Raw genomic sequence first — 68,075 nt, 5'->3', positions numbered from 1 at the left:
TTGAAAACAAACCCATGTCTTTCAACTTTGCCCACTACCTCCCTTTTTCTAATCTCCTCAGACTGCCTGCGTCGGGCTGTGGGTCGAGCTGCTGTGGGAGGAAGTGGCGCCACTCAATCGGACCTGCAGCGGGCCCGAAAGCGTCTGTCCCTGCAGGAACACCTGTGGGAGTTCTACCAGAATAATGTGAACATCCCTTCTGAGGAGCAGGCTGTGGCAAGGAGGGCAGCGCTGGACATCTGTGCCGAACTCCGAGTGTTCCTCCGTGCCAAGCTGCCCGACATGCCTCTCAGAGAGATGTACCTGAGTGGCAGTCTGTATGACGACCTGCAGGTAAGAGCAGTCTTCATTTGAACTCTGCTCACCGTTCATTTTCATAGTTGCGTCACTTTGAGAAAGTATTTGGTTTGTGAACGTCTTCAGCCCGCCACGCTTTTCTCCGCCTCATCGCCTCGTTCCATCTTTTAGGTGGTGACGGCGGACCACGCCCAGCTCATGGTGCCTCTCATCTTGGAGAAGAACCTGTGGTCGTCCATCCCCGGGGAGGACACCATCATGAATGTTCCAGGTTTCTGGCTCATCCGCAGGGAGAACTTGGAGTATTTCCCACGGAACAGCAGCTACTGGGACCGCTGCATGGTCGGAGGCTACCTCTCCCCGAAATCAGTCCTCGAGGTCTTCGACAAGCTCGTGGCCGGCTCCATCAACTGGCCGGCGATCGGGACCGTCCTCGACTACATCATCCGTCCCGTGGTTCCCTCCGAAACACTGACCCTGGAGGTGCAGTACGAGACGGACCGGCGACTGTACGTGGACTTCCTCCCGCTGCTCGTGATGGAGGACGGCACCTCGCTGATCGCCAAGCCCCACCGGCTCGCCGCGGAGCGCCACGAAAACCTGTGGCGGCAGAGCTTCCGCGTGCCCGAGACGGCGCGACTCAGGGCCCTGGACCAGGAGGACGGAGGCTGCCGCTGCGCCTGCCTGAAGCTGGCGAAGGCCGTGTGCAAGCTCAACCCCGCCCTGAACCGGCTCAACGCCAGCCAGCTCACCAACGCCATCCTGTTGCTTTGCGAAAAAGAGGGCGACTGGACCCAGGAGGCGCTGGCCGACCGGTTCCTGCAGCTGCAGCGAGCGCTGGTGGGACATCTCGAGGCGGGGAGGCTGCCGTGTGCCCTCAGCCCGAAGGTTAACTTGTTCTGTGAACTGACTGAACAGGAGGTGGACGAGCTGGGGTACACGCTCTACTGCGCCCTCTCGGAACCCGAAGAGCTGCTGAGAACTGCGGCGGCCCAGCCGCCCCCCCGCCCCTGACGCCCTCGTCCGAGAACGCCACGACGCGGCAGCGGGGCGGCGACACGTCGGCCACGGTTTAGTGGGCAGTGGTGACCTCGAGCCAGATTACGGTTCCTGTAATAAACGACAGCATGGCCTCATCCTTGGTCTCTTCAGTCTTACATGTGTGAATGTGTGACGCACACAGACGCCGGAGCGGTCACTTCGTCTTGAGATCCGCGTGAGCCTCGACGTAGAAGCCGTACGCGGGGCGATCACGCCCATACTATTTTAGTCTTTTTGAAAGTGAAGGCCCATTGGAGCGCTCACCAAAGCCGTTGTATTCATGAAGTTAAGACATGCGGTCGGGTTGTAATGGATTGGGACGGAGGGATGGAGGGACGGCACGCTGCATCGGTCGGTTCATGTCACGATGTTCCCCCGCACCGTCTTAGAGCTCCTTTGGAGGCGGTCAGGAGGACCGGCGAGTCCAACGCATGTGGTGTACTCTGTTCTGAGCACACGGGATAGTGTGACGGTGTGTGTGTGTGTGTATGCCAACCCCACAAAGCTAATAAATTGTTGATCAGCCCAAAGAGACGAGTGAACCGTCTTATCGTGCTCCTTTTTGTTGCCACACATATATGAAATCCGGCTCGCGGTCTGACGGCGTTCGCGTTGAATAACTTCATTGATGCAGCGGCTGTGTTCAACATGTGTGGTTCCATGTCTCCAGGAACCTTTTGCAAAACGCTGATTGGATCTGTGAGGCTTGCATGTGTTGTCTACGTCATCTTCAATGAGCTGTATGTTGTCCGTTTGTTCCGTGATGCAAAGGTCTAGACGTACCACCGTCAAATCTTTGATCATGAAACGCGAACAGCTCCAACGTTTTCTCACGGAAACGGTTCCCGTGTGACTGTCCGTCTGAAACAGCTGCTCTTTGTTTACGAAGAGGAGGGTTCTTCGTCAGTCTCACGTGTGTTGCTTTGGTGCACGGGTTCAATACGCTTTACCTAATTTAAGAAAACAAGATTTTTTTTTTACGACCTCCATCACGGGTTGTTTTGCACTGAAATGTCAGTAACTGTTCAAAGACGTCTCGACGTTCTCAAAGTGCTTCAGGTTTTTCACTTTAATTGAAATTTTACGTCAGATCCTCACTTCAGTTTTTCACCAACTGTCTCTGCAGTTTGATGAGGCCAACGCCACACCGCTGTAACCACGGTAACAGCGGTCAGCTCTTGCTGCCCGGCCTCTGGAGCCGGGTGTCCGTGTCTCCGGTCACGCTTTGAATCCACATTGAACCCCCGATCCACGTCGAAGCGTCCAGTCCGTCTGGAGCAGTGAGCGAGGCCCTGACCCCCGGGACGGGAAGTGTTTGGCAGCAGCAGCCGTGGTGAAGGTCACGGTGAAGGTCACGGCCAGCAGGAAGCTGCAGCCTAAGTGAATTATTAATAGGTTACAGGTTGACCCTCTGAGGTCACGACCCGAGGGACTCGGAGCCTCGATTATGGAAAAGCAGCTTTGGTGGCCGATGTTTCTGATGCTGGGTCAGTTTGTCTCCAAGATGGATCCACGTGGTTGCTTTCTCTTCTCATTTAGCCTCAGAATGACAAACATAAATTCAGTGATATGGAGTGTGTATAGTGTGCACTACGGAGGGTTCTGGGTCGTTCAGTTAAACAATCATCCACAGATTAAAAATGAAGAAACCGGTAACTATTTTTGTATTTATTGTACATTTGTAACCAAAGTAAGAGCAGAGTATTTATTTGCGTAAATCCAACGTGTAACGCATCGCTTCTCGTGACTCAAGTGCTTTTGTTTCTGGATGTAATGATTTGAAGTGAAGCCGCAGGAGGTCTTAGTTTGGAAAGTAAGTTTATGGGACAAATCACTGCTGAAGGGAAGAGATTGGCTGTATATAATATTATTATTATAGCAAAACAGAAACCCAAATAGATCGCTGCGTTTACTTCGGGGAGTTCCTAGTTCCTACCAGCCATATTCTTTGTTGCATGCTATGTATTTTCCCAGCTTTGTTTTTAATTTTAGTTCAGCTGTGGAGTTGAAACCCGTAGCACTTTGTAAACTTCATTAAATGTAAAAAGTTACATTCTGTAGGTTTAGTTGCTTGTTTTTCTTCTTCTACACATTGAGTCTGAAAGATGGGAATGTCAGCGTGAATAAATCTATTAAAATGTGACACGTCACTTTTATTCAGTCAGATTTGGTAGAACATCCACAGCTGAGACACCGTCCGTGTTCAGTTATAACATGTCGCTAGGCGTTGGGGATTAAACTAAACCCCACCCCAAAACTCAAGTTGCATTCATTCCGCCCAAAAGTAAACGGCACAAGACGTCAACATGCAAAGAGATGATGTAATCCTGCCACATCGGGAGATGAAGCTCTAACCCAACAGCAGCTTCTCAGACGGACTACATGATGCGTCCCTCTTCAGTGGGACCAACATCCAGCTGCTGCACGTGTTGAGATGGTGGATATTAAAGGAGCGTCCATACCTGCTCATCAGCCGCCATATTGTCTGTCACACACACTGAATGTGTTGTAACTCTGTAATGAGTCCTCTGGTCACATGACATCGATTCTGTCCATCCTCGAGAGGGATCCTCCTCCGTTGCTCTCCTGAAGGGTTCTCCACTTTTTTCCCTGTGAAAGGCTTCTTTATATTTCTTGGGAGTTTTTCCTGCTCTGATGTGAGGTCAAAGGTCAGGGATGCCTCTAAGGCAAATTCGTAATTTTGGGCTATATATAATAAACTGGATTGAATTGAATGGAAACGTCTTTATTCCGAGCAGATGTGAGATATTTACGTGGCGAGCCAGGTCCTGCCGTGAGACACCAACAACAACAACAGCAGCACTCAATGCTTTTTATTGCTGCAAAAGAAAGTAACACATCTACGAGGACATCTCAGCGGCGCTTAACTGCGACGCAGAACGCGGCGCTCGGCCGACTACTTGGCCCCCATTTTTTAGGACACAGGGAATTTCACACTAACTTCAGACATAAAAAGCAAACTCTTAAAAAAAGGTATAAAAAGAAGAGTTATTTCAGTCACTGCCGCTGTGTCGTGGTCGACAGACACAGACGAGTCACTCATAGCAGGCCGCGTCGAAGAAGGAGCAGTGGATGGAGGGCACCCAGAGGTTGGCGGAGCCGGTGTCGAACAGCACCGTGAAGTCCTGCGGAGGGGTGCCGATGCTGATGCTCCCATAGTACTGGGCCTGAGGGGGGGACCTGCTGTGAGACCACCACTACACACCCATTCAGTGCACAGGTGTATTAACTACAATATAACAGTGTTTCATCTGTGATGTCCATTCTATGTTCTTTAAAACACAACTGCGTATGACTGTATGTATGACTACTGGACTCTGGACTCTGTAAAGCGACTTCGGGTGTCTTGAGAAGTGCTATATAAAATAAATGATTATTATTATTAACTTAAGACATCTTGGATGTCCTCGTCTAATATCTACTCCATCGTTCCCAGTTGAAGTGTCACGCGTACATCCAGGGCCGGTTCTAGCCCTTTGGTTGCCCTCGGCAAGATTGAGTTTTGTTTCTTCTCCTTCAAGTAATTCATGATTTCCATTGTCGTCATGCCGGTGTTACACCCTATTGGTGTTACACCCCTACTGGTTTAAAACCTACTGGTTTCCCTGCGCGTGCGTTGTGTTCTCTTGACAGCTGCAGCGGGGCTCTGTCTCGCGCACCAGATTCGTCACACATTCACAAACATATTGCTGGAGATCTTCAAGCCACCGTTCATATCCATTTCGGCGATTACGGTTGTATAAGTGAGCAGTGCATCACAGCCACGGAGGAAGAAATACATTTTAGACAAAATAAAAATAAAAAGATCGCACCGACCTGGGTTCGATCCCATTCACGCAAAATGAGATTGCACTCAAGGGCGCGCGGTCTGTGCGCTGCGCCACCAAAAATTCCTTCCAACCAAAGTAATATAGAGTGATCACGTAACTAATTTAACATAACACAACTTAACGCAACTGCTCGAAATTAGGAAAACAAATAAACGTGTGGCTGAAGGGGCGCTCTAGGATGATCATGATTAATAAACATGTTTTAATATGCTTGTTATTCTAACTATGATTTGGGAAGTAGGTCTACGGGCGACACTCGAGGGCGCCCCCAGCCCATGTGTCGCCCTAGGCAGTCGCCTAGTTCGCCTCTAGCAATCGCCGGCCCTGCGTACATCCATGAAGTTGGTCAGCCTTTCCACGGGCAGCTCGGCGGACCGGGGGCTGTCCGACAATACCACCGCTGATCATTCAATTAAAGAGATACTCCAGTGGTTTAGGGCCTTGGGAGAAACACATTATCCAATTGTGGTTAACACTTTCAGTGTCTAACTTGGAAAAAGAAAAGACAATAAACAGATCCTACACTTCCCATAATGCAACCCAATAGCATATGTTGTTAAACCTCGTAACACAACCTCCATGTCCCCAGTTAGAAACACCTTTTGGATTCCAGTGTTTTTGGAGTTTGAGCCCTCGGGCCTTTAAAGTCGAGACATGTTCACCTGCACGGCTTCAATTCCAGTATTTTTCCATATCTGTCTCTTGCAAATCCCCCAATTGTAGTGTTTACAAAAAATAAGTTGTCTCCAACCTTAAACTGAGGTTAAACTAATGACATAACAGTTTAAGGCCTCGCTGCCTTTGGCTTTAAGACGTGTACGTCGGTAAGAAAACGTCCCTGCACGGTGGAAGTCTGGCAGTGGACCAAAGGTCCTCCCTTTCCTCCCTGTCTCCTTTAAACTAACAAAATAAAGGTAACACTGCAACAACAACAAATAGAATACCATTTTTTTAACAGAATAACGCAGACTACACTTCAAGGCAGAGTTGTAAAGGAACATTTTGGAAAGTGCACTAGCTGAGAGTCACGTGAGAAGATCGCTCACGGCTTCATGTGCCTGCAGCGGGCTAGCTTAGCTTAGCATAGCATGAAGAATGGAAACAGCAGAAAAAAGCCGAGCTGCTCATTACCACCTCTGAAGATCACAAGGGATTATGTGGGTTACATTTTATTTGTATAATCCAGAAAAAAAACACAAATGACAATTCCCATTTTTACAGAAGGTTGTCTGTTTGAGAGGGAGCTCCTCCGGGTAACGACATCAGTTCAGTCGCACTGCATATGTGAAAAGGGGCTTTAATGAACTTTAGAGAGGCTTGTAAACTAATGATGTTGCCGTTAGCTAGCTTTCCCCCCCATTTCCCATCTTTATGCTAAGCTAAGCTAACTCTCTGCTGGCTCCAGCTAGACAGTTAGCGTACAGCCAGGAGAGCGGTATCGATCTCCTCGTATGACTCTCAGCAAGAACGGGAACAGCAACATCGCCACCATTAAAATGTATTTATTTAACATTACACTTAATGTTACTTAGTAACATGCAATTATAATCCAAACAGCAAATACCATTCACGACGAGTCATCCACGGCGCCACGCTGCCCTTTCTAAGCGGCTCGTGACAAAGCCTGAAAGCATTCGCGGAGAAGATCGCAAAGCAGACACTCCCTTTGCCTGTCGAACAAGTTTGTGCATTCCGAACAGATAGAACACAAACACTTTGACATTAAGGCTGTCATACGCACAAGAAATCGACAGACAGTCCATCATCATCAACCAGACTGGGAGCTGTTCAGAAAAGCAGGTAAACCGCTCAACTTCAGGGCTATAGATACGGGTGGTGGCATGTTGTGGTGATGGTGTTCGTAGTGTCCGCAGAGAGGTTTGGTAAAAACATGCCGGTCCACCCACACATTCCTTCCTCCAAAAATGGAAATCTCACCAGACGCCAGAGCCAATTTATGGCCTAAAGAGAGCACCGGTATGGAGCACTGGTTCGGGATCCGTATACCTAGAGTGATGAACATGATGGTACGAATCAGCTCGTTCTGTTGTGTACGAATAGTGAAATATGTCGTTTATAAAAGCGTTGTGAGTTAATGGTACAGACTCTGACTGCATCATTCCACCTTTCACATTCAGAGATGCATTACATCACATGTCATTTAGCTGACACTTTAATATATGCGACTTACAATAGGTGCATTTAACCATGAGTACAAACTCAGATCAACAAGAATCAAGAAAGTAACATTACTTCAAGAAATTTAAACTACAAAAATACCACAAGTACATGAGATTCAGAAACATCTTAGTAAGTTATGCCTCACACGTGAGAAGCATGCAGTGGTGGAATGTAACCAAGTACACATTTGAGGTACTTGAACTTTACTTCAGGAGAAAATATAAATCCATTTATCAATTCTGATGTTTTTTTTAAGGATTAAGATACCTGTATGAAGTTTGAATGAGCCCCATATTCACCAGCTGCAACACAGTGATACAGGAATTAATTATGCGTCTATTAATGTTGCATTAATATACTGAAAATGACTTATGAATTCATGGTTACAGCAGCGCTGCAGTCCCGCTGCTCTAACTGTCCAACTGTCGCTTAGAGCCCGAATCACAAAAGCACAAATGTTTCAAACTGAATTTGCGTCACTTGAAATGTGTAAACAATGAGAAGCAGTGATTACAATGCAGGTGGAATTAGCCGTGTTGGGTGTGTGGGGTTTCCTGCAAATTGCTTTTGGAAACATTGCAGATTTCAACTCAGTTGTTGTTTTTACAACGCACTGCAAAGGTATTTATTTCTTTGGCTGGCAGACAGCGCTCGGATCTCCTCACACAATTAAACACTACCTCTAAACAGTTTATCAGAAATGTCTTTATCTAAAGTAAGTCACCATAAATATGATTACTTTATATATATATATATTCCCTATTTTTAAAAGATTTTCTTTGAATGATTTTAGACAAACTCTCCTTATCCAGAGCACAGTAAATATATATATCTACACATTTGATATATATATATACACATATATATATTTTACTTTGCTCTGGATTAGGACAGTTTGTCTGAAATCATTCAAACTAAATCTATAAAAATAGGGAATACATATGTGACAGGATTGTAGCCGTCACCAGTAGGTCCCCCCCCCCTAAGCACCAAGGAAATGAGCAACCAGAACAAAAGCCCTCAAAACACACCTCTTCCAAATTGCTTTCACCTGCTAATCCCTTACCCTGATACGACTCAGACAGCTTCCCCAGTTTGTTTTCCTTTCTTTACGTTACTGTTCCTGTTTGTTCATCTTGTCTGCTATCTTTTTGTTTGTTCTGTCTGTCTCTTGTTCCCTGTAAAGCATCTTTGGGTATTTAGAAAAGCGCTATAGAAGTCCGAATTATTATTATATTATTATTATATTTGGTAATAGTTTTATTCCGACGCTCAGCCCGCAGACTGTGTCTCTGCTCACTGCTCTCTGGTCTTCAGTCCGTCCAGCTCCTTTAAAGAGAAAACCTCGCAGATACACAAACACAGATTGTCATCAGCTGGACCGATTGCCCATCAGTCCAGCTGATGACAATCGGACACCGTTCCCTGAACCCCCCCCCCCCCCGCTCCACCCACACTGCAGCCGAGCCTAAACACACCCCGCTGCCACAACGTAGCACTACAGCACAACATCAACTGACATAGAAAGGCCTTTAGGTCTGTTCTGTGTCTTGAAGAGGGCGTCGGGGGCAGAATCAAATTCTTCACTATTACAGAATTAAAAAAACAGAAATGAATAAACAAGGAATATAAGTCGTAATCATTCACCTAAATATAATTAGGGGTTTGACTGGCTGAAGAGCAAATGTACAGTGGATTTTAGTTTAATGTATTCATGTAGAAATAAATGTGATTTCAAAAGGAAACTTAAGGCAGTAATAATCAGAAAAGAAATTCTAGTAGATTAGGTTATTATTTTAGGTTTTTACGGTATTTAGGTATTTTAAAATTATTATTTTACTTTGAATGTAAATGTTGTTTTCTAAGTCTAAGTGTTTTTGTGATAATTGATCATGCTGTACTGCATTTTATGTATTTGTATTACATTGTAATGTTTTTTGCCCGGACCCCAGGAAGAATAGTCTCCACTACGGTGTAGATTAATGGGGATCCTTAATAAACATAAACATAAACATAAACATGTACAAAGAGAAGGACAGTGATACAGAACTGAATGTCTGGAAGCCTTTGCTATTACATAGTTCTACTATCAGACAATAAATGTATACCACTATTTAACCCCACAGCTGCCCAAAGCCCCCAGGACAAAGGGCCCAATGAAGTCCACCATCACCAGCTCCTTTGACGGCGAAGACCCGGAGGAACCGATGGTAAGCACCGGTTCATCTCAATGCATTACTCGCTGTGTGGTTATCACCTCGTTTCATCTTCAGAGGGGGGGACCAATAGAAACCTTTGAGCTTCAGCAGACTTGATGATTTCCCTTTCAGATTTCTCTTGCGGGCATTGAGCGATGATCTCATGTTGCTTCACTGATGTTGTTTTTTCTCTGCAGCCGGCGGTCGCAGATGAAAGCCCGACGGAGGTTGTAGAGAAGCCTGTGCCTCGTCCCAGGTCGATATTTAAACTAAAGTCCCAATGCAACGACGACAACAACACTGTTTACTGTGCAGACACAAGTAGCGATGCAGCCAGTGTGGAGGTGAGTGGGGATATTAAGTCATGGTAGTGCGTATTCATTGGCATGCATTCATTCTTTCCCTTTCTCTCTGTCATCAGCACTTCCCCGTCAGTGAATATTCGTCGGACTTTAAGAAGCCTCGGCCTCCCAGACCCCCACTAAGCAAAAGTATGATCTCCAGGAAACCCAGAATAGAAGCAGGCCATCCCTACATGACCTCAACGTCTGAGCCAAGCGTGAGGCCACATAACGAGACACAAAAACCCGCTTTGTTTCATTAAACGACTGCTACGCGTGCGTGTGTGTCTTCTCACGAGATGCAGCTTACTTTTAATTTTATTTCTTAATTAACCTTTTAATTCCTCTGCTAGAGTCCTACTAAGAGAACACCCTCTCCTCCCCCACCGCGGCCCCAACACCCCCCTCACCCCGCCATCTATTCTAGAAAGTCTTCAATGAACCTCAAATCTGAGGTACGGCCCGACGAGTTTCACTTCATCCTCTCAAAATACTTGAGACTTTTTTTTTAGACACATCTGAATGGGATTGACATTCCCCTCATATAAATATATTATATATATATATATATAATATATCTATAATATATATATATATATATATATATATATATATATATATGAGAATGCTATATAGCAGAGAGATCTGCGGTTCCACCTGTACCCGGTCGGTCCTTTCTCATCTGCAATGTGTTTAATAATCTTATTTTCTGTCTTGTTAATATCTTGGATAGAGCTCCACTGATGAGAGTCAGCAATCCAGTTGTTACTTCAGCTTCATGCCACAGCCTCCAGTCCCACCAGACCTCTCTGAAGAAGAGGGGAACCTCTGCAGGTCTGGTAGTACGAAGGCAAGTTGCCAGCTAAAGGTTATGCATTATGGACTCAGTGTTTGATGTGAGTCGCGGTAATTAGTACATATTTCTTATCTACAATCAACAGCACGAAACCTCGGCAACGTTGGAATACGTTGAATGTTTTAGTCTCATTCCACCACCTTATCGAATCTCTCTGTTACCTCTTTGTTTTTCAGTCCGCAAGCGGCGCAGAGAGGCCTGCGGTTCCACCTCGACCCAGTCGGTCTTCCCTCTCCGGTTCTGCCTCTTTTTCTGGAACCTCGCCCACACAGGTATGAGAGCCACTGCAGAATTCAGGTGCTTGGGCAGGCGCCAAGAACAACAGACGCAAAAGGTGCACGAGGACGTCTGCTTTTGTTATGCTGTCATAGAAAATAAGAGTTCCACATCGGGCTTTCAGCATGGTATGCAAATTCCGGTAGGGTCGGCCCAAGTGCTGTTTGAACTCTTAAAGGGTACCTGTAGTGAAAGCGAATATGTAGCCAGATCAAAAGATAATGTGTTTCTAAAGGTTATTCATGCACTGACGGTCCAGTATTCAATAACAATACGTAGTTTAGGCTGTTCAAAGTCCTCAACTCCGACATGCGACATTGCACTGGTGCTTGAATATGTCGCGGGTGGTGTGACGTCAGATCGTTGAGAGATCGACAGCCAGCCACAGCGGATGTGTTCAGATACCAATATAAACAACGTCGAGCGCTCGCAAACAAATGCTGAGAGATTGATAATATGGACGATGAAAGATTGTCTGATTCAGCAACTGGATACTTGTTTGAACCTTTAAAAGCAGACTATCCCCATTTAGTGAATTGTGACAGCGATGATAGCGATGATTCTGATGAAGTTGATGGCGAAGGACCGCCGGTCCAGATGCTTCACCGTGCGGACCGTGCACGCAAGTCGGCGGACGTTTGGTGCAGTTGTGGGAAATGTGTGCCACAAAAAACAGACATAGAGTGCATTTGTTGTAAAGAGCACGAACTTATGTCCGATGATATAGTGTCATTAGACCTCATCTGCTTCACACAAAAGAGTGAGCTTGATAGCTACATCGCGCATAAGCCAGCGCTGGAGATGTCTTTCATTGATGCAATGTTCGGCCGACATGTTCGGGGGTGCTAGTGACTTTTTCTTTGCTCCGTCCGTCCCGATGCGCGCAAACCGGTGTCGGGAGCTCCGCGGCGCACGAGACGGCGGGCAGAGGACTGTTAACGCAACACGTAGAGACAGAAATGACATGCTGCTGCTGTAATGTGGCGCTATAGAGAAAGTGACAGGGGGGCGGGCCAATTTTTTTTAATGTCATGCGATCTACCAATACTACGCCGCGATCGACGTATTGAGCACCCCTGATATAGATTGTGTAATTCTTGAGGCTACCGATCTATCCCAAGAAGCAACGCGTGTAGAAGTGGCTCCGGATTGGCTGAATTCCTTTCAACGACTCAACGTCATAGTTAGCTTTGACATGAGTAAATAACTAGCAAAATGTCTGCGCCCTGAAGCGTTCACGGACTCGGAATGTTGACAAAGAAATGTAAATCCTCGGGCTATGCGTGACTTGTTGACAATAGCGGCGGGGTAAATATGATTTATTTGATGCGCCGAATGGATGTAGCACGTTGTTGTTTTGCACTACAGGTACCCTTTAACAGAAAGTAAAATCCACTAAGTTGATTAAAAAGTGGCGTCACCTATAAACTGAGACGATTCGTTGAATAGTCTGCCACGACTTGAAGTAAAATGCTGTGATTATCCAGTCAAAAAAAGAGAAGAAGAGAAGACTCTTTTTAGTTAGTTTAGAAGATCATTTTTAATGACAACTCTATCATGTTGGGTGGACTATTACTTATTTAATTCCCTCCATTTGTTCATTTAAAATATCAATCTAATTGGGCAGTCCCAAAAAAATCTGCCTCTTTCCCAGCAAAGATTAAAACATGGCACAATATTTGTATTTCCAGATCTTCTTCCTGGAAGTGGAGAAGACACAACAACATTTATGTACATTATCCTCTGTCTTTTTGCTGTGTTTTTCTCTTTGTGCAGTGGAGTTGATTAAAAACAACATTTTCTTTTGTTTATTCCAGACCAGACCACCACCACCGTCCTTCTGCCCGCCGCCCCCTCCGTCACAAGAGGAACCGTTGGATACATTGTACAGTAAGGTGGAGCACCACCCCTACCTGGACGTCCTGCCGGAGGACGTAGAACAGATGGTGAGACGGAGATCATGACGCAGACAACAGTTTCTTCTGATTCAATGCCGATCCATTAATCCATGTCCGTTGAACACTTGCAGTCGCTTAGGAAGCCGAAACACGACTTCCAGTCGGTGCACTACTGTCCGTATCCACAGACCAGTGAGGACATAGAGGTACAGCTTCTGTCAGGGTGGTGCTGAGTTTGCATGAATTAAATGTTTTGTCTCCACGACAAATGTGTCTTGTAAAACAAAACTCCCCACATGAAGTATAACAATTATAGTTATACATCAATAATAAAGGAAAATTAAATAAATACAGCAATTATGACTAAATGATACAAAATAAGAATAAAAGTAAATGAATAGAAATAAACAAGGGTAGATTATGTGATGTATTTCTGATGGGAATATGAACTGTTTCCCTCAGGACATCAATGGTATGCTGAGATGGTTGAAAAGAGTCTCAAGTAAGTGGGAAATTTAGATATTATGTCATTTTCTTCAAGCCTAAAGAAGCCTTAAGAAGCATTTTGTTCATAAATAAGCGATATTGGGACAAAGAGCAGGAAGTGTGCATTGGCTAATCCATTCTTGTGCTGTCACTCCAACAGAATTTGATTTATTGGCTTCATCCGTGTATGGCCTCAGTATAGACGAGGAAATCAGGTAACCACACAGAAACAATCATATGAATTCCTTCATGTGTACAAACGGTGTCATTTTTGTGCTGTTTTCTTGAGGCGGAGCCTGCAAAATATAGATAGCTACAGGTTTCCCAGAATCAATGCAACTAAATAAGAGGTTTGGTCGTCACTGACCCGTTGCAGATTGTTCTGCCAGGAGGCGATGAACGTGGGGAAGGCCCTGCGTCTCTACAACCTGCTCATGATGAAGCGCAATGAAAGCATGCGGAACGTCATCACGGAGTTGAGCTCCATCTCCGACAACATGGACAAGATGAAGAAGAAGGGCAAAGTCGTAGACATCGCCGGGGGCACCACGGGTGCCATCGGAGGGATGACCGCAGTCCTGGGTATCGCCTTCGCTCCGGTGACCTTGGGCGCCTCGCTGATCGCCACAGTGATCGGTGCTGGGATGGTGGTGTCCGCCGGGGGAATAGGCGCCCACACCGCCAAGGCCAAGAACGAGGTGGTGAATAGGATGACAGTTGAGAAACTTGTGTACGATTACAAGGCAAACGTTGTCGATTTGGAACACTGCCTGGGCTTTATCCTCGGTGGGATGAATGAACTTCAGAGGCACGACATTGCCAGGTTACAGAGGGCGGGAGCCCAGTTGGATTCAGTGAAGATGGCTCACCTGTCGCAGTTTGTGCTTAGCAATAAAGTCAACCAGAACGGGGACGCTTCTCCTGCGCACACAAAGAGGATGTCGTCGGAGAGACTGCTTCTGGCTTTTACCAAGGAAATGGATCAGTACTTTAAGGGGACGGATGGCCAGAAGCTGAAGAAGTCGAGTAAAAGCAAGTTTTCGGGTCGAGTTCGCATGCTGGCTGAAAATCTGCAGGAAGAACTGCGTCACCTGAATCATATGTGGGAAATGTTTAGTTGAAATGAAGAGAATATGTGTTTGTGTGTTTGTGTGTGTGTGTGGTCCTTATTTACTACTTTTATTTGAATACACATTTTATATTAGGTATGATATATATTTGTATATTTGGATTAATGTGTGAATATTTACAATTGCTACTATTTAAAGAAAGTTTAAGATTGTTGTTAAACTATCATACATGGCTGTGATAAATAAAAAAATTGGAAATATCTCTTTATTCAAATAATAGTGCTCGTACCAGTGTTTACTTTCAATGACGTCAGGAGCGTATGCGCCGAATGCGGAACACAAACAATGGCGGAGTGATAAAGTGGGCAGTGCGGAAGGATACCTCCAGTCCTCGAGTGAACTATATCAAGACCGTGCCACAACGCGCGCCATCTTCTTTTCCGAGAAACAACAAACGAAGTAACATCATCGACGAACATCGCTCTGTTGGCTGAAATGGCAGAGTAAAAGACCGCCGCTCCCCAGCCGCCAACAACACAGTGCATCCAGCCAGTGCACTGAGTCACTTCCAAATCAGAAACATGTCGTAAGTATCATTATTATTTTCTCTTTATCACATTTTGTCGATGACAGTAGGCCGCGCGCGCGCCTCGGCAGCCCGTCGTCACCGAGAGCACGAAGCTGCGTCGCGTACAGTCCCACTTTAAATTAGTTTGACGTTTACATATTATTATTACTACTTATTCCGAAACGTCGTATGCTTTGATTATAATATCGTGGGGCTGTATTTTAATTCATGATTAGATACTGACGTGAAGGAAATAGTGCCCTCAATACGAGATGTTACATTTTTTATTTTATTTTTTTATTTTAAAGCCAATCTAGTCGTTAAAGGCTGTTTCTACGTCTGTATATGTATACGCCATCGGCGTGGCGGCGGTTGGGTTCCTCTTTAGTGTCAAAATGGCGGCGTCGTGTCGGCACAAACGTGGCTGTTAATGGTGAGGGAGGACGGCGTGGGCGTGGCCTGCGGGCCTGTCGAACGAGGTGGGCGTGGCCTGTGGAACGAGGACGGCGTGGGGGCGTGGCCTGCGGTCCTGTCTGAACGAGGACTGACGTCAGTCACAAGACTGGTCGCTGGGTGGAAACGCACGTGACGTCTAGCAGGTGCACTGCAGTGATGGAGGCAGTGTTGCGCCAAAAATGGGATCGGCCCCTTTTCAGATTTGTAATCATTCTTCTCACGCCGACACTGTATTCGTGCCGAGTAACTGTTGTTCGTCATTCTGCGCACATCTGTCGATTATTTTCTGTTTTAATTGATTAGTTGGGTGATCAATAAAATGTCAAAATTACCCCCTCAAACGTGTTTTGTCCAATATCTTCAGTTCACTTTCAAAGAGGAAAGAGACCAGCACCAGTTAATCTAGGAGGCTGGAATCTTGACTGACTGGCTCGAACTATTATCATGATGAGGCCAATTAATGTAATTGTTTTAGCTCTATACTATATTAATTACCCTCTCACTTTATGTGCACACAGCACAAGTATGAATTGCTAATTTAAGGCTAAACCATCAAATGCGTTTTGGCTTTTTTATCATGTTTATACAAGACTAATGTTCAGGGTTTCATGACAACGTCTCCTTTCCTTCAGGTCCTATCTGGAAACCCTCACTGCTGCTGCATTCGACAGCATAAAAGAGTTCGGAACGATCGTCTCCTCTTCGCACGCGCCGTTCGTGACCAACAACGGCCACTATGACCACGATGATGACAAACTCACAGTTTGGCCTGGAAGACATGGAGGCCCTTCTCTGGGGACCATCCTCTCCCATGGCTGACGCCATGAGCTTCTTAGCTTCACGCCCTGACCCAGAAGAACAACAGAAAGGAGGGGGAACCTCACTGGAGGGCGACGCTTCCCCCGCGTCGCCCCTCACCTCCTCGTCACTGTCCTCTTCCTCCTCCTCTCCGCCTCCCTTCTACTCTCCGCCTCCCTCGCCGCCAGCCGTCCTCCTCCGGGGGGACAAAGCTGGGATGGAGTCTGACCTGCTCTCCCTCCCCTGGCTGGGCCACCCTGGTCCGCTGAGACAGGCCGTCTCAGGTGACAGCAAAGGTAAGGACTGTAAATTACGAATCAAACACAAATCCTTTAAGAACCCCTATTAACGCTCTTAGTGAAGACAGCCAGGGTAATGGGATACAGACGGCTCGTTAATACGCCGCCTCATTTGCCTCCACAGAGGATATGTTCGGTGACCTGGACTGGATGGCCGAGAGGGTGGATCTGTCCGAGTTCGACCTGGACTCTCTGATTGGCTCATGCAGTCCGGCTGAGGAGTCCCCGGGCTGTCCGGAAGACCTCCTCTCCTCCCTGGGTTGCCCCATGGAGCTCGACTCCCTCCCAATGCCCCGTCTCTCGACTCCCGCTCTCTCGGGTCTCCCCTCTGCTTCTCTATCTCCCCCGACCCCGCCTCCTCCGGTCAGCTCTGATCCTTCTGTCATTACAGTGGATGAGCCCGAGTCCTACGTCGACGTACAGGACGGTCCCGTCTTCCCCCCGCGTGTCCCCGAGCCGCAACAGGAGCTGGAAATCAAATCCGAGCCCGCTACTCCAGACCCCCCCGCCCCCTTGGTTGATTCTCCCTCCTCCCCAGCCTACACCCTCGACCTGGGCAGTGAGGTGGACATCACGGAGAGTGAGGTGAAGCCAGTGGTAGCCTCCGTTTTCTCCCAAGTCCAGAGGCTCGTTCTCTCCCTCTCGCCCACCAGCATCATCCTGGTCCTGGCTCCCAAAGACGAGATCGGGATCACCACCACCGTCGTAACCACCACTTCGCAGATCGTTCATTCCTCCATAAGCAGACCATACGCAAAGCCCCCACACACAGCCAGCCCACCATCTCCCAGTGCCCCCAGCGTCAATGTTGAGCCCCCCCGCGATGCAGATGGAGCAGCGAGGGCTACTTTGAAGGCCCCGAAGGCCAAGAAACTGAAGAAGATGGCGCAGAACAAGACGGCCGCCACGCGCTACCGGCAGAAGAAGAGGGCGGAGCAGGGTTCACTTCTCGACGAGCACGGTCTGCTGGAGAGGAAGAACCTGGAGCTGACGGAGAAGGCGGACTCCTTGGCCCGGGAGATCGAGTACCTGAAAGAGCTGATGGAGGAGGTGTGCCAGGCCAGGAGCGCAAAGGTCTCGGTGCTGACCCCTAGTGGTCAGACCTAACAACATGTACGGTGTAAAGCAGAAGAAAGATTTTATTAAGTATCAGTAAAGTATGTGTTATGTCCACACAGCAAACCTTGGATCCACAATTTTCTTCAGAATACTGCTGTTACTTTTTTATATATAAAACACTGGTATTAAATATAGAATACTTTTATCATGTTTAGAGTGGTTATATGGAAACAAGTATTTTCCATTCAGTATATACACTTGTATTTTTATCCAATGTTGGTTAAAGTTTCTCATCTCTGGACCTGCCAGTCGGATGTATTTTATGAATTGTGTATTGTAGTATAACCGGACCATCTGTATTAAACATCTCTTAATAAAGAGTCTCATGGTGAGTGAGTCATTGGTGAGATTCCTTCAGTAAAGTTCATGAGTGTCATGGCGCTGTTAAAGGGTACAGAGTTATTTAACTTCACGAACGCTGCTTAATAAAGCAAATGGCCACTACTGATCACGTCACAGGTTTAGAAGAAGACTTGTCATATTACATAGTTATATACATAAATGAAATGTATTCTCTGTATTTAACCCATCCGTAGTTCTTAAGGAGCAGTGGGCTGCTGTGAAGCGCCCGGGGAGCAACTGGGGGTTCAGTGCCTTGCTCAAGGACACTTCGACATGCAACTCATTGGGATAGCGGGGATCGAACCGACTACCTTGCGGTGGCAGGACGACCCCTGAATGTAACCGTGTCAGCATAAACAATGAGCCTGTGGCTCATCTGATGGAGGAGGATGAAGCCGCCTGACCAACCGCGTGCTGCTCACATGTATTCAATCAGCGGAGTCATGTGAAGTTAAAAAATAGCTTCTTTTTTCTTTTTTTAAGTGCAAGGGAAATCAGAGTCAAATTAAACTGACGTGTGTTTTGTCCGTCTGCTAATGATGGAATGAGGACTCGCTGAAGGGTACCGTCTGTGCGTAAAGTCCTCTTCTGCATTGGTGGTGGGAGTCTGGGGGAAGAGAGGAGCGTGCGAGGGAAGGATAGAGAGAGCGCTGACCTCGGTACGGCTTGAATATTACGAACAGAAATGCGTCCGTTGGGCCCACAACTGTCCCCGGCTGTGCTCGCTGCACTCGGCCCGGGCTTTCATCCAGATAGCTTAAGGACGATCTTTATCTGGAGGCACGCCAAAGTCAAGATGGTGCAGAGCCACGTTCAATAAGACAAACGTTTCCTCCAGAAAAAAAGACTTGGCTAACTCTGCAGATCCCACCGCTGCAAATGCCCTCATTTTGAAAAGGGATTTGGTTTCAGTGGACCGAGAACATTGTAATAAGAGTGAAATTAAAGAAGAGTATAGTAAACCAGAGGGCTATATTCACATGAAACATGGCAGAATAAAGATTAATAGCATATTCTTAAAAGGCCAACGTTTATTTTCCTCAGTTTGAGTTATTTAAGGCACAGAGTCCAGGGCACCCACGATATGAACCGGCATTCCTTCAAATGGATTTGTTAAAAGGGTATTTAACTGGTCGTGCCTCAGCCTAAATTGTATGCTCTAGCATAGAAAGATGATAATAATAAATATGTATTATTTTTCATTGGTTTAAAAAATGTTGTCATAGTATTCTGTGGGTGTGATCTGCGCGCTACAGTGACACCTTGTGGCGGATACGCGCAACTACTTCATGCGGTGTACCTGGAGGAACAGAACAACACGGCAGATTAAAAAACAGTCACCCATGAGTTAATAATAAGATGAACGCCACGAATGCACAGGAATATATCCATATCTTTTTATTGTTGTCTGAGGATGAGCAAAGTACCGATGACGCAATCACCACTGATGAAGGGCCACACAGGAGGTAACATCACTTTGGCCACAGTAAAGTGGGAGAAGTTGCACAGTGCAAAACGCTTCGCTAAAAGCATACGACGTGACATGTTTTACACTGTAAATATACACGGCTTATACAATATATTCACAGGTGAGGCGGGACTCTAAGACTCCAAATGAATGTTTGAAACATTTCTCATATCAAATTGTAAAGTCATGCTTGTCACAAAGTGCTGCGGTAGCCTACGTCACTAGATGGAGCAGTCAGTAAAGCGTAGGGGAAGCAGTGTCAGGCTTTCTTTTATAGGCTACATCAGTTGTAGAAAATAAGGTTGTACAGCATGGCAGTGGTCTCGGTCACATATTATATATGCTTTTATTTGTACCTTTACAGGGTGTGAAGATTTCTTTTGTCCATTTTTTTCTTTTCTTTTTTTTCTTTTGCCATCATAAAAGTGTGACGTCATACCAGAAATCCACATGGACCTGCTCAAGCCAGAGGGAAAAGAAGTGAGGTTGCCTTCAACTCCATAGGCACTCGTTTATCTGCATGCGTTGTCTTTACATGCCTCTGAGAGCTGAATGTATATATTTATTTTGACATATATATATATTTATTTATATTTTTATAAATATATATATATATATACATATATAAATGTCTATATATATATATGTTTATATATATATATATGAATGTCAATATATATATATATATATTTACATGTATTTATTTATATATATATTTATATATTTATAAATATATATACATAGATTTATTTATATATATATATATAGTATTTTTTTCTTCTTCAAAACATCGCTATTGATGCCTCACTGCTGTAGAAAAGGTATTAAAAGCCCTATGTGAGCTCGATGGTCATGAGGTTATGTTGTTTCAGTCGCATGCGGTAGCGTGATGTAGCCGATAGGACACGCCCCGCCGCTCCGATGCTGAGGCACGTAGCTGAGTCGACTTCGTCAAAAAGCGCGCACAGTTTCAATTCAGCCAATTTCCTGCAACTGTCCCGAGCTCCTCGTGCTCAGGACGGCTGGATTTACTTCTGTGGATGGATTCACTTTGAGTTTTCTTCTTTTTTTAATCCTTTTTTTTCATCAGCACGCGAGATCCAAAGAAACCAATTACAGGCTGGACAAAAAGTGCAAACACGGACTCTCTCTCTCTTCTATAGCTCCACTCTGAATTAATATGTGACTTACGTCTGCAGTTTGTAGCAATCAGCATTAATCAGCGTTTCTGTAAATGTACCAGATTTTGCCCTGGAGGAAGCGATTCAACCCTGACTCCCTGAGCAGAAACTAATCACACGTTAATGCTGAGAGTTAAGACATCACTTGGGTCTCAGTGGGTACTCTTATGATGCTGAGGTGCACAAACAAACTGCTCTCTCTCTCTCTCTTTTTTTCATTTCTCTTCCTCACACACGATTATTGTTTGCCGCTCGCTTTCACTCAAACCATTTCCTTTGAATCCCTTTTTTTGATTCAAACTAATTCAAAGCGAATGACATAAATGGCATGAGAAGGGGGACCAAGTCCAGTCCGAGTCCACGACGCGAGTCGTCGCTCTCAGGCCTCCGACGACCGAGAGGGACAAACTAACCGGACCGGTCACGATAACATCGTCTTCTTTTTTCTTTTTTTTCCTCTCGATTTTTAATGCTCTCAACTGGTATCGGTGCAGTCCGACTAGACGTAGTTAGGATGAGGCGCGATGCTTTACTCTGCAGAGCGGGAACACGGTCTCCCTATAGCGGCCGTCGATACCTGTGTGCATGCTCATGGACGGGGATCGAGCTCCGGCCCCTTGAAGCAGAAGCTGCATTTTTCCTCCTCCTCTTGGGGTGGGTAGGGGAGGAAGGTTTTGCTCTTTCATTCCAGTTGTCCGGCGGTCGGTTCGGTTCTAACAGAGCGACCGCCCCCGATCCAAGTCATTTGTTTTCCCTAGAAGCTCTTCGGAGTCGGAGCGGGGTGAGGCTTCTCGAGATGAGGTTTGAGTTACGCGAGGTGGTTAGTTTTTTTGGGGGGGGGGGGGGGGGCTGTTGAAGGGCCAGAAAAAAACGGGACCACGTTCCCTTTTTTTGTGGTAAAAGTGCGATCGCGTCACTGCAGCTGGCATCCCCGACAGTCGTCCTCGGGCTCGGTGTTGTCCGAGGAGTAAGAGCTCTCCTCGCTCACTGTCGAACGCAACACAGGTATGTTAGACACATGGTAGGACACGTACGTGTGATCATGAATGTGAGTGTGTGACTTACACCACTCCGTCTGGATGGGCAGGAAGGCCTTGTCCCCGTTCTCTCTGATCATCTCCTCCATCTTGTCCAGCAGGGCGGACACGCTCCGGTCCTTGCCGGGGATCTTACTGTCCAGGACGTGGTAATAGTTCCCGCAGAATTCCAGTAGTCTCTGCAGCTCCCTGCCGCCTCTGAGGATGTGCTCCTCGATGGGCGTGCGTCCCAGCCAATCGCCGCAGCTGAACAGCACCATGGTGTGGAGGCACGCGCTGTCGCCGAACAGAGTCTCGATGTGAGCCAGGAGGGTCCGCCTCTTCCTGGCGGTGAGCGACGAGACGACGGGCAGCACCAGCAGCAGGGTGTGGGGTCCGGGGCGAAGGAGGGCGGCGCCGCGCTGGGACTCTTGGCGGATGCGCTTCGGGGTTCGCCTCACCGAGAACCAATCCCAGCCCGGCGTGTCCACGATCGTGATCCGCCGGCCGGACACCAGCGCCTGCCTCCGGAGGCACAGCTCCGTCTCCTGGCCCGACTCAAAGTAGCGGCGGCCCAGGATGGAGTTCCCCACCGAGCTCTTCCCAACCCCCTTCCAGCCCAACAAGAGCAGCCTCAACTCTGAAAGCCGGACAGAGGAAGATGGCGAGAGAGCGTGAGAAACCATTTGGACGTCTAACGGTCTCGACTAAGATCTCCTCAGTTGATTAATACTCGTTTTGGCTAGCGTGAGTAAGCTTTTATAGAACATCAATGATGGAGCTTTCTTCTCTCCGGAGAAGCGTTACGACTCTCGTCTCTCCCCTCGACCTTTATGACCCTCTCACTTCCGCTCGCACACAGCCCCCCCCCCCCCCCCCCGGTACCTCTGGGAGGTCCTCCGATCATCTGATCCCTCTGTCGAGCGTGCTCCTCCATCCTCATGCTCTCCTCCTCCAGCGCTCTCCTGGCCTGCTCCTCCTCCAGGAGAATCAACTCGTTCACCTCAAAGTACCAGCCTGCGCGAGAGCGGCGGAAAGCAAAATCCATCTTTGATCGGCGCGTTCATTAATAATGCAAAAATAGCATACTTCGTATTACCATCGAGTGTGAAGAACGAACCTTGGTTGTCGGTGATCATTTCCTCCACCTTCTCCATCAGCTCCGGTACCTGCGTGTTGTCCTCCGTGTCTTTCCGAGTGTTATCGAAGGTGTGGTACCTGCAGGTGGGCGAAGAAACTCTTCTTCTTTAAAGGAGCACTTAAGGAGTCGTACTTCAGCTCGTGAGAACCGTTTGAAAGTCACGACATTCTTAACTAATCGCTGGATTTACTCATTTAATCAATGCAAACATCACCGTTGGTTTCAAACCATCACATGTGATGAAGTCAGAAGACAGTACTTTACTACATTACCCACAATGCCACTTGACTGTTCAGTCGTATTTGACTCTGCCTACTGTTTCCCTTGAAGCTGCCCATTTAACCACAAGATACTGTAATTATTTGTGATTTTCACGAACAAAGACTTTCCACAGACAAGCTCCACTGCTCAGAGATCGATGGCGCCCAGAGAGAAGAGAGAGGGAGGTGAAGAGAGAGAGAAGAGAGAGGGAGGTGAAGAGAGAGAAGAGAGAGGGAGGTGAAGAGAGAGAGAAGAGAGAGGGAGGTGAAGAGAGAAGAGAGAGGGAGGTGAAGAGAGAGAGAAGAGAGAGGGAGGTGAAGAGAGAGAAGAGAGAGGGAGGTGAAGAGAGAGAGAAGAGAGAGGGAGGTGAAGAGAGAAGAGAGAGGGAGGTGAAGAGAGAGAGAAGAGAGAGGGAGGTGAAGAGAGAGAGAGAGGAGATGAAGAGAGAGAAGAGAGAGGAGGTGAAGAGAGAGAAGAGAGGGAGGCGAAGAGAGAGAGAGAGGGAGGTGAAGAGAGAGAAGAGAGAGGGAGATGAAGAGAGAGAGAAGAGAGAGGGAGGTGAAGAGAGAGAAGAGAGAGGGAGGTGACGAGAGAGAGAAGAGAGAGGGAGGTGAAGAGAGAGAGAAGAGAGAGGGAGGTGAAGAGGAGCGCCGTACCTGCTTCCACATCTCTCCACCAGCCACTGCAGGGCCTCCCCGGTGTTCGCTATGTGCTCCTCGATGAAGACCCCTTTGGTCAGCTTGTCCACCCCAGTGAAGACCACCATGGAGTACCTCCAGGTCCCTCCCCCCAAGGCCGCCAGCTGCTCCTCTGCGGCCCTCCTCTCCGTGTCCGTGAACGGCTGGGTGACCGACACCAGCAGCAGGATGGCGTGGGGTCCGGGGGGGCAGAGGATGGCCCCCATGCACGGCCCCTCGCTGTCCAGGGCCGGCTGGGGCCGCGTCGGGTTGTCTGACTCCGCGCCGGCGTCGTCGTTGGCGTTGGCGTCGTTGGCCTCATTGGCGTTGGCGTCATTGGCGTCGGCGTCTTCGCCGTGAGCCTCGGGGATGACCTCCGGGACACCGGGGATGACCCACGGCGGCGTGTCCACCACGGTGACCCGCCGGCCGTAGATCTCCGTCTGCCCGACGTTGCTGTGAGTCGTCTCGGTCCCGATGTCGAAGACCTCGTCCCCGAGGATGCTGTTGGCCGTGGAGGTCTTACCCGACTGCGGCCCCCCCAGGATCAGCAGTCTGCGCTCAGGGGGGTGCCGGCCCCTGGGGTCCCCTGTTGAAACCCAGAAGGATTAGATTGGAGGTTCCTCGCGAGGAGGGGCCTGTACCCTCGCTTTTGTTTCAGTCCCTTGTCGTATCTCTAAAGTACGCTTCAGGGCTTCGTGGAGACGATGATCGTTTCCATGCCAACATGTAGCCTCATCCCTCTCATCTCGCTCCTTTCATTTCCTCTGCGCCCCTCTTATCACCTCACACTCTTGTCCTTGTCCCCTAATCTCCGTCCCATCACCCTCTGTGTGTTTCCTCTATCCTATATAAACCGATTGGGTGGAAGAGGAGGAACCTTGAGGAGCGAACGTGATTCAGTGAAAGTTGGATGAAGAGGATGAATCCTTCAATGACCCATGGAAGAGCGTGAACATTCAGGAGGATGGCAACAGGAAGGACGCCCGCTCCGTCTCCAGGTGTATTGATTCGCTGCTGTGACACTTCCCATGTGAGCTGCTAAACACGGGAAGTTGACACGAGCAACAGTTTACGAGAATGTTTCGCTCCCGACGTGCAACGAGCTCGGAGGGTTTCTGGATGCTGTGACTGAATGAATAGTGTGTGTGGTGGTGTGTGTGGGTTGGTGGGGGGGGGGGCTGCAGCGAGGTGTGCAGCAAAAGGATGAAAGCCCACTTACCAGTGTCAGAGGCAGAGGACACAGCAGCCATCTTGTGTGTAGTAGAACCTCTGGCTTCCTCCTCCTCAGCCCCCCTCCTCCTTCTCCTTCTCGCCTCCACGGTGGATTCCTGTTCCTCGCCTCCTCCTTCAGAAAGCGGCGGGTCCTGAGCGGCGTGCGGACGGCTGGCAGCTCGAATGCTTCTCGGCTCTCTCTTTCACCCTCACCCTCATTCTACTGCAGTGTTGCTCACTCCACCCTCTGTTGCCCGTGTCTACCCCCTGCCTCCCTTTCTCTCTCCTCATACCCCCTCTGCCATGCACCCTCTCTCCCCCCTTCCTCTTTTCCTTTTTATCTCTCTTCCCTCTTTAAAGAAATAATCTGTTATCCCTCCACAGCACCTCACCCCACTCTGGCTCTTTACCGTCCTTCCCTCTGTAGCTTCTCTCCCGGCTCCGTCTCTCGTCTCATCTATCCGTCCGAGCAGAGGGGACGGATTGTGCAATGCAGGAGACTGGAAGCCGAAGCCACCCCAGCAGCAGCAGCAGAAAGATGTCTCGTCATTTACTTATTTTTTTTCTTCAGGCAAAAACAGAGGAAGCTGTTCCTCCCACTTGCTCGTATCACACAGCAGCAGCAGCAGCAGCACTGTGTGCAGACTGCAGTCCGGAGGACAGATAGATGGATAGACAGAGAGAAAGAGAGAGAGAGAGAGAGAGAGGGAGGTAGAGAGAGAGATAAAGAGGGAGAGAGAGGGATCACTATGTTCTCTGTTTACAGCTGGATGTACTCCACAGCTGCTGCATCATGCACAAACACAACTATATTTATGTGATGCCTGCAGACATTGAAACACTGTGAGGCAGGGGGGGGGGGGGTGCTGCATGAATACATTTCAAGATTGAAATATATAACATGCAACCACCGCTTACATAATACACACACGCTTCCATAAATAGCAGAAGACTGTAAGCCCGTTATCTGATTGCATTGGATTTGAGAGCGAGTCGTTTCTGAAGCGTGAAACATTTGAATGAATGAGCTCGTGCTCGGCTAAACGCCTTCATGACGCACGCGACATGGCCAGATGCATTCACGGACCCCTCATGTAGTGAAGACGGTTCAATAAGTATTATCCGTAGGCTACGTACTTTTTAAAGTAAATAATAACCACATTGATACGTTTCTTTGTAAAAGGCTGGTGGCGTGACGTCACTCTCACGTTTCGGGGCGTGGTCTGACTCTGTTGCGTCGCAGCTGTTTTGAGCAAAACAATTGAAGAGCAATTAAGCGATGACCTCGGTGGAGCGAGCGCGCGCGTGACAAGTGTCGTACTCTGACCTCACGCCGTACGTCGACTTGTAGTGTCGTAAAAAAAAAAAAAGTCAAAAAGAAAAACCCCTTTCCTCTCCCACGTGACGCTGCCGAAGTCGGCGCGGCTACTGGAGAAGCTACCGTCGGTGTGTGTCCGTGTGTGTGTCGGTGTGGTTGCAGAGCAGACGTCTGTGCTTCAGCGGACACCACCTCGTCTTCACCAACATGGAGGGAGCCGACGAGTACATGACGTACCGGTCCCCGCTGGTGTCCAGGTACGCCAGCAAGGAAATGGCCTACAACTTCAGTGACAGGAAGAAGTTCACCACCTGGAGGAAGCTGTGGATCTACCTGGCCAAGGCGGAGAAGGTTTGACTCGCCCTGCAGTGTGTTGGTGTTTATGCACACTTTGTCATGCTTTAGGAGTCTTATGCACTTAAGTGTGCGACCTTCAGAGAGCCCTATCAAGTTCCCTGCCCTAAATATAGTTTTAAGGAGCTTCCTGCATAGTTGTCAAGTCCTGAGCTCAGCAGAGTTAATAACTGTGTACCCCATGTGTCATACAATAAGCAGAATAACAATCTGTTTAAGGCATCATCATTTAAGTCTTTAAAAGGTTATCATTTTATCGTTTAATTTACACTGAGATCACGTGTACATATCGTTTAATCACATTTTAACCAATGAAAATGCAAGTTGGTAATTGAAGCATAAAGGTCAGGTTCAGGTGTTCTAGGTTACCCAATACTACTTGTGGACTGTTGGTCCTGCATTAGGACACCAACAACTGAGCCTGTGTTCTTTACTTTGATAGACAGATAAACCTCCCTGACCGACAGTATCGAGCCTATATTCTGAATCGGTACATTTGCTCAGTCAAATCCAAATAAAAGCATTTTGATTCTTTGGAAACTTGTTGTCTTTGCAAAAATCTACAATACATGAACGTGTGTTTGAACATTGCTTTGTTGCACTGGGAGTCTGTGTCTTGACATTTAACTCTCAAACCAAACAGCTATATACTTGTATACCTTTACGGTCCCTCGGCTCATGTTTAGCACGCCGGCATCGAGGTTCACCCCCCAAAAAATGTAAATTGACCTAAAACACAAGCTTAGAATTCCTCAGAGTGAATTCTGCATTTGTCATATCTAAAAGTGCCGATGGGGTGGGGTTAATTAACAGCTGACAGACAAGCATCACCTCACATGACCACACACACTATAATCAGCACTAATGGGAGTTCAGCTTTTCTGTATTTCCAGTGTTTTTAAGATGCTCTTCAGGGGGTTTAGCTTTGCTACAGGTGGCGAGGCCTGCGGCTGCCTCTGTGTAGCCTGTGAGTGAAAATAGCATCCGGTGAATGTCACGGTAACAAGAGACCGCCTCCCTGAGCGCTGCGTGGTAATACTCCAACAGACTAACCAACGCAGCCTTTGTAGTGTTTTTTGTAATTTCTTGTGTTGGGTCACTCTTTATAGAAACAGTCTGACCTTTTGACCTTGCGGGGTTTGAAGTTGTAACGCGTTGAAAGACGTACTTTAAGGTTTGGGCTTAATTTGTCCATTAACCCATTCTGTAGTTTTATCACATGACTACCCCCCCCCCCCCCCCCCCCCACACACACACACACACACACACAATCTAATCAGGATCTCACGAGGAGAGCACATGCCTGTCAAGACTGTCTCCAGTTCGGGTTCATATTATTTATCTAAATAGATTAACCGTACACTACCAGCAGCAGCTATTTTAACCACGTCTCCATCGTTCTCCTCCTCAGGTTTTGGGTCTTCCCATCACGGACGCTCAGATTCTGGAGATGGAGAGCCACGAAAAGGACATCGACTTCGCCATGGCGGCGGAGGAGGAGCGTAAGCTCCGGCACGACGTCATGGCTCACGTCCACACCTTCGCTCACTGCTGCCCGACCGCCGCTCCCATCATCCACCTCGGCGCCACCTCCTGCTACGTGGGAGACAATACTGTAATTTGGATGGACTACTTTTTCCTCGTTTCCTAGTTTCTCCCCCACCTATCTTGTAACGATGAACCGACTCCAATTCCCATCTAGAAAACATAGGACTGCATTGGGGTTAAGTGTGTAGTTCTTTTGTTCCCTAAGTGGTTCTGTGTTTCCTCTTTAGGATCTGATTATGCTGCGTGATGGATTTGACATTCTTTTGCCTAAGGTGAGGCTCAGCTGTTTGCCAGAAAACACACAAACAAGCACACGCACACACGCACACGCATACGCACACGCATGCCCATTCAGTTGTGCATCTCATTGTTACATGATTGTTTTTCTTGTGTTCTTCTCTGCAAGCCTCAGCTGTTCAGAAACGAGTCAACAGTGTAGAAGTAATCACTGCAGTAGTTATTCCAGTGCGGTGTTTTGTTTCGCCGTGCATTGAACGCACCAATAAGCGTTGCCTGAGTAACATCGGTGTGTTACGCAATACTTCTGTCCTCAAACCCTTTTGTTCTTTTCTTTTCCTCAGCTGGCCAGAGTCATTGACAGACTGGCAAACTTTGCGGAGCAATACGCTGACCTCCCCACGCTCGGCTTCACGCACTACCAGTGAGTCTCTTCAGAGGCGTCATGTCTGCGGTGGCACCAAGAGCATGCAACATATTTCCTTCCTCCTCCCTTTTCCTCCTCTTCCTCCTCTGCCTGCAGGCCGGCCCAGTTGACCACGGTGGGAAAGCGGGCGTGTCTCTGGCTGCAGGACTTGGTGATGGACATGCGCAACATGCAGCGAGCCCACGACGACCTGCGTTTCCGGGGGGTCAAGGGGACCACCGGCACCCAGGCCAGCTTCCTGCAGCTCTTTCAGGGGAACCATGACAACGTACTCATCGGCACTGACGGCGACTTCATAATTTAAGAACCTTTTTTTCATTATGATGGATTATAAATGTCGTATTTTCCTTCATCAGGTGGAGGAACTTGACAGAATGGTGACGGAGATGGCTGGGTTCGAAAAGTAAGTTGTAGTGAGTCCTTTCTCGATTTTATGACGACACCAGACGAGCAGACACGGCGTTGTGGCTCGATTTGTTTCTTCTGGATCGATGCGGACTCATCTCTTAACTTGGGCCTCGCTCCTATCTGACCGCTCGGTGCGACGCCACAGGACACGCACGGGACCTCAGTCTCCTTCTTTCTACTGGTTAATACTGGAGCGGCACAAGGTCACCGTGTCTCTACGTCCGGTGTTCCTGTAACCTGGGAGATGGATGCGCTGTATGGGATCTTTGCGGTTGTAATTTAAGCCTCATTTAAAACACTTCCCTCTGTATGTTGTGGCAGTACACAGTGGAATACACGTTCCTTCCTCAATGGAGATGATAACGAGTTATTGTGTTGAATGCCACGAGCACAACACGGTTGGTGTTGTGTGTTCTAAGCCCTGATGGCGTTGCTCCACAGGTCCTACCTGGTGACCGGGCAGACCTACAGCCGTAAGGTGGACGTAGACTGTCTGTCCAGTCTGGCCAGTCTGGGAGCAACTGTTCACAAGGTGAGCGGCAGGAGACGTAGAGGAACGTCGCCATCTGGTGGTGTTGGATGGAACTGCTCCTTTACCTGACTTTTCAGTACCGAAAGATTGTTTAATGAAAAAGCTGTGTGCAAGATGTAATGGAAGTTAACCGTTTCAATCTCCTTTAGAGAAGAAGTGTGACGTCGAAACACTTAAATGTCTTTAAGCTTTTATTGAATAGAAAATTTGAATAATATAATTGAATGACCAGCAGTTCGAGATGAGCCGAGTAGCGCAGTTACATTTAGAAGAACATGATAATTAGGGATCAAACTTTTCACATGTAAGGCAACATCAGGCTTGACTTTCTTAACTTCACAGGCGATATGGATGTAGTGAATTGTCCATTATTAAATGAATGGTGTCCGTTGTCCCTAACAACCAGTCTGAGCTCATCCTCCCTCCATCTGTCTGCTGCAGATCTGTACAGACATCCGGCTGCTCGCCAACCTGAAGGAGCTGGAGGAGCCCTTCGAGAAGGAGCAGATCGGTACGGTGGCTCGCTACTTGCCTTGACGCGTCGTCCCGTGATGCAGGTCTCAGTGAGCTCGTGTCCCTCCTCCAGGCTCCAGCGCCATGCCCTACAAGAGGAACCCCATGCGCGCCGAGCGCTGCTGCAGCCTGGCCCGACACCTGGTGGCGCTGTTGGCCGACCCGCTGCAGACGGCCTCGGTCCAGTGGCTGGAGAGGACGCTGGACGACAGCGCCAACAGGTCGACACCCCGGACACCGATTAACTGATGTGACGACCCACAGCTGTCCGGGCGGAGGCTTCTCTTTCTCTCGCTGCCTCCACACGTTTACTCATTTCACCCCCTCGCACGTGTGCAGGAGGATCTCGTTGCCCGAGTCGTTCCTGACGGCGGACATCATCCTCAGCACCCTGCAGAACATCTCCGAGGGCCTGGTGGTCTACCCCAAAGTCATCGAGAGACACATCCGCCACGAGCTGCCCTTCATGGCCACAGAGAACATCATCATGGCCGTGGTGAAGGCCGGAGGCAACAGACAGGTGGTGTTGGAGTTCTTTTTTTGGTACAAGAGAGTTTGTAATCGAACTTCAGTGGTTGAAATAACAAGCGTCTCGTCCTTCAGGACTGCCACGAGAAGATCCGTGTGCTTTCCCAGGAGGCGGCGGCCGTGGTCAAACAGGAGGGTGGAGATAACGACCTGCTGGCCAGAGTCCAGCGAGACCCCTACTTCGCCCCCGTCCTGGGGCAGCTGGACACCATACTGGACCCCAAGACCTTCATCGGCCGCGCTCCCCAGCAGGTACCACATGTGTTCCAGCTGCCGCCCTGACCGCTCCTCTGGCGTCACAGGAGGATCTGCATACTAATGAGGTGTCACGCCCTCTCCTCCAGGTCACCAGGTTCCTGTCTGAAGAAGTACGCCCCCTGCTGGAGCCTTACAAGGCTAAGATGGATGTCAAGATCGAGCTTGACCTCTGATGCTCGCACACACACACACACTGATACAATGACTCGCACACACGCCAGGAAAAGGCCTCGTCATGTTGACAATCCCCCTCAATAAAGAACAATCACTGAACTAATCATCTCGATCAGTGTTTTCTTTTCTGTCTGCTGCATTTAAAAGGTTGAATAAAATGTGACTTACTTAAAATCATACACTTATCATACCTGCAAACTTGTCACCTTACGGTGAAATTCACCATTTTGAAATCAGAATAGGTCATCCACGTGAATCGTGTAGATTCGAAGAGTTTTTTGGTGTGAACGTACCTTAAGGCCCTGTTCTGTCTCCTTGATTGTTTCATTCCGTTCACCTGCCCTCAGCCACTCTTGTCTCGTTAGTGTCTCATGCCGTACACCTGTGTTCCCCCTATATATTGTGCCAGTCTTTCCCTCGTCTCCTGCTGGATTGTTGTCTGTTGTTCTCCTTGTGTTTTTGGTGCCAAGCTCTCTACTGTTACTCTAGTGGTGGGCCGTCCGGGCCTTCTAAGCCTTCTCTGAAGGCCTAAATATAATTACAAAATTAAAGCTATTTTATAATTAAAAAAAAAAAAACTTATTTGCTTAATTTCTGTTTTCTTATTGCACTAGTGTCTTCCTCTGTTGCTGCGCTTCCATCCCGCAGCGCTGCTTCCAGTCCAATTTATTTTAACGGGAGCTTTTATCCAATCAGATGTCAGCTCCACAGTCTATGGAAGAAGAGCAGCTCGTCTCAGGCCTTCACACGGGCCAAGCACAGCCTGGTGAAGTACATGGAGGCCTTATCTACGATTGACATAATCTTCAACCAATCATATCGTTAGTTTGACATCCTGAGCCCGTGGAGCAGCTGTAGAGTTTCTCTGTCATCAATTCCCTCCAAATGTGTTTTGATATCTGACAGGCTTTTTTCAGAACGCTTGTACTGTTCAATCAGAACGCTTGTACTGTTGTTGCCATGGAATAATTCATATTTATTTATAAGGAAAATGTAAGCTAGCTGTCCAAATCCTGCCAAGAGGAAACGCACGTCGAGGACCGCATAATTAGTGTGATGCTGCTTATGTTTATGAATAAAGATGAATTATTAGATAGCAACAACAGTACAAGCGTTCTGATTGGCTAATGGGTCTTCATGCCAGCCACGTATCGCCCTCCTCGCTGGTCTGATACGGATCCGTACTGCCATCTTAGGTCATTTTCAAAATGAGCGATATTGATAGACATCAACAGCCAAGAGCAGTGGTCCTCAAACTAAGGCCCTCCTCCACATTTGGCCCGGCCCTCTGAACAAGAGAGGCTTATGATTTTTTTTCAGTCTGGACCAGCCCCTGTTTAATAGAACGGAATAAGAATTTTCTCTCTCTCTCTCTCTTTCTCTCTCTCTCTTCTCTCTCTCTCTCTTTCTCTCTCTCTTCTCTCTCTCCCTCTCTCTCTTTTCTCTTGAATTCTCTCTTTTCTCTCTCTCTCCCTCTCTCTTTTCTCTCTCTTCTCTCTCTCTCTCTCTTCTCTTCTCTCTCCCTCTATCTTTTCTCTAAACATAACTAACGTCAGTAAACAGCTGGACGAGGCTTTGAAATCACGGAGTTTTTGTTTGTTTATTTTTTTAGGAACCGTCGGCTCAGTTGTGACGTCATGTTTTCAGCAGCGCTAATGTTGTGGTTGATTTATCACAAAACAACGTCAGGGGACAAACACCGTCAGGTGTGTCTGGTGCTGCGGGTCAGAGGAGAAGGAGGTGCAGCCGTTCGGTGGCGCGAGGAGCACTGCGCGGAGGAGGAAGTGGAGGAGGAGGAGGAGGGGCGCGGGGGGAGGGGGGGGCTCGTGAGCGCCGCGGAGCGGGTCTAGGCGAAATTCTCACAAGAACTCAAATAAATGCCCCGTCGGATATTAAAACACATTTGGGGGGACTTGATGACAGAAAGAGTAACGTTTATTCTTAAATACGGATGAATAAAAAAATGTGTCTCCAGCAAAAAGGGCACTTTACTCATCCAGGGCAAAGGGGCTGGTGCTTGAGCACCACTAGGGCTCTATCTGTGCACGTGCCTGCTCTACATGTACAGGACTGTCTCAGAAAATTAGAATATTGTGATAAAGTTCTTTATTTTCTGTAATGCAATTAAAAAAACAAAAATGTCATGCATTCTGGATTCATTACAAATCAACTGAAATATTGCAAGCCTTTTATTCTTTTAATATTGCTGATTATGGTTTACAGCTTAAGAAAACTCTAAAATCATATCTCATAAAATTAGAATATTTCCTCAGACCAAGTTAAAAAAAAGATTTATAACAGCAAAACAAAATCAAACATTTGAAAATGTCCATTAATGCACTCAGTACTTGGTTGGGAATCCTTTTGCACGGATTACTGCATCAATGCGGCGTGGCATGGAGGCAATCAGCCTGTGGCATTGCTGAGGGTTTATGGATGCCCAGGATGCTTCAATAGCAGCCTTTAGCTCATTTGCATTGTTGGGTCTGGTGTCTTTCAGCTTCTTCTTCATAATACCCCACAAATTCTCTATGGGGTTCAGGTCAGGGGAATTGGCAGGCCAATCGAGGACAGTAATGCCATGGTCAGTACACCAGTTACTGGTGGTTTTGGCACTGTGGGCAGGTGCCAGATCATGCTGGAAAATGAAATCCTCATCTCCATAGAGCTTTTCAGCAGACGGAAGCATGTAGTGCTCTAAAATCTCTTGGTACACAGCTGCATTTACTCTGGACTTGATGAAACACAGTGGACCAACACCAGCAGCTGACATGGCTCCCCAAACCATCACTGACTGTGGGAACTTCACACTGGATTTCAAGCAACTTGGATTTTGCGCCTCTCTTTTTGTGTCTTACCCTCCTGATGGAGGGTGTCAATGATGGTCCTCTGGACAGCAGTCAGATCAGCAGTCTTCCCCATACTTGTGATTTAGTTTACTGAACCAAGCTGAGTGTTTTTCAAGGCTCAGGAAACCCTTGCAGGTGTTTCGAGTTAATTAGACGATTCAAGTGATTTGTTTAATACCCTACTAGTATACTTTTTCATGATATTCTAATATTTAGAGATAGGATATTTGAGTTTTCTTAAGCTGTAAGCCATAATCAGCAATATTAAAAGAATAAAAGGCTTGCAATATTTCAGTTGATTTGTAATGAATCCAGAATGCATGACATTTTTGTTTTTTTAATTGCATTACAGAAAATAAAGAACTTTATCACAATATTCTAATTTTCTGAGACAGTCCTGTATATACATATAAACAGGTTTCCTGGTGGAAGTCACGTGTCAGTGCCTTGATCTCCGTGGCCTTGTCCGTCACCATGGAAACAGTCACATGACATGTCTGCGCTTTGGTTCTGTGCTGTGACGTCGCTCGTGAGTCGTGACGTCACGGAGCACCGAACCAGAGTCTGTAAGTAGAAGTGATTTCCAGCAAAGCAGCAGAGGGTTTTGTGGATCCCACAGGATTCTGAACCGCCCACACGGGGGGAGCGATTCATCAATCGCCTCCCTCCCCAACGGGTCGGGACGGTTTGGCGAGAGTCACTGTGTGACTACTCCTACACCCCATCCCGGGGTGGTTTGGTTTCTCTGGGATTCACAAATGGGATGGGGCCCCTTTTAGCCCTAACCCTTGTTTAACCCCTTAGTTTAGTTTAGTCTAGTTTAGTTTAGCAAAATATAGAGCGTATTCACGTGAGTACCCACAACAAACTCTGGCGGCCATGTTGGGGTCCCACCACGGCATTGTTTTGCTTGTTTGTATGCCGCTCTTCCCTTAGAAATGACCATTATATCCTGAAGGAGACACAATTTCAGTTCAAAGCGGTGTGCCTTGTGATTATGGTTCTGTGCCTCATTGTTGGATGTGGGACTAATGATTCAGAATATGGGTTTATCAGGTCAACAAGACGGGCTATTACTTCAACTTGTCATGCATTTACTTCAGCTTCACTCGGCGTCTGAGCGTTAGGACTGTTCTCATGTGTTTCTGTTGACACATCGGGTTGTGGGCACGTTTCCATTGACACACTCGTCAATAATCTCTGGAGCTGGAAGCGGCTTCATCCAGACACTCGTCCTGGAGGCGGAGCTGTGCGACGACGGATCATATATGAACCCAGACACGGGACGATTGATCAGGTAAATCAGGTAAAAAAGCGTTGCAAATATTCAATTCCAACCGCTGAAATCTTTCTTTGGTAATGCAGAAGGACATGAGGTTGCTGGGCTCTCGCATGATCAAACAGCGGACACGATAGCCAGGTCAACTTCTTCTGACATTTAATAAGTGGGACCCCAAGATGGCGCGATTGAGATTCTGACGTCACGTGAATACGCTCTATAAAAGGCTCTTTTAAGAGCCACCCACACCATCTTTAAGAGCCTTTACTTCTATTGTCAATAATGGTAGACACAATATTCATTTTATAAGTTGAACTTACCTTCTATATAACTGGGCATCGTTAAATACCCGTTTCAATATTCTAAATTCATGGCTGTCGTAAGTTTCAGTCAGTAGCCTAACCTTCGTTAAAGGTCGTTTACGTTGATCGTAACCAACTCCTCGAGGACTGAAGGAAGACCTGAAGTCACACTCACCCACCACCATTCAATAACAATTGAGACAGGATCTTAGTTCTTAATAGTTTCAATAATAAGCAGAATATTAAACCAGAAACAGTCAGACATGGTTGGTTGAAAAGTGCTTGTTTTTTATTTAATGTCGATGTATGTGCATTATTTATGTATTCTTTAATGTAGATTGATTGATGTGCAAAAATAACAATGTTTCCATTTAAATTGACTCCTACCAAAACGGAAGAAGTCTGAATACTTTCTGAAGCCAGTTAATTCAAATCAATATAAAGTTTTTGGTCCCATCTCGTTTATCTGAAGGTCAAAGTCTTGCTCAGTCAAGAGCTGCTGTTTTCTCTTCTGGAGATTGAGGCCACTTCAAAAACCTCCAGGAAGTTTACAGACTTTGTTTGATGTGATTTGGGTTTAGGTGGTACATGAGTCCTGTTCTGTTTTGTACTGTTCAAGAGCCTGGAAACCCCCCACAAAACAGGACATTTAATTTAAAGAGTAATATGAAATGAAGGGGGGAGATATTTAATAACCAAGATATGTCCATTACATTAATAATGGAATCAATATGATTGAACACATGCAGCTCATACTAGCACTTAAATAGTTTTCCACTTCCACAAAGCCTTTTTTTATTCAGCACATTTGAGACATTTGACAAAGTAATATGGTTCATGATAATATCCTGAGACCCAGTCATGTGTGTCCTCTGTGGTGCACATCTTGGTTTTGGATCTTTTCTTTGACTCATTTGAGGTATCCTCTCAAATCCTGCTGTACTCTCAAGAGGACATCCGGAGTTTTTCAGTGGTACCACGTGTGTCGGGTTGGAATGATGACAACTTCATGAAACCTTTGATACAAGATCAGCCAGTAGTTTCATTTGTCGATTTCCAGTTCCACACACAACGAGCCTTTCTATAGTACATACATTTTAAACATTAGATAAAGTAATATGGAGCTTAGGTTAATTGGAAACTGTATCTGTGAGTGTGGATGTCTGATGTTTTCATCCAGATGCTTCACACCACCAGCTCAATAAATACATATGCTCGCAACAATAGTGACTTGTTCTGCGCATGCTCTGCAAAACAGCCAATCCGACGCAAGCAACAGCACAGCCTCGTTTGCATCGAGCTGATATATATTCCCCGCCTTGAGCTTCAGGAGATACCTTCCCACTCCGAAGAATCAGTCAATCATGCCTGAGCCCACAGTCAAAGCGCCCAAGAAGGGCTCCAAGAAAGCCGTCTCTAAGGTCGTCACCAAGACCGGCAAGAAGAGGCGCAAGTCCAGGAAGGAGAGCTACGCCATCTACGTGTACAAGGTGATGAAGCAGGTCCACCCCGATACCGGCATCTCCTCCAAGGCCATGGGCATCATGAACTGCTTCGTGAACGACATCTTTGAGCGCATCGCCTGTGAGGCCGCTCGTCTGGCTCACTACAACAAGCGCTCCACCATCACTTCCAGGGAGATCCAGACCGCTGTCCGCCTGCTGCTGCCCGGCGAGCTGGCGAAGCACGCGGTGTCTGAGGGAACCAAGGCCGTGACCAAGTACACCAGCTCCAAGTAAACCTGCTGGAGACCACCACCTCAACGGCTCTTTTAAGAGCCACCCACCTCTTCTGAAGATCAATTCCTGATGTGCACAGAATATGGAGTTTGAACCCACTGAGACAAATACATGAGTCCAGTGTTATCGTTCTGTTCCATTCCCACAATCCGTTTTTGGTATACAGCGACTTAAAGACTATGCGCCGAGAGCTCAATCGTTATTATTTTACTTCAGTATCTAATATACGTAGCAGCAGCTGCACAAATGTGAATGCAGTCATGTAAACTATCATGCTTTTTATATACATATACTGGACAACTTCTGCCACACACAATTGTAACCATCGTGGTAGACTTTAAACATGTCTGAGCCCTTGAGGTCTAAGCTAAATATGAAGTCTCCTCTCTACCTCCATCTGCCTGATGGAGCGTGGAGGTCTCCATCGTGGAATATGCCTACTATGAACTATTCATACACTCTGTCATATTCATTGAATGTATTTAAACTCTAAATCTGTCCTTCTGTACACATGACATCTATTGCATCTGTCCATCCTGGAGAGGGATCCTCCTCTGTTGCTCTCCTGAAGGTTTCTTCCCTTTTTCCCCCCTGAAGGGTTATTTGGGAGTTTTTCCTGATCCGATGTGAGGTCAAAGGTCAGGGATGTCTCTGTGTACAGATTGTAAAGCCCTCAGACACATTTGTAATTTGTGAAATTGGGCTATACAAATAAACTGAATTGAATTAAATAATGTACTAAGACTAAACACGACATAAGTGTCAGTGTTAATCGTTAAAAGTGTCCATCAGATGTGAATGGAGCCAAATCAAAAATGCCATAAACTTTCTTTGGGTGAAAACGAACCTGTGAACCTGGACTGGCCAAGATTTAAGCAATTACATTAATATAAAATGGACCCTTGATGAAGGTTTCTTTTTTCCCTATGAAAGGTCAGGGATGTTGTGCAAATGTGTATTTTGTGATAATGGGCTATATAAAATAAACTGAATTTAATTAAAATCCTCTGTGAAAACCTTTTGATACACGCTGATTTCAGTGAACAATTTCCTGGGAGAGTTAGATTTAACAAATATATACATTAATGGTTGAGACTTCCTATCGGCTTAAGATTCTTAATGTGAACAATGAAACACTGGCTAAACCACCTGTTTAGGGAAGGACAGTGAGTGGTGATATATATAATATATATATGTATATATATATATGCATACACATTAGCGTTCTGCTTCCTGCTGCCCAGTCCTTCAAACGCTGCCTTGTCCTCCATCAGCGCCTGGTCGCTCTTCACACCCTGTCCCCCCTCCACGTCTCCGTAGGACCTCACGGTCAGACGGGCTGCCAGTGGCGGCTGGTGAATTTTGGGGGGGGGGGGTGCAGTTGGGCGACGCGGTTTAAATAGCACTCAACAATGAGAAGAAAAGAGGTTTTGAGTAGAATATTGTTAAAAACAAAGCTTTATTTCAAGAACACAGCGTGCTCAACACTGTCCAATAACAACTATCAACACACTGTAACTTTGGGCATGAGAGGTTCAGAGCAGCTTTAAGAAACATTGGGTTGGGTTTCAGAGGTTTGCAAAATAAAAGAGTTTCACCCTCACATGAAAGAGGTTCAGAGCAGAATAGAGTCAGAGAGATCACATGTTACATTGGGTGTTTGACAGAGTAGACCCACTACTGTAAAGACAAGTAGCCCTCCTCTCTTTAAAGTTGGCAAACTTCTCAATAACTCTCTGGTTAAAGTCAATCATGTCTGTGACGAGCCTGTTTCCATTATTCTGGAGGGAATGTGTCTGTTTTCCAGAACTTCTTCGTTGTGTTTCGATGCCAGTTCGGTCTCCTTCTGCTGCTCTGCTCTGCAAACAGGGTTAGCTTCATGCTGTTAGCTCGTTAGCTTCATGCTGTTAGCTAGATAACTGCGGCAAGATTCGTGTTTCTTACACTTGTCTGCAGCTCTTTAGATCCCTCCCCCCGTTGTAGTCCAGAGAGTTTCAGTCCCAGGACTTTGGAACAACAGACAGGGGAAACTAGACAACGCATTACTCACTGAGCCTCCAGCTGACAGCTCCGTTAGCAACCTGCTCTGTAGCTCCGTGGAGCTCTCTGGCTGAGGGAACGATACCGGTCTCTGATCTGCCGAATAGTCCAATCACGTGAAATAATAAAACGATGTCATTGGCCAATGAGCACACATTTTTGTGCCCCAAGATTCACGTTTCATCCGCCAATGAGAAGCCATCCTTGCCAAAACGACCGTGAAATGTTTGCTCGCTGCCGTACACACACGTTGGGCCGGAGCCCCGTAAAGGGGGAGGGGCTTCTCTCCGTGATGATGAGTGGCGATATATTATATTTTTTTCACATTAACTTAAGTGGTTGTTGACAGGCTGACGGTCTGCCACACACATTTAGCGCGTCAACACGGTATATTTACTATTTAAATGATTTGGTATATAATGTTTTTTGACAGGATGTATTTTTTTTCTTCTTCTTTTTTTTCATCTCAAAATGTTAAGAGGGGCGGCGCCCTAGCGCCCTCTATGGACGCACCGCCACTGCGGGCTGCTTCATGAATGAGGCGTTTCCACGAAGCCTTCAACCCGGGGAGGTCCTCGTTGGAGAAAGGGAGGGGATTCTCATCCTCCTCATCTTCCTCCCACCCTTTGTTATCCTTGTACTCTGAGAACTCCTCCTTTGACATGCAAATCATCTGAATATACACAAAGCGAATGGTTTTTCTTCCAACACAGCATGGTGTTGGTTTTCCAGGTTTTGTGCAGTGTGCAGCAGACCGATGTCCCCCTCCCCCACCTTGAGCGCGGTTTGTAGCTCTGTGTCTGTGAGGCAGCCCTGTTTGCCAAAGACGAAGGATCCTTTCTCTCGCATCATCTGACACTGCTCCTCCATCAACTGCCGCTCCGAATCAGACTGAACACCTGCAAAGAGAGGAGGAAGATGAGATGGGGGGGATCTAGCGGAAGCACAGGGTTGTATTTGGGTCCGTCCATCATATCCATCACGTTCACCTTGCATGGCGACCTTGTAGAGGTTGGCGACGGGGACGTCAGCGGTGTCATTGCCGTTGCTCCGGTAAGGCTCTGTGAAGCCGTACATGTGCAGCAGCTGCCAGTTGGCCCTCTGCCCGTAGGTGTTAAACACCTCCTCGCCTTTGAGAATCGGGCGCAGGCAAACCATCTTCAAACTGTCCTGAGGACATTCGGTGTGTAGAGAGAGAGACGAGAAGCGCGGGTAATAAGTCACACTTGTTTGAAACAATACAAATATCCATTGTCATGAAGAGTGGATGTTCCCCCTCACCGGTGTAAACTCCAGGATTGCATTGTGATTGGACACGTGGTTCAGCATGTCGGCCATGGGAAACATCATCAGTGGGTTTGGGGCCTTCTCCTCTTGATCCTCCTCCTTATACTCCTTCTCCTCCTCATCGTCTTCGCTATCCTCCTCTTCCTCTGGCTCGTGGAAACTTCAGAGAGGAGGATGGGGATGTATTTTTAGAGGTTTCAATGAAGCAATGAGGATCCAGACAATGAGAGAGTGTGTGTGTGTGTGTGTGTGTGTGCGTGCGTGCGTCCTGGTCACTAACCTGTAGGCCATGACGAAGGCCACCAGCTTCGTGTACAGCTCCAGTGTGTGCGTGTCGGGGTTCCACAGGTCCGGGTGCTTGGCGATGAAGGGAAGGACCAGGTCTGTGTCGTCCCTCTGGATGTTAGCCAGGTCTGTGTCCACGGCCTCTGGGATGCCTGTTCCCCTCAGTAGTTTGTCTCTCTCCTCTTTCGACCTGGACAAATTAACTGTAAATTACTGCGAAGTAAAGCTATAAGTTCACACTTCTTTCACTGAAAAAGTTAAAAGGAAAGCTGTTCCTGGAGTTGGCAACGTGACAGTTTTGTGTTTTTAGTGAACTGATCTTCAGGATAGGGATTTAAATAGTTTCCTTACCAAAACATGGGGTGGTCCAGAGTCTTGAAGTCGGTCCACAGAGAGAGGTAGGGTTTCCAATGGGACTGTGAAGACGTATACTCATACAGCAGAGCCAGCAGCAGGGGGACCCAGCCAGACGAGCTCTCCAGAGAAGACCTCTCTGTGACGGGCGGGAGGAGAAGCTGGGTTACAAAGTGTGTGTGTGTGTGGGGGGGGGGGGGGCTCACGTTTCTCCACGATTAAAACCGTCACCTTTCTCCAGCACGACAGACACCGTGGTTGTTTCCTGGTGGAGGAGAGCTGATCTGGGGATGGTGAATACAACCTCTCCCTCCTCAATGTCGTCTAGAGCCAGCATCCCGTACTCGGCCACTGTTCCCTCTTTACTCACACACACCTACAGAGAGACACTGTCTGGTTATGGAGACAGGGATCAACTCAATAAGTGCAAGTTCTTCAAAACCTTTTGACAAATACTGAACGTGGCAGGAACAACACAGTAGAAATGATCTTATACGCAGCCCCAGAGACTGGTTCGTGCTGAGGCCAACACACCATACTGCTGAGCACCAAGCCGACTCTCTTGCACCACTGGAGAAAGTCCTGCAGCGGATTGACCTCTTAACCATCATCGACCTGTCGGCAAAATGATAGAAACAAATAGGTAAACATCCGTAACATGAAATTGCACGTGCGAACGCCCGGTTACACTAGTTTATAAAGAAACGGCACCAACAGCTGAAATACATTAACAGGGCTCTCAAGTTTTGAAGGCAGGCAAGAGTGACATATCCATCATCATCACTCCTATGGAGGACTTAAATTGACTTAAGTATAAATAAATACAAGAATAAATAAATAAATGCTTAAATAAAAGTATCAATAAATAAATAAATACATAAATAAATACATTTATTCTTGTATTTATTTATTCATTCATACATTTATTTAAGCATTTATTTATTTATTCATACATATATTTAAGCATTTATTTATTTATTCTTGTATTTATTCATGCATTTATTTATACTTAAGTCATTTTAAGTCCTCCATACCTCCATACACTCCTCCCGCAGAACGAAACTTTCGGATATCAGTCGCCTCACGTGCAATTCCAGGATGCTTTATTTTCATTAGTTGCTGGATTAATTCTTACCCAGATACAACAGATACAGGTTTTTTCCAGTTGGCTATTGTGTAGCCCATTTCTTTTTTTTGATTGGCTGATAAGTGGCACCTCACAGCAGAACTCCAGGGGAGCGCTTGATTTCTCCATGGTGAGGGCAGCGAGCCAGCTCATGTTTGCGTGCTGCGGTACATTAAAACATTAAATAGCCGAGAGGTTTTTTTCAGCGTGAGAAATACCATGTGTGGCGGGAGTGCGTGACTTAAGACCGAAATGCGTGACTTGAGAGCCCCGACACTAGTGAAGCTGTCCTCAACCTGCGTTTCCTCTGGGCAGGATTACACAGCTAGCTTACATTTTCTTTATGAATAAAGATGAATTATTATATGGCAACAACAGTAGGCTACAAGCGTTCTGATTGGCTAATGGGCCACTTCGTTGCACGACATGAGACTGTTAAGTTGTAATAGTTTATTTTGATAACATCTGCAGAGGTCTTATGGTTTAAATTAATACATATAGAAAGATATTATAATAGACAATATTAAGGAGAATATTGATATTGATATTAATGTATTATGAAGCATAGGGGTAATGTTTACTCTATGCAAATGTAAATGGCAAGAATTAATGTATTGCATGAGAGTGACTGTTAGTATTATAGATTGACGAAGCCGGTTGAAATCCGTGACGTGACTTACAATAACAAGAGACCTTTATTGTGAAGGTGACTTTAATTGACGGGATTCTTATTGTGAAAGCGACTGGAACCGGAAGTGACGTTAGACCGGAAACAGGAAGAGTATATGACTGCGTGTTTTAGAGAGCACGCTCTCTTTTTTCAGGTAAGCCCCGAAGGGAAGGTTGTGCTCTCTGGAGGTGCCGAGAGCCTGCAGCCTTGACACGAGGAGAGAGCGCGTTGAATGTTTGATTCACTTTTCTTGCCATTAAATGTTGATTACTTAATCCATGCGTGTCCGGAAGCCTGTTTCTCCACCATCTGCGCAGTGCTCCAGTTTTGAGAATACCTTACAATTTGGAAACCACGAAGGCGAAACTGAGATGGGCCGCCAGAGTTACGGGACTAAGGACACGTTCATGCGGTGAGTAGCTCGCGCTAAGCTATCGAACTATTTATGCCGTCAGAACAGGACGGGGCACAAGCCCGCCGGAGAGTTTAACAAACAATCGACGCTGTGTGTGTGTGTGTGTTTTATGTGTTTTTCCCAATCGCCTTTTGCATGATTCTGCGCGTCTAGTGGCATTTACGCGGGCAAGTCGGCCACGTTTGGCCCGGTGGTTGATCGAACGCCGTGTCACGGATGAGTAGTCGTGTGTTTGTTCCAGTGCGCCTGCATGTTCTGCGCGTTTAGTGGCATTTATGAAAGTCGCCCACGTGGCCGTGTGGTCGATCGAGCGCCGTGTTACTGATGTGAAGTCGTGTAAGATTGGGTGTGTTTGTGTCTTTCTGTAGTGCGTTTGCACGGATGGCTGTCTCACGCTTTTCACGTGTAGTCTCTTTTCTGTTGTTCCTTGTGTTGTAGAGATTTTTCCACTCTTCACGTTTTTCCACGTGTTATCTCGTGTGTTTTGTGTGTGTGGCCTTGTTGTTGTGTGAGTGGCCACATGTGAGGCCATGCGTGTGAGTGGCCTCTGAGTACTCGACACCAGGTGTGTCGCTGTTGAGTACGTGATTTCTTTTTCCTGTTCCTTGTGTTATTGTAGAGATTTTTCCACTCTCTTCACGTTTTTCTATGTTATCTTGTGTGTTTTGCGTGTATGCTGCCACGTGGTGCGTGTGAGCTGCCACGTGGTGTGTGTGTGGCCTGTGTGTACTCCACACCAGGTGTGTCGCTGTTGCAACAGCGTTGTGTATTTATCGTGTTATTTAGTTGCATGTTTTTGTCATATTGTGCTCCTCGTTGTTCGCTTTTGTCTTGTAGTTTCACGCTTTTGTATCAAGAGTTGTGGCTCAATGATGTGCCTGGAAGCCAGGAGTGCTTGGCACATAGTAAATTTGACAAAGACGACGCGGGGTCTCTCTAAGAGCACGTTAGAAAACTAATATAAACATCCGTAAACTAGCGGCGGCGAACGACGCTGTTACGAGATTAAAGTTACATACGTAAGCTGGTGTATGTCGGCGCACTGCACAGTTACAAGATCATTGTCCCACAAAACTCAGTTGGGTGGCCCGTAAGTTGTTAATGTACGTTAGACCCTTGTTTAACATGTCCGCATTGACAATATTCACTAAAGGGATCCTTCTTTAAGTACAGCGTGGTTTTGCGTTTTTTTTTTTTTCATTGTTCGCCTCGTTGCTCGTTTGTCTTGTCTCACGCTTTGTATGAAGAGTTGTGGCTCAATGATGTGCCTGGAAGCCAGGAGTGCTTGGCACACAGTAAATTTGACGAAGACGACGCGGGTCTCTAAGAGCACGTTAGAAAACTAATATAAACATCCGTAAGCTAGCGACGGCGAACACGCTGTTACGAGATTAAAGTTACATACGTAAGCTGGTGTACGCGCGCACTGCACAGTTACAAGATCATTGTCCCACAAAACTCAGTTGGGTGGCCCGTGTAAGTTGGTAATGTACGTTAGACCCTTGTTTAACATGTCCGGCATTGACAATATTCACTAAAGGGGATCCTTCTTATAAATACGGCGTGTTTCCTGTTTTAAATCCACCATTTTGATTTGGCCTGAGAAGAAGGGATGGTAGTTCCCCTTTGTTCACCCACATGGTCGTTAGGGAGTTGAATACATTTACTTAATTTGCATGACTTACTTGGTTAAATTAACAGCTTCTCCCATTTCACAGAAAATATCACATTTGGTTCATTGGTTAAAATAACACCGTTTTCCCCATATGTTGTTTGTTAACATTTTCCCCCATTTTAAAATGTCTATGTATTTTGTATGCTGTGCAATTTCACTGTATTCACCCTAATTTGCATTCTTTCCCAACTGCACCGCATCCACAAATTAGACACATAGTGTAGAATAAATTTCCTTTCGATTTCTTTCGAAAAATCGATTTACGATTTTTTGAGGGATTTTGATCTGAATTTTTTAGGTTTTTCTGTGCTCTACATTTACATTTCCTTACATATATTAAGCCTCAGTACCTGATCCCTTCAACAATGTCAGAATCAACATCAATCAAGACCCCTACCGCGTGGATTGAGGATGTTCTCTACGCTGCCATGAAAATGGTGGAGAAAGCCGACAGACTGCACCACTACAAGAAGCTGAGGAAGCACGTGCAGGAATGGCATGCAGAGGGTTTACTGGATGTAACAACCCTGGAGGCCCACCAAGATCAGAAACTTATGCTTATGATAGTGCTCAAGCGTCGCATCAAAGCAGCAGAAGAACAGAAAAAAGGGAAACGCTGGTTCAGATCCCGATCAGCAGACATCGCCAAAGCCAGTGACGCTGTGGTGCAGGAAGGCGGTTGTTGCATGGGATGACAGTCCATGCTGACAACAAAGCAAGGAAGCTTCAGTCCCAGCAGCAAGGAACAGCCCCTGAGAACGCTCCCAAAGAAGAAGCTCCCCCGACTGAAACCCTGCATGAAGAGGCAGCTCCAAAACCAAGGCCATCAAGCCTGGCCCCCATCCACCCCAATCCACCGACCAGAGAACTTGGCGAACCAAGCAGACTCCGCCAACAGATGACGTCCAACATCAACTACGGAGATACCAGCCCTCAGACAAGACCGTTGCCACAGACGGAGTGCCCCCAAGACAAAGCAGAGCAACACCATATCCAAGCCCCACTCATAACAATGAGCACCGGTGTCACCCAGTACAAGCCGTACAGCCCAAGGGATATGCATTTCATCACCGACCAGCTCCCCCCCATATCGAAAGGAGGAGTCCCCTGGATAAAGGCACTCGATGCTGCCACCACCGGGATTCCCTTGGCAGTAGGAGACATGAGAGCAATCCTGGCGAAATGCTCCTCACTGAGAGAGCTAGACGACCTGGAGAGAGATGCTGGCTGCTCATCTGCCCATAACAGCCAAGATGTGGACACTGTCAATATACACCTGTTCGCTGCCATCAGAACACGGTGGCCCTTTACCCCTGACATGGCCAACCTGTCCGGCATCAAGTTACGGCGAGATGAAGACGCTGAGGCCTACTTGTCACGCGCTGCAAAAGTCTGGAAATCAGCTACAGGCACCAGACACGACAGGGATACCACCTCCATGAACATATGGAAGGATGCAGTGATAAAAGGACTCCCACCCAAGCTCGCCGGAGAAATGTACCAGACGGTGGGCATCCAATATGTCACTTTTGAGATATGGAATGCACACATCACCCACTTTATTGCCCAGCACATCGAAGATGAAGAAGAGGAAAAGGCAAACAAAGAAAAGATGACCATGACACTGCTAAAGCTACAACTAGCAGAAAAACATACAGAAGCTGCTAAAGACCACCAGAAGACACAAAAACAGATGGCTCTTGCACCTGAAATAGCAGCCCAGATCGGCGTAGAAGTATGCAAGGCCATCACCCACTTCATACAACAGGGAGGCTCACACCAGCCTGCCTTCCAACGGCACCAACAAGCCATATTTCCCTGGCAACAGTTACAAGCGGATCCCAGAGAAAGTGAGCCACGGTTCCTCCAGTTTGGATACTGGATGCCGGACTGCCAGCATGAAGAAGACCCAGGAAGAGGAGGACTTCGGTATAGACGACCGAGAGGAGGACAAAACGGCCCAAACCCTCAAATAATGCCACGTGACCAAGAGTCTGAGGAGAACCTGTCATCACAGGTGCCATAGATTGTGCAGTGCCAAATTGCACCATGAAGTACCACCACTCTCCACTTGAACACTGCTGAACAAAAGCTGACTGCAACATGCATCCACCTTGAGTTTTCTGAATCAAAGGTTGTTTCAGAAAAGGGAGGGATGGGAGATGCAGGTGGCTGGTACCGAGATGTGGCGTTCGAGGAGTGATCAGGTCTGACTGGCACATAGCTTTGCAACCAAACACTTAACACTTTTAGAAACAAGCACCTACATGAAGAAATATATCTAGAGAACACATTCACAGGAGCAGACTATCGCCCAGGGAGGGGATAGCAGAGCCCAGGGTGTGGTTTTGGAGAATGTTTGAGAAATGAACTAACCACAGTTAAGTTTTTCTTTGAGCAGGTTACCGGAGCCCACCAGGAGCCAGTGGACTAAGTCCAGGCGAATGGGGTGCTCTGAAGTCATTGCAAGGACCTCGGAGCGCCCTCGATGTGAGTGGTCTCACAAGTGACACCATTTCACATTTTTGTAATTATGTTCATATCTGAGACATTAGAGCGAGAGTTAGGACTGCAACATAGGAAGATGTGTGCAGACAACATTGACTCTCACTGCTCACTGTCTCCTGTCATTAATGGCACCTCGAGGTGCAAATGTTTTGTTTTTCCCCATAAGCTGTTTTAGGGTTCAAGCACGAGAGAGGAGGGTGCTGGACGAATACCTGCCTGCTATCAGATCCTAGTAGGATTTGAATATTTCTATGCCCTAGTCAAGGGCCATAGATAGGATCAATTACATTTATCATAACCAGTAAAGATAAATAAAGTTAGATTGGATTGGATAAGTAATTGAGACTCTGTTGGACGACAGATGCGCATTTAAGAGATGATTCCTCCCACACGGGGTGAGAAGCTGCTCCTCCGACTCAGTTAAAGATTGCGAATTCAAGCCTAGAAAGTATTAGATACTTATTTAAATATAGAAATTATGATATAGACAATTTTTCATAGTCAAGTGTCACATTCTGTATAGAGCCGCCCTAGTGGCCGTTGTGTTGTGTTTTCTCATTCTCTTCAACAGCTACACCTGGCGCTCCAGCATCGACCTCCATCGTGTGCTGACTGCCTGCTGTGAGGACCTGCCATGAGGAGCTGCCCACAGGAGCATCGGACACCATCATCACCCGGCTCAGAGAGACTGAGGAGCAGACGGAGCCATCCTGAGGACCCCTGCGATGCCATTCGGAGCAGAGGACAGAACGATGCAGGAAGAGGAACAGATGACATCATGTGGATATGCGAATCCACCGACGGACAGACGGCGCAGCCAGTGAAAACCATGAGGAATAATATCTCCCCAGGGGCTGGGACGCCCGGGAGGTATGAGACAGGCTCCAGAGACAAGGCTTTTTCGACCAGAGAACCACGGCATGCAGGTAGCTGCATGTAAGCCGAGATCCTTGAGAAGTCCTCAGCTGAGATTTAGTGAGTGTGAATTGCTGGTAGACAGTTAACTGCTTGCAGTCTGTGGACGCAGTAGTTCATGCTCCCTCAGCTGAGTGGGACGATCGCACCCATCATTGACAATCTGCTTGGAGAAAGGAGGGATGCTGAGACGAGAAGGAGTGCCGAGCGGGTATGCAGAGGAACTGGAGTTGCAGAGCATGTATGCGGAGGGACTGGATTCACAGGGATGCACAGACACCTGCACAGATAGACACTTAGACAGTGCACACGTTACATTAACCAGAACCATTAGGACAGCAAGATTTTTCACCTGTGTGATGAATACATTCACACTGACACTTAGTGTTATTTAGTTTCCTTGAGAAGCAGGGATGCAAGGAGGGAGTGATGTTCTTCCACAGGGATGCTGAATGATAATGAGTGCTTATTAAAATGTTGTACAATGTTTGTTTACATAGAGGGTCAAAATAAATGGGCTATTACTTGGTTGTTTATACTATTGGATAAGTATAAAAGGAGGGATTGTTAAGTTGTAATAGTTTATTTTGATAACATCTGCAGAGGTCTTATGGTTTAAATTAATACATATAGAAATATTATAATAGACAATATTAAGGAGAATATTGATATTGATATTAATGTATTATGAAGCATAGGGGTAATGTTTACTCTATGCAAATGTAAATGGCAAGAATTAATGTATTGCATGAGAGTGACTGTTAGCAATATAGATTGACGAAGCCGGTTGAAATCCGTGAAATGACTTACAATAACAAGAGACCTTTATTGTGAAGGTGACTTTAATTGACGGGATTCTTATTGTGAAAGCGACTGGAACCGGAAGTGACGTTAGACCGGAAACAGGAAGAGTATATGACTGCGTGTTTTAGAGAGCACGCTCTCTTTCTCAGGTGAGCCCCGAAGGGAAGGTTGTGTGCGTCTCGGAAGGCGCCGAGAGCCTGCAGCCTTGACACGAGGAGAGAGCGCGTTGAATGTTTGATTCACTTTTCTTGCCATTAAATGTTGATAACTTAATCCATGCGTGTCCGGAAGCCTGTTTCTCCACCATCTGCGCAGTGCTCCAGTTTTGAGAATACCTTACAATTGACCAACAGCCAACTATCCAGCGTTAGTATTACAGCCAAACAAACGGTAAATAAAAATGTTCGACAACACGTAGTGCTTGTTGTCAAATCTAAGAGCCAATCAGCTCTCTGATGTGGCCACGGCCAGCCGTTGGTTTCCCATCATGCAACGGGGCTCATCGCTGATAGCAGCGCGAGCTGGAAGTCGACGGACCCGAGTGGAGTCAACGGTTTCCCGTGAGTTAGTGAACATGTGAAACATCGAAGTACGAGGACGAACGTTGGAGTTTAATAGAGGAGCGCGAGCGCCAACGGAACGGGACGCCATTTTAAACCCAGAAGTTACAACGAGCAGGTTGGTTCTCTTTGTTTCTTTATCACTTTTAACTGATGGAACCAGTTCTGGAGGAAGTATTCACATCATGTACTGAGGTAGAGTTACAGGTACTGCAGTACGTAAACACGTCCATACCTTTTTACTATGATACATCACAAAGGTACTCGTTACCTCAGAGGTACATATTGTACTTTTTACTGTACTACTGCTAATATAAAACTGAATTATTGAAGGGACTGTTATGTTCAAGCTCCTGCAAATTCACATTTATTTAGCCTGATATTAATTGCTTAGACTTGTTAAATATTTCCACTCTGTCATGATATTACTGTTACACTACACTTATTTAGCTTCATATTTATTGCTTATACTGTTAATGTTTCCTCTCTGTTTCTGATATAAGACATTTTTCTAGCTTCTTATTCATTTCTTAGACTGTTAAATAAGTTACACACAGTTGTCTCCAGGAGAAATGCTGAGACTGTTGGTGAAGCAGCAAGTCGGCGAGGTCGTTGACGAGGCTTTTGAGCAGTTGGACACATTGGCAGCAGCTTATGAGGAGATCGTTTCTCGTTTAGGAGAACATGAGCTACACACACCAGGTTGGTGCTGCTTCACGATTGTTCCCGGTCTTCATGCTCGTTTTACGGCTCCAAGTCACATTTAGTCCGTTTGCAGCTCGTCAACTGGAGTGAGCGAGACTTTTGGTGGATCTGTTTCGTTTCCAGCTCTCCTCTGATCTCATTCATCAGGGAGGAACTTTAAACACCTCACGGTCCTCGAGTCAAACTGATTACGGGATCTGCACGTGGAGATCTCTTGGGACGGTCTTCAAAACGGCGGCCAGAACAACTTCTGGAGGAGGAAACCGGCTGTAAAGTGTTCCAACTGCTGTAAAGTGATCAAACTCCCATAAAGTGATCAAACTGCCGTAAAACAAAATAACTGCCGTAAAGTGATCAAACTGCTGCAGTGTTTCCCCTACCATTATAACATGGTGGCGCCCCGCCACCCTGAAATCTCCGCCTGCCACCCTGTAATTTTCTATATTGATCATCTACCTACTATTGAAGTCACCTCCCCCCCTTACTCATGGTGTTACTCATGGTATGACTCATTATGGTATTACTCATGGTATTACTCATGGTATTACTCCTCATGGTATTACTCATTATGGTATTACTCATGGTATTACTCCTCATGGTATTACTCATCATGGTATTACTCATGGTATTACTCCTCATGGTATTACTCATCATGGTATTACTCATGGTATTACTCATCATGGTATGACTCATTATGGTATTACTCATGGTATTACTCATCATGGTATTACTCATGGTATTACTCATCATGGTATTACTCATCATAGTATTACTCATGGTATTACTCATCATAGTATTACTCATGGTATTACTCATCATGGTATTACTCATCATAGTATTACTCATGGTATTACTCATCATGGTATTACTCATGGTGTTACTTATGTTTTTTTTGTAGTTTGGCTTCTTGAAGAAATGTTACTTTCTTGATCCTATTAGTTCTGAGTTTGTACTCGTGGTTGAATTCACTTATTGTAAGTCACTCTGGATAACAGCGTCTGCTAAATGACATGTGCTGTGATGTAACAGTTATGTATTAATAGAGCCCATTCTTCTAGATTTATATTAGTGTTTAGTTACATAATGAATTATGTAAAAAGGGGGATAGATAATATAAAACTGAATTATTGAAGGGACGATTGTGTTCAAGCTCCTGCAAATTCAGAATAACATATAGAATAGAATATGTGTCTGATAAGAAATATTGTGACTGCCTCTCAAAGCTAGGCACTCGTGAAAACCAACACAGTTGTTCAGTTTGTGGTAGAACATTCAGACATGCACGCAGTCTAAAACGACACTCAACTATTCACACAGAGGAGAAACTATGCAGTTGTTCAGTTTGTGGTAAAACATTCAGACATGCACGCAGTCTAAAACGACACTCAACTATTCACACAGAGGAGAAACTATGCAGTTGTTCAGTTTGTGGTAAAACATTCAGACAAGCAAGCAATCTGAAACAACACTCAACTATTCATACAGAGGAGAAACTATTCAGTTGTTCAGTTTGTGGTAAAACATTCAGACATGCACGCAATCTGAAACAACACTCAACTATTCACACAGAGGAGAATCTATGCAGTTGTTCAGTTTGTGGTAAAACATTCAGTCATGCACGCAGTCTGAAACGACACTCAGCTGTTCATACTGGAAAAACAAATTAGTGTTCAGTTTTCTATAAAAGATTCCCTCTTCTCCGTGATTTAAAAAAATCACAATTGCATTGATGAGATCATTAGAAATAAATGAGACGTTGTTGTTGTTGGTGATGTTGTTAGCAGAGTTGTTATTCATGATAAGGTTGAAGAAGTTTTCACAACTTCTGGCTATGGCTCGGGTCAGCTGACCCTGAACTGGCCAATCAGAAGTGCCTCTCTGTGGTAAATCCCGGGTTGTTTTGATAGGGACGCACAGTGCTGAGCGCTACACACCAGAGAGACCGCGGGGAGACATGACGGTGGAGACCTCCGTAAGAGGTGGTATTGTAAAAGTATTACTCCTTCATGATTTAACTATAATATTCTGATGTACCTGGCTTAATGCTTTTGTTTATTTTTGTATTGTGTCTTTATGTAAAGCCTCAATGTCCTTTATTTACATGCTTAAAGTTAAGTTTATGATAATAAACACATTATTATAAACAGAGTATTTTTGCCACAGCTGAAGCTGAAGTTTTGCGATAGTCTAAAAATAATAATAAAATACTCTGCCTTAAATGGTAATTTGTGTCTCAAATGTTTATTCATTCCTACTCCTAGTTAAGTGATAATAAAAAAAACATTGTATTCCCTTTTTTATTATTTTACACAGTTGAGGAAAAACGACGTTGGAAAAAAACTTAATTTTGTTATTTATTTTTAAAATGTTACATATTTAATCTGTGGTTATATGCAGTTAAGACACCACTGCATGTAGTCCATGCAATGTTTTAGTGAATTAACTCAATAAAATAAACAGAAGTAAAAGGCTTTTTTTTTAAAAAGACAAAAACCCACATCTTAGGGTGGGACAAAACTGACGTTGACGGACTGATGTAAAATTACAGCAAACAAGGTCTGTTAACAAGGCCGTAAAGCACACATGAGAAGTTCATGTGTTTTCAGTCCCTCTATGCTTGGATTATAAGTGCATTTAACTGGCCAAACTTAAAACTTATTAGCAAAGTCAATGAACTATGCAGGATCCAGAATCCTCTGTTACGAGACCATCAATTTAGAGAAATGGCACACAACATAAACAGGCCAAGAAAATGGGGACAGTGAAAGGTAAAGATCTTTAATGACCAAGAATTAACTCAATACACCACCAGCTCTATACTATAAACAAAGTAAGAGGTTAACTTTAAATTAAACCCATCCTGGTTAGGTTGAGCACGTCTACTGGAAGTTGGCTCCTCCATACTCTGCTCTAGTGGACTATCTGGAGGGGTGTCTACTTCCTGTCTTGACCTTCTTGACCTTTTCTGAGCTTTCCTCCAATACTTCCTGCAGTGCCTCTGTTCCCTTGGTCCTAATTCTCCTATTTTTCTGATTTTTTTTGTTATGGACCCTGTTCTTCCACCTTGTCCCTTCTGCTGTCTGGATCATGTCTATTCTCTGTCTTCTTTTTCTTTGCTCCTCCACTGACAGTTTGCATCGAGCCATGTCTGCCTACAGTACAGATAAAAGCAATAAATATACATTAACATTTGTGTTGATCATTTATTTTTTGCCAGTCAGTCAGTTTAGTATAAGAATTATGCCAATATAAAATCATAAACACAATATGTGTTTATTATGCATCAAATAATGATGTTTTGGAGCATTTGTCAACTCAGTCAGCTTGACCGTCAACAGTCTGACAGCCATTCTGACGGAGTTGATGAAATTAAACGTTTTTATTGTCTGAATCGTATCCCGTACACTGGAGCCATTTAGATTTTTCCCAGTTGCTAGCTGCCTACATAAACTCACCAAAATCACCTCCATTTATTTCACAATTCTTATTTAAAATAATCATTCTTGGATGACAAAATTCACATACAAAACCTGTGACGACAGTTATATCAACTTAGTTTGCTAAAAATATATATAAATGTTAAACTTACGAGACCATGTGCTGTACTGCTGCATCCATCAAGAGAAGAAACATGTAAAAGGGGTCCTCAGGGTTCAAGTTCAGACCATAATATGCCAGATCTTTTTAATTTGTAAAAATTCTGACGGAGTTCACATGAACTAAGGACAATACTTTGAGCTGCAATTTTTAACGTATAATTTGATGGGTACTTTGCTTTATGTATTCGGTTACATTTTATAAAGCCATGTAATTCATTTCATATTGATATTTATGTACTTATTACATTTTTAAGGACTTTCCTTTGCAATTAGAACCTGTGACCTCTTGCAGAGGACATGTTAATTTGCATGTACTTTCTAGGGCAATGCTTGCATTTGCTCAAATTGCTATGAAAATATTTAAATATTGACAAAACTAAGTACATTGGGGTAGTTAAGTCTTTCATGTTGAGCTTTCAAAGTCTATTTCAATTAATTTGTATATGGATTTTCAAGCCAATCTTTGCATTTCAGTGGAGGACATGTATTATCCCATATCTCAAGAATCAGTGATATATATATAAATAATATAAAAGTAAATAAAGTGAATATAGTTTTTTCTTTGATATTAGTTTAGTCCTTTTATTCACAAGTAGTATTTTTTAATTCTCCTAGACTTTAGGTTGTTGGTGCATTAAGAAAGGTGTTTCTGCAGCTAGTTATATATGTTGTACATTGGAGTAAGAAAAATCATGGGATATAATAGAATAAGTGTAATAAAGAAGTGAATAGTGAAAGTAATCCATACATTTGCTACTTTAACTTTAGACTCCCGACAGCAGGTCGGGATCTCTTGACTTTGCATTTCAAGGTGTACATTTTGAAAACGCTAGACTATTCACATTAAAGTAAGTGACAAACAATGACATTTAAATTAGCCAAGAGTTTTATCAAGTGTAAATTAACTATATTATTTATTGTTAGATCGGTATAACAATATTCATTTTCTGAAGTCACGGAAATGAAATCAAAACTTTAAAGGATTTTCACAATTGAATAGATAAAACTATGTAGGAAGTCAGCGCTTTAAATAGTGTGTGGCCCTTAAAAGGACCTTTGGTTTTGGTTGCCAGTCAGAGTTTAACCCCCGAATCCGTAGAGGGTGCGTCCCTGTCTCTTCAGAGCATACACCACATCCATGGCGGTCACCGTCTTCCTCTTGGCGTGCTCGGTGTAGGTGACGGCATCACGGATCACGTTCTCCAGGAACACCTTCAGCACTCCGCGGGTCTCCTCGTAGATCAGACCGGAGATACGCTTCACTCCACCGCGGCGAGCCAGACGGCGGATAGCGGGCTTGGTGATTCCCTGGATGTTATCACGGAGGACTTTACGGTGACGCTTAGCGCCTCCTTTACCGAGTCCTTTGCCTCCTTTGCCTCTTCCGCTCATCTTCACTGTCAAAGTCTTTCAACAAGGTGACCAGCCACCAGCAGTTCACACGTATCTATATCCTGTCTGAGGACGTGATAGAAGACACGAAGCGAGCTGTTCTTCTTCTTCTTCGTTGGTTAACATGAAGGTTGATGATGAGACTCTTTGGTGCTTCATCGCCACCTGCTGATCAACAGCATGAATCAGCAATGTGTCTCTGACTTGTTGCTTATAAAACTCATTTTAAATATGTTTGTTAAATATCTCACTTGCAGGTTGACAACAGCATTAAGAAAGGACTTGCAGTTCCTCTCCTTCACACACCGGAGACATATCAGCCGGTGGCTGAAGTCCTGCATGGGGTGGAAGTGTTGGCCATCATCCTCCTTTCTCCCACCACCTCCACCGTGTTGATTGGACACCACAGCACAGTGCTGGCCTTCTTGACACATTTGTTCAGTGTCTGATTTAATATAGAATATTTCAAATTCAGTTATAAACCTACACATATATTGAATATTTATTAAATCACTATTTTTGAAGCCCTTTTAAATTGAAAGTCATTTTAAGTATCTCACTTACTCCAATTCGTGTATGGAGGACTTAGAATGTGTTATGTATAAATGAATGAATGAATGAATAAATGTATAAATGAATAAATAAATAGATATAAATAAATAAATGCTTCAATAAATGTATAAATACAAAAATAAATAAATGCTTATATAAATAAATACAGGAATAAATACATATGTTATACCTAAACAGGACATCATTAAATGTATTTCTACATTTCTTCATTTATTGATGTCTATTCATGTGTCCACTGTATTTCTTCATTTATTTATGTGTGACATTTACGTGTCCTTATATGCAAATGAGCTGGGGCGGTCCGAACCTCTGTCTAAAGCATGATTGGTCACAGGAGTGTGATGCACCTGGTGTGTTGTGCTCTACTACTTCTGCCTGGCACATGACGCTGAAGTTGACTCGCTCAGCTAACCGTTAGCAGAAGTTAGCCTAGACAGATTTTTTACTTCAGCCGTTTATCAATTCCAAGTACAGACTTATGTTCTTTTGGAGTCTGGTCTTGGGAGTCCAGACTCAAGAGGATGAGAGGACCCAGGAAGGTCTTTCTCGTCTTGACACCCCCACATCAGCTGTTCATAAATAAATGAAGAAATACAGAAAAAGATGTATTTTGTGTCCTGTTTAGGTATAACTTATATTTATGTATTCCTGTATTTACACGCAAGAGATTTTAAGTGCTCCCTATTCGATTGCCACTGTGGTAGACTAATGTGTATATAACGACGTTGGATCTTTTTTCCAGTCCATGAATATAGTTATAAAAGTCCGTACACGATTGGATATCAGATTGGTGTTTCATCTCTGTAGTTCTATAGCAACAGATGCTAAAATGTTTCATCATTGGCATTAAAGCTGCCACAGATTTTAAAGAATCAGAGCTGAATTAAAATAAAGATTCGGACTTCTCGCTTTACAGTTTATTAAAATGTCTTGACCAAACAAGATTTATTCTCAGTACATTATAAAATATATCTATAGGTGATAAACGATCAATATCAATAATTTAGTCAAAATGTTTTTTAGGACTGGAACAGACATAACTCCCTGGAAAGCCCAAACACTGGACATATTTATTTTCAACTCACTAGATTATGACTTAATAGTTTGTACACATCAGGAATTGATCTTCAGAAGAGGTGGGTGGCTCTTAAAAGAGCCGTTGAGGTGGTGGTCTCCAGCAGGTTTACTTGGAGCTGGTGTACTTGGTCACGGCCTTGGTTCCCTCAGACACCGCGTGCTTCGCCAGCTCGCCGGGCAGCAGCAGGCGGACAGCGGTCTGGATCTCCCTGGAAGTGATGGTGGAGCGCTTGTTGTAGTGAGCCAGACGAGCGGCCTCACAGGCGATGCGCTCAAAGATGTCGTTCACGAAGCAGTTCATGATGCCCATGGCCTTGGAGGAGATGCCGGTATCGGGGTGGACCTGCTTCATCACCTTGTACACGTAGATGGCGTAGCTCTCCTTCCTGGACTTGCGCCTCTTCTTGCCGGTCTTGGTCACGCCCTTAGAGACGGCTTTCTTGGAACCCTTCTTGGGCGCTTTGACGGTGGGTTCAGGCATGATTGACTGATTTTTCGGAGTGAGAACAGAGCTCCTGAAGCTCAGGGCGGGGAATATATATCAGCCCGATGCAAACGAGGCTGTGCTGTTGCTTGCGTCGGATTGGCTGCTGAGCAGAGCATGCGCAGGACAAGACGTTATTCTGTGCTGCCCTCACACAATTGGCCTACTTTTGAGACACGGTTGTAGCGGGACCCTAGATTTCTGAATCACGTCACGTGGTGTTACTTAGCCAATCAAGAAGGCGTATTTTGATAACGTCACGTGGTGTTACTTAGCCAATCAAGAAGGCGTATTTTGATAACATCGCGAATCGAGAGAGCGTATTCACTCACGTGACCACAACAAACTCTGGCGGCCATGTTGGGGTCCCACCACGGCATTGTTTTGCTTGTTTGTATGCCGCTCTTCCCTTAGAAATGACCATTATATCCTGAAGGAGACACGATTTCAGTTCAAAACGGTGTGCCTTGTGATTATGGTACTGTGCCTCATTGTTGGATGTGGGACTAATGATTCAGAATATGGGTTTATCAGCTCAACAAGACAGGCTATTACTTCAACTTGTCATGCATCTCCTTCGGCTTCACTCGGCGTATGAGCGTTACGACTGTTCTCATGTGCTTCTGTTGATACATCGGGTTGTGGGCACGTTTCCATTGACACACTCGTCAATAATCTCTTTTTGCTTTTTTCGCCGAACGAAAATCAATGTTTCACTTGCGCAAAAGGAACTGTGGATGGAAACTTGGGAGGAAGCCATGAACATGGCAACTCCGTCGGGCGATGTCTGCCTTTACTCTGTGATTCATTTCAAGGTAAAATAAAACACTGGCTCCATGGGAACAGCACTCAGCACGGCCAGCCAAACAGTCACTGCTGGTCCTGAAGGAGCTGGAAGCGGCTTCATCAGACACTCGTCCTGGAGGCGGAGGGTCCGTGTACGTAATGTTATTTCATTTTTTCGTTTCATTCCAAATACGGAATACGGAAATCACGTGGTTTTTTCGTTTTCCGTTTGAAAACCAAAAACGGAAAAACGGAATACCACCCCCGTATTTCGTTTCTGCTGTCTGAAACCAAAAACCACAGAACGGAAGTGCTTAAAATGAAGTCAAAATAAAAGCCAATGATACATATTCGTATTGACCTTAGAAGAATATTAATTAATCAATATAAAGAATAAATAATTAAACCGGGATATTTTAACGATGCAAACACATAGCAGGGTAACGTTAGAAGAATATAATTTAGTCAATATAAAGAATAAATAATTAAACCTGGATATGTTAGCAACAGTGGTGACGACGGGAAGTTTAATATTCATGTACACAGCAAGAATCACCTTCTCACTTAATCGTTGCATTTTTGATGCAACACAGTTCCTAATATAGATTAATCAAAATAATGTTTCTGTGCAGAGACTATATTTCCACCGCAGAGTAAACGGTTCACCTTTATACCGCTAGATGGCAGTATACCTGTGATTGATACATATGTATTTAATGCCGTTTATTTCCTCTGATATTTATGTTCATGGTTAATTTCCAGCATAGTTGTATACATCATGTATTTACTTGTTTTATTTGGGTCATTTTGGAACTAAACATTCCCACATGGAAGAGTGAGGATATGATGACCACGAGGCAATACATATTGACAATTGAAAAATAAAGAGACAGTTGAGTTTTTCTTATTAAGCAGCGTTCAGTTAGCACCCAGTCACAGCACCACCTGTGCTTCACCTGTAACCTTCATTACTACATCATTACATCAACGGTTAATGGGGACACGTTTTTTGTTTTGTTTTTCGTTTTATTGATTGATTGATTGATATATTTATTTGTCGTTTGCCAGAGTACAGGTACAAAAGCATCGAAATTACAAGAAAGGGTGGATGAAAGATTACAGCATAACATGAGGGAAGAAGGCGAGAAAACACCAACCCCGACTATGCCGAGAGGGGTACAGTGTGGAGCAGGAAAAACACCTTAGCACATAAGCACATACATTTTAGACATGACTTGCAACGGTAGGAAGGGGAGGAAGGTAATCCAACAACTGGGTGATCTAAGCCCATCCATTGGGGCAGAAGGTAACCAGCACCGACAAGCAGCCAGCCGGTCCGGCGCCATCACAGCAGCGCCAGCCACAGCCCGTCCGGTCACACTGGGGTAAAAAGCTAAGGCGTGGGATGGGGGAGGTAGTGAATGCAAATCAGTATTATTGAAAGTTGTGCGTGTCGTCCTCCCCAGGCCACAACAGACAGAGTTCTCAGTCCGCAAGATGGTCGTTGCCATGGAGATAGCCTGAAAGGTCCTGGAGAAAACAACCACAGGTGTCTGTGGATAGGGGAAGGGAATGAGAGAGGTTCTCACCAGCGATCTTCAGGGAGTTGTTGTTCCAGTAACGGCCTTGGCCAAGGCCCGTTCTGGTTGAGGAGCCAAAGCAGATAAGATTGGGATTGTTTGGTCTTCCAGCAGCTACATCCAATTTGCACCTACTATTCCACCACTTTCCTCCCATTTTCAAATCGATCCAATTTGTCGGGCAGCCTTAGGGCTTTTAACGGCTGTCACCGCTTTCCTTAATTTTCCGATAAACCAGGGCAACGCCAAATCCAAACAGCAGAAATCCTGTAATCATAGTTCCGAATAGGTAGATGTCATCTACGCCTCCACGGAAAGGGCTGCTAGGCACACGACACGTCCATCGTGGAACCAGCTGCAACGCCCCGGCAGGACGGGCAGGTTCCGAACCCAAGCTTCGTCGAGAAGACGGTGTCAGTGCGTTGAGAGACCAGTTGATCAGATGATCAGTTGATCGGTCCATGGTTTTAGTTCAAGAGCATGAGGAGAGAGTCTCTCAAGTATAAAACAAGACAAGACATGACGAGAGAAGCCAAGCAGGGAAGGGAAGGTCATGGGGAGGAGAGGGAGAGAAAATGCGACCGCCTTCGAAGAGAGCCATGTTTATATGCATGTGTGTGTATGTAGAGTGTGTGTGTTTATGTGTATGCATGTGTGTGTATATGTATACGTATGTATGTGTGTATATATATATATATATATGTATATGTATATATATATATATATGATTCTTTGAAATAAGTTTTTTCGAGAAATCATAGGTTAGGGCACTTATAAGCTCGTTATCTTCAGCCTCGACCCTTTTGGTCAGCCACTTTCTTCTTTTGTTGAATTATGATTGTTGTATATTTTGCTGATCGAAATAAACTAAATCATCAGAAACATGTAACCTGTTCTGTTGTGACTCTGCTGTCAGTGTCTTTACTCCTCTGACTACATCACATCATCATCATGTAGTCCTCTGGTCTCCAGAAGGATGGAGCTCTGTGTTGTGTGTGAACATGTTCTGAGGAGTTGACTCCATGAGTTATTGTATCAGAGTGAAACATGGAGAGCACAGCTCCTCACATCTCTAACATGTCTCACATAGTTTATAGTAGTGATTGTTAGGCGTTGTTGTCTGTGTTTAGCCGCATGGCTATATCTCTGCATGTACATTTAGATAAGCCATATTCAGCTCAGAGCCTTCTTTAGCTCAGAGCAACAGGCCATGGCCTTCTTTAGTTTAGAGCAGCAAGTCATGACCTTGTTTAGCTAATAGCAACAGGTTTAGCTCAGAGCAACAGGTTGTGGCCTTGTTTAGCTCAGAGCAGCAGCTCACATGTACTTATATCTGATTCAATGACATCTGCACACTTCTAGATTCGTAAAGAAAGACAATCTTTGGTATTTTCTAATTCTTTATGTCAAGCACAAGTTAACTACTCCCCTAAAAGAGGGAGCCTTCAGAATTAGTGGTAGCATTGCATTAGGATTACATTCTTGTATTTGAATTGTATTGCTGGATCTCAATTTCTCTGATTCTTCCATCTGCAGTCAATCTGCTCGCATGATTTACATCATCAAAGTTTTGCCTTCCAAGAACTGTTCCAAATGAAAAGTGAATGTCAGATGTATTAACCGTCCTGACTGAGCTTCCACTGAAGCTTCATACCTGCTACAAGCTCAGGTCAAAATGGTGTTTAGTATTATGTGATTTACTAGGTTGGCTCAGATTGTTTATCATTGATGTTTGTTCCTGCTGTTTGACTGTCGTGCTCAGACATCAGCTGTGTTCTTAGTGAAGCAATAGGTATCAGATTGGCATCCAAACTGAGGGTGTCAGGGTCCTTAAGCTGCCCTTCATAAACAAGCGAGGTTCCCAACCACATAGGGGTCCTCCTCCAGTGGGAAATCTTTACACTGGGTCCAAATCTGTGATATCCGGCTGTCGGGGAGACCGACTTATGAGTCTGAAACAAGTGACACAATGGTGGCTAATGTATGAAGTTATCATGGCTTCACCGCCCTAAACCGGCTGCAACCATCTTGTATGTGTATATTTTGGGGTGTACGTTTGTTACCAAGGTCAGAGGTCACTGAACAAGCTATCTTCCAGTGCCTTACTCACACTGGCAGGGGGTCAACACACCGTGTCACTATCAATAGTTGGTGTTACAGGTCCAGACTTTCCCATTACAGATTAAAAATGAAATTCGTGCCAGACTTTGAAGACAACAGAAGTGTTTATTCAAAAAGAACATATTTCTCCCTTTAGACCCCCAACATTTGAAGAAAAGAAAAAAACATTCCGTCAGTTGAACCAATTAAAAAGCACAGACAATAACAACTTAGACACACAAAAAAACATCAGCGTTGACAATTTCTCCTTGAGATGTCGATGAGGCCTTTGAGTCCATCTTTGAACGGTTGTGGCAGATTATTCACTGCATTGTCCAGCAGTACACTTGTATCAGGGCACTGCAGAGCAAATCCCCTCACTGTAGCTTCCTGGTCCTGTAAACTTGGAAATGGTTGGTGCCAAAGTCTGACACTCGTGTCAGTGAGCCCACTTCCTGGTCGTACCAGTCTGCAGCCACAGATGCATTTGGCAAAAGGTCTGTCGACAGCTTATTTGGGCATCCATCTCTGGCCAAGTAATTTGGTATCCCCCTCCCTGTAATAATAATTCAATGTGGCTGTCACAACCATGCCATGTATTGCAACATGCTCCTTCTAGTATTTGATTAAACATGTTTAAGAAACATTCAATTGTAAAACATTTTGAAAATAATTATTCACATTAAAAAAGGCTTGAAAGACCAACCCGAAGACATACCAGGAATCCTGTGTGCATTCCATGCTTGCACAGGTCGGTTAACACCGATCTGGGCCAACTGGCATGTCAAAGATGACACACAGAACCGAGTCATCTGGTCCTCCATGTCCAGCTCCTCCTGATCCACCAGTTGGACCAATGCAGCTTTCAATGGGTAGTTGACCCGGTTGTTGATTTCTGGCCAGATTCTCTCGATTCTGTGATTCTGTCATTGCAAAATAGAGACATTTTCAGATTCTTGATAAACAAATATTTCCCCGCCCCCACAGACTAACTTACTTTCACACATTTCAATATCTTCAGTTAACCATTCTGAATAATTAATGAAAGTGTGAAATAGTTATTTAATTACATGTTGATTAACTTTATAATCAGCAAAACCATTGTTTGTCGATCACCTTTGTCGATGGTGTTTGGAGATATGGTGGCCTTTCAGTGTTGTGGCGGTGGCTGGCCAACTTCTCCTGCATGAAAAGAGTGAGGTAGAACTCCTTTCCATGATCCACTCTGACCTGGTCCCACATCCCATATTCCATTACTGCACTCCTGGAAGAAAACATAACATTGGCAGACAGCAGTATGGAGGGTAAGGCTAATGGTGTCAGATACATTTACAAAATGTGTAGTAGGTCTTGTGTTGTCAGGTACTGATGAGGTGAGATGAGTTTTAACTTGCTGCTTAAAAAGGGTTTCTGTAGTTTTCAATAAGTTTAATTTAAGTCCTTTTTTAGACCAATATGAATGCAATTTAATACGTTGATTCAAATCCAAACTAAAAAAAATTATATTATGAAGGTTTTCACATGCGACTAATCCCACTTAAGTTGAGCATTTTCTTTTAATACATTAACAAGCCATATTGAATTTAAATCCACTTTCGAAAATGTGCGTCTCTTCCTAATCAAGTGCATTTTTCAGAGCTGACAAAATGGTATTCAAGAAATTGTAAGATATTTAATTTTAAATGCATTTTTTTGTTTTTAAGGACCCACAGACACCCTGTTAAAACACCTCATAAAATGGGGATGCTTTGTAATGTTTAGGGTACAAGGACAACAGTCTTTTCAATTACCTGTAAACGTCATTGTAGATGGTGAGGTTGTTCTTTACAGGCATAGTAGCTTGTCCAACAATTTTGCTGGAGAAGCCATCTATTGCCAGCACATGAGTCACGCCAAACATGACAATCTTCTCATTTTGTTCCATGTGGATTTTGTGACCCACATAGGCTGCATGATAAGGAAGAGGGTTGAGGTTCCTTGCTCCCTTAAACACAGACAAAAAGAACATCATGACCTTATTGAATAGCACAACATATTCTAATTTGAGAAAAAAAAACCTGGCATCGTGCCTTATGGTAAGGTGGGTGAATGTTGCAAAACAGCTCCAACACGACCCTCTGATGCGAAGACACCTGCAGCTGCAAGACTCCCAGTCATCATTTTCCTGCCATAGGTAGGACCACCCTGAAGATAAAGAAAGGAATACATGTTGCATTGTAATGTTAAGCCATGAAATGTCAACTTCAACTCCAATTAAATTACAATTAATTGTTAAGTGTTTTGAATTATAGATGATTATGAAAACTAGTTGCAGTTTAAACATGTTTTACTCGATACATTTTCATAGTTGTAAGAGACAAATTTAATTAGCAGTAGGCTACATTATTTAGTTGGATTCAGATGTTGACCTTTAATCAGATCTGTGTCTAACTTTAATGTTAAAAGATGTCGTTATCATTTGTTATTGTAATAAATACAAGCAAGTTACAGAATGACGTCACATGGATCACACTTTACGGCAGGTATTTGCGGCTGGAGCTGCGTGGAGCAGCACAGTTTTCGGACCGTGTTACAAGAACTATATAACTACTAAATACAATAGCTATTATGGAGTCCCCCCCCCCCCCTCCCCTCTTTGTAAATGTGGGACAGTCTTTCTTACCATCTGTTTGTATGAACCATCTATATCCTGCCTGTGTGCCCGGCCATCACCCCACGAGAACCACACTTTACAAATGTTTCTCATTTTCCCCCTAAATACACCTTTATTGGACATGGGACACTAAGGTAAGGCTTTCTTTCATGTCTCTATAATAAATATGGTGCTCTAGTACTTCTAATAGACTGGGTGACTGAGAGTGACACACACCCTGTTCAGGGCTCTCAAGTTTTGAAGACAGGCAAGAGTGACATTTCTGCAGATCCATACGACTGCACCAAGAGGATGACTATGTGCTGGCCTTCGGTCATCTTTTATAACATTATTTATGCATATCAACACTATAAATGAACATAACGAAAGTTTACTTTCAATACAAATCCTTTATGACTCATTTGGCTTGATTTTTAGTGGGCGGGTCATTATGACCCTGAACACAGGTGTCTCATCTCTATTTATCTACATCACCCCATGAATTTTTTTTACTAAATGGTAATAAAATGTAGGAGAATATACATGTTATAGTAAACTAATGCAATTTAATTTAGATTTAGATTTTTTCAATGTACCTAAAAAATTGTTTGAACATGTATTTTCATTAAATCTATGGAGGGTGAATAACTCAATTCCACTAAAACTGATTGGATTGTTAGTCATGGTGTTGGTGATGAGGTACAAACTATAGTTATTAGGATTTTTTGTTTCTGACCACTTTTGGGTCAAACTGACCTGGGAGCATGACGGCTGTATGTAAGAAACGAACATAACAGGAGGGTTAAAGTATAACATACTAACCTTACACACACTTATAGTTTCGTGTATGCATTTTTTCGCGCAAATAAATTAACTGCACCCTACCTGTGTTATTGCATTGGAGACTGCAGCTTCAAGTTGTTGGTCCGTCACCGCTGTCTTTTTAACCCGTGGTCTTTACAAAACTTCCGAATATTGGCCACGGACGTTCCTCTACGCAAGCCACATTCAAATATCAAGTGTTTTTTTATGTCCACATCACAACAGCCATTTGTTGTACAATATCTAAGTAAGGTAACAGGCTGGAGTCCATCTTGCGTGCTTCAATGCAAAAGGGTGTATATAGCAGTGGCAAACCTAAACACGTTTACTGCGGGAGATAAACACAGAATAAACTCAGTTACCCAAAATGCAACCCTTTGTAGTGTCAACTACATTTAGCCCTCCTGTTATGTTGCGGGTCAAATTGACCATTTGTTTCTTTGTAAATGTGGGACAGTCTTTCTTGCTCCCTCAAACCATATGTTTCAAAACACACACACACACCCCGACACACACTCACACATCTTCACTTTCCCCTACTTTATAAGTATTGCTTATTAACCAACCAGGCAGTGTTGCCAGGTCCGTTTTCTCCCGGAATTGGGCTACTTTGAAGTGTTGCTGGTTGAATTTTTTGTCCGCTGGTTCGGGTAAACCTATTTTGCATGCAAATTACATGAATATCTTGAAATAAAAATCCATATTTTAAATTAAATAATTTATTCATACCCTGCTATGTGTTTGCATCGGTAAAATATCCCCGTTTAATTCTTTATTCTTTATATTGATTAATTAATATTCTTCTAAGGTTAATACGAATATGTATCACTGGCTTTGTTGAGATATGTACTCAGATGTATATGTAATGTGATGCTGTACTGTGGTATGTATATATGGTTACACCACAGGGTGGCGCTAGGGCGCAGGCTATAAAGGCTAATGTACCATACTTTACTTTGTTCAGTTGAAGTAGCTCTGACCGTGAGACCGATGTGTCAGAAGCTTGCTAAATAAATACGCCGACAACGGCTAAAGATAAATCCATCATTTATTCTTTCCTCCGAATGCAACGGTAGCTGCTGCAACAGTGCTCCACAACTCAACAGGCTTTTATTTTGACTTCATTTTAAGCACTTCCGTTCTGTCGTTTTTGGTTTCAGACAGCAGAAACGAAATACGGAGGTGGTATTCCGTTTTTCCGTTTTTGGTTTTCAAACGGAAAACGAAAACCACGTGATTTCCGTATTCCGTATTTGGAATGAAACGAAAAAACGAAATAACATTACGTACACGGACCGCGGAGCTGTGCGACTACGGATCATATATGAACCCAGACACGGGGCGCTTGATGTTCCGACATTTGTGGTATTTCCACAACATGTATAACGCAGAAATAGTTGTTAATGTCCCATGGTCCATAGCGGAAATGAAAACTGTTTTACAGGAATGTGACCGGGCTATGTGCTGGTAACTAGGGGTCACTAGCGAATTAACCACATAAAGTGTTGAGCGAGTAAAATCAGGTAAAAAAGCGTTACAAATATTCAATTCCAACCGCTGAAATCTTTCTTTGGTAACGCAGAAGGACATGAGGTTGCTGGGCTCTCGCATAATCAAACAGCGGACACGATAGCCAGGTCAACTTCTTCTGACATTTAATAAGTGGGACCCCAAGATGGCGCGATTGAGATTCTGACGTCACGTGAATACGCTCTATACAACAATCAGAATTCAACAAAAGGGTCGAGGCTGAAGCTATCTAGCTTAGTTATAAGTGCTCTAACCTATGATTTCTCAAACAACTTAATTCAAAGAACCAAATATATATATATATATATATATAAAAGTATATATATATATATAAACATATACATATATATATATACACACACATATACACATACATACACATACATATATACATAAAACAAAACAAACAAACCAGAATTTCAAGAACTAGTCCCCATTAACTGGTACTTCTTATGCTTCATCAATGCTGATACATCTGTACTTCTCCAGTCATGTCTTTAATTGTTTTCTTGAATATCACCAGATTTGTACTTTCTTTGATGTCATCAGTTAAAATATTCCACTGTTTCACCCCACAGACAGATGTGCACATGCTTTTTAGAGTCGTATGAACAATTGGCTGTTTGAAATTCCATTTCACTCTTAGATCATACT

The 68,075-nt window shown here is 45.1% G+C and overlaps 11 protein-coding genes and 1 pseudogene across 14 annotated transcripts in view; 7 read left to right on the top strand and 5 right to left on the bottom strand.

The window, feature by feature from the left end:
* The window catches only part of mief1 (mitochondrial elongation factor 1), a 2,489-nt gene extending 1,054 nt beyond the window's left edge, over positions 1–1,435 (top strand). For all 3 annotated transcript variants that reach the window (XM_056406638.1, XM_056406635.1, XM_056406637.1), the window contains 2 exons: positions 62–333; positions 469–1,435. In XM_056406638.1, coding sequence (XP_056262613.1) covers positions 62–333; positions 469–1,311 — 1,115 coding nt within the window. In that variant the 3' untranslated portion in view covers positions 1,312–1,435. The remainder of the gene's footprint in view (positions 1–61; positions 334–468) is intronic.
* Positions 1,436–9,526: 8,091 nt separating this feature from the next.
* On the top strand, positions 9,527–10,421 carry LOC130188590 (uncharacterized). The gene is made up of 4 exons (XM_056406989.1): positions 9,527–9,580; positions 9,766–9,912; positions 9,990–10,127; positions 10,263–10,421. Exons 1-4 carry the CDS (start codon positions 9,527–9,529, stop codon positions 10,419–10,421), a joined length of 498 nt encoding a protein of 165 aa, XP_056262964.1.
* A 299-nt stretch (positions 10,422–10,720) lies between these two features.
* On the top strand, positions 10,721–13,172 carry LOC130188589 (uncharacterized). The gene is made up of 4 exons (XM_056406988.1): positions 10,721–10,805; positions 10,942–11,037; positions 12,859–12,987; positions 13,071–13,172. Exons 1-4 carry the CDS (start codon positions 10,788–10,790, stop codon positions 13,170–13,172), a joined length of 345 nt encoding a protein of 114 aa, XP_056262963.1. The 5' UTR covers positions 10,721–10,787.
* A 212-nt stretch (positions 13,173–13,384) lies between these two features.
* On the top strand, positions 13,385–14,741 carry LOC130189256 (uncharacterized). Its single transcript, XM_056408025.1, has 3 exons — positions 13,385–13,441; positions 13,586–13,640; positions 13,802–14,741. Exons 1-3 carry the CDS (start codon positions 13,414–13,416, stop codon positions 14,544–14,546), a joined length of 828 nt encoding a protein of 275 aa, XP_056264000.1. The 5' UTR covers positions 13,385–13,413; the 3' UTR covers positions 14,547–14,741.
* A 183-nt stretch (positions 14,742–14,924) lies between these two features.
* Positions 14,925–18,056, top strand: atf4b (activating transcription factor 4b). Its single transcript, XM_056407023.1, is given in 4 exon segments — positions 14,925–15,081; positions 16,152–16,613; positions 16,741–17,679; positions 17,682–18,056. Coding segments are annotated over 3 exon segments (1,326 nt in total). The 5' UTR covers positions 14,925–15,081; positions 16,152–16,255; the 3' UTR covers positions 17,711–18,056.
* Positions 18,057–20,320: 2,264 nt separating this feature from the next.
* Positions 20,321–25,222, bottom strand: si:dkey-110g7.8 (GTPase IMAP family member 8). The gene is made up of 6 exons (XM_056407443.1): positions 25,044–25,222; positions 23,801–24,410; positions 22,863–22,960; positions 22,628–22,759; positions 21,792–22,382; positions 20,321–21,713 (listed from the first exon to the last, which is right to left on the bottom strand). Exons 1-6 carry the CDS (start codon positions 25,072–25,074, stop codon positions 21,640–21,642), a joined length of 1,536 nt encoding a protein of 511 aa, XP_056263418.1. The 5' UTR covers positions 25,075–25,222; the 3' UTR covers positions 20,321–21,639.
* A 1,223-nt stretch (positions 25,223–26,445) lies between these two features.
* On the top strand, positions 26,446–31,437 carry adsl (adenylosuccinate lyase). The gene is made up of 12 exons (XM_056407546.1): positions 26,446–26,705; positions 28,120–28,323; positions 28,484–28,528; positions 28,838–28,917; positions 29,017–29,188; positions 29,277–29,323; positions 29,770–29,860; positions 30,302–30,371; positions 30,447–30,594; positions 30,713–30,893; positions 30,977–31,153; positions 31,246–31,437. The coding sequence occupies exons 1-12, from the start codon at positions 26,562–26,564 to the stop codon at positions 31,330–31,332; spliced, it is 1,446 nt and encodes a 481-aa protein (XP_056263521.1). The 5' UTR covers positions 26,446–26,561; the 3' UTR covers positions 31,333–31,437.
* A 5,690-nt stretch (positions 31,438–37,127) lies between these two features.
* LOC130188965 (histone H2B-like) lies at positions 37,128–37,658 on the top strand. The gene has a single exon (XM_056407547.1). It carries the CDS (start codon positions 37,128–37,130, stop codon positions 37,500–37,502), a length of 375 nt encoding a protein of 124 aa, XP_056263522.1. The 3' UTR covers positions 37,503–37,658.
* A 2,414-nt stretch (positions 37,659–40,072) lies between these two features.
* LOC130188588 (N-lysine methyltransferase setd6-like) lies at positions 40,073–42,508 on the bottom strand (annotated as a pseudogene).
* A 12,832-nt stretch (positions 42,509–55,340) lies between these two features.
* Positions 55,341–55,854, bottom strand: LOC130188909 (histone H4). Its single transcript, XM_056407473.1, has one exon. It carries the CDS (start codon positions 55,835–55,837, stop codon positions 55,526–55,528), a length of 312 nt encoding a protein of 103 aa, XP_056263448.1. The 5' UTR covers positions 55,838–55,854; the 3' UTR covers positions 55,341–55,525.
* Positions 55,855–57,312: 1,458 nt separating this feature from the next.
* On the bottom strand, positions 57,313–57,978 carry LOC130188654 (histone H2B-like). Its single transcript, XM_056407070.1, has one exon. The coding sequence runs from the start codon at positions 57,966–57,968 to the stop codon at positions 57,594–57,596; it is 375 nt and encodes a 124-aa protein (XP_056263045.1). The 5' UTR covers positions 57,969–57,978; the 3' UTR covers positions 57,313–57,593.
* Positions 57,979–62,543: 4,565 nt separating this feature from the next.
* LOC130188972 (uncharacterized) lies at positions 62,544–64,373 on the bottom strand. Of its 2 annotated transcripts, none has more exons than XM_056407554.1 (4): positions 64,228–64,373; positions 63,554–63,701; positions 63,144–63,360; positions 62,544–62,993 (listed from the first exon to the last, which is right to left on the bottom strand). In XM_056407554.1, the coding sequence occupies exons 1-4, from the start codon at positions 64,359–64,361 to the stop codon at positions 62,815–62,817; spliced, it is 678 nt and encodes a 225-aa protein (XP_056263529.1). In that variant the 5' UTR covers positions 64,362–64,373; the 3' UTR covers positions 62,544–62,814. The 2 variants fall into 2 exon arrangements, with proteins under 2 accessions (XP_056263529.1, XP_056263530.1); XM_056407555.1 differs by having other exon boundaries at positions 63,156–63,360.
* Between the last annotated feature and the right edge of the window lie 3,702 nt (positions 64,374–68,075).

This window comes from Pseudoliparis swirei, chromosome 23 (assembly GCF_029220125.1).
Source record: "Pseudoliparis swirei isolate HS2019 ecotype Mariana Trench chromosome 23, NWPU_hadal_v1, whole genome shotgun sequence".
NCBI lineage: Eukaryota > Metazoa > Chordata > Actinopteri > Perciformes > Liparidae > Pseudoliparis > Pseudoliparis swirei.
This window is presented reverse-complemented; position numbering and strand designations above follow the sequence as displayed.

Bases quoted from the DNA above. Each gene is read 5' to 3' on its own strand.
- LOC130188590 (XM_056406989.1), top strand. From the start codon at position 9,527: ATGAAGTCCACCATCACCAGCTCCTTTGACGGCGAAGACCCGGAGGAA. The intron at 9,913-9,989 runs GTGAGTGGGGAT...CTCTGTCATCAG, and splicing joins GCGATGCAGCCAGTGTGGAG to CACTTCCCCGTCAGTGAATA. The intron at 10,128-10,262 runs GTGAGGCCACAT...TTCCTCTGCTAG, and splicing joins CCTCAACGTCTGAGCCAAGC to AGTCCTACTAAGAGAACACC.
- LOC130188965 (XM_056407547.1), top strand. From the start codon at position 37,128: ATGCCTGAGCCCACAGTCAAAGCGCCCAAGAAGGGCTCCAAGAAAGCC.
- LOC130189256 (XM_056408025.1), top strand. From the start codon at position 13,414: ATGCTGAGATGGTTGAAAAGAGTCTCAA. The intron at 13,442-13,585 runs GTAAGTGGGAAA...TCACTCCAACAG, and splicing joins ATGGTTGAAAAGAGTCTCAA to AATTTGATTTATTGGCTTCA. The intron at 13,641-13,801 runs GTAACCACACAG...GACCCGTTGCAG, and splicing joins AGTATAGACGAGGAAATCAG to ATTGTTCTGCCAGGAGGCGA.
- LOC130188654 (XM_056407070.1), bottom strand. From the start codon at position 57,968: ATGCCTGAACCCACCGTCAAAGCGCCCAAGAAGGGTTCCAAGAAAGCC.
- LOC130188972 (XM_056407554.1), bottom strand. From the start codon at position 64,361: ATGGAACAAAATGAGAAGATTGTCATGTTTGGCGTGACTCATGTGCTG. The intron at 63,361-63,553 runs GTGATCGACAAA...TTGCAATGACAG, and splicing joins TCCAAACACCATCGACAAAG to AATCACAGAATCGAGAGAAT. The intron at 62,994-63,143 runs GTTGGTCTTTCA...TTATTATTACAG, and splicing joins GATTCCTGGTATGTCTTCGG to GGAGGGGGATACCAAATTAC.
- LOC130188909 (XM_056407473.1), bottom strand. From the start codon at position 55,837: ATGAGCGGAAGAGGCAAAGGAGGCAAAGGACTCGGTAAAGGAGGCGCT.
- adsl (XM_056407546.1), top strand. From the start codon at position 26,562: ATGGAGGGAGCCGACGAGTACATGACGTACCGGTCCCCGCTGGTGTCC. The intron at 26,706-28,119 runs GTTTGACTCGCC...TCTCCTCCTCAG, and splicing joins ACCTGGCCAAGGCGGAGAAG to GTTTTGGGTCTTCCCATCAC. The intron at 29,324-29,769 runs GTAAGTTGTAGT...GTTGCTCCACAG, and splicing joins GAGATGGCTGGGTTCGAAAA to GTCCTACCTGGTGACCGGGC.
- si:dkey-110g7.8 (XM_056407443.1), bottom strand. From the start codon at position 25,074: ATGGCTGCTGTGTCCTCTGCCTCTGACACTG. The intron at 22,383-22,627 runs GTACCGGGGGGG...TCCGGCTTTCAG, and splicing joins GATCGGAGGACCTCCCAGAG to AGTTGAGGCTGCTCTTGTTG. The intron at 21,714-21,791 runs GTAAGTCACACA...TGCGTTCGACAG, and splicing joins GCCCATCCAGACGGAGTGGT to TGAGCGAGGAGAGCTCTTAC.
- LOC130188589 (XM_056406988.1), top strand. The intron at 11,038-12,858 runs GTATGAGAGCCA...TGTTTATTCCAG, and splicing joins CTGGAACCTCGCCCACACAG to ACCAGACCACCACCACCGTC. The intron at 12,988-13,070 runs GTGAGACGGAGA...GAACACTTGCAG, and splicing joins CGGAGGACGTAGAACAGATG to TCGCTTAGGAAGCCGAAACA.